The 72,089-nt window shown below is 36.5% G+C and overlaps 2 long non-coding RNA genes across 3 annotated transcripts; both read left to right on the forward strand.

Moving 5' to 3' along the window:
* Positions 1–19,913: 19,913 nt before the first annotated feature.
* LOC139073394 (uncharacterized) lies at positions 19,914–24,736 on the forward strand. 2 transcript variants are annotated; one of them, XR_011522065.1, is made up of 2 exons: positions 19,914–20,014; positions 21,946–24,736. It is a non-coding gene; the product is annotated as an uncharacterized lncRNA (long non-coding RNA). The 2 variants fall into 2 exon arrangements; XR_011522066.1 differs by having other exon boundaries at positions 19,915–20,014; positions 22,224–24,736.
* Positions 24,737–33,708: 8,972 nt separating this feature from the next.
* On the forward strand, positions 33,709–48,246 carry LOC139073395 (uncharacterized). Its single transcript, XR_011522067.1, has 2 exons — positions 33,709–33,921; positions 45,536–48,246. It is a non-coding gene; the product is annotated as an uncharacterized lncRNA (long non-coding RNA).
* Positions 48,247–72,089: the final 23,843 nt, after the last annotated feature.

Raw genomic sequence — 72,089 nt, forward strand, 5'->3', positions numbered from 1 at the left:
ACCAATGTAGCAAAGCAAGTTGGGAAACTGCTGATGTGAAGTTTTGAGAGAAGGAAATGCTCATGTGCAGCCTTAAGTAAAAAAAATGAATGAGGAAATACTAAGTTAAGGCTATTTTATTCCTCTCTTTTTAACAACAGAGGATTGCAATTATTTAATGATTGCTACAGAAGCTTGATTTGTCCTCACAAAAGCATGATAGTATATAAAATAAATCCACTTTGCCTTAAGACGTGTCCCATCAATACCAATTAATAGCTCAGAACTAAAATAAGTATAGCCATGTTATATATAACCCTTAGATTTATGGCAATATGGCTGAGCAAAATAGAGCCAACTCAGTGAAAATGCTCCAATTCTTTCATTATTAAGAATTAAACCAAGCTTGGTTTGTATTTGTGACGAAGACATAAGCTAATTTTCTATTAGGTCACATCTAAATATTATATTCAAATGGGAGCATGGTTGCATCCTTTGCAGAATGAGTGCCATATCTTATTCAAGCAAGGGGATTTAATATTTACGAAATGGAATATTAGTGGGAGGATGTTCTACTTTCTCATGTAAGGTAGTAAGTTGTCTGGTTGATTATCACAGTAGACCCAGGTATTTTGTTGTTGTTATTGTTTTTAGATGCATACAATTTTATACAAAATATATGAGAGCATTAGAAAATATATACCAAATTAAGAAACTTAGTGTTAACAATAGCAAAACTAATCATATTAGGAAACATTTCCAATCATAATGCTCAAATTTTATCCTGATATCTTTCATCTTTCAAACTTAGACAAAACTAAAAGCACTGAAAACCCAGGTTTGACTGTAATTTGAGACCCTGTGAGCATACAGGGTTTCAGAAAGTGGCTTTCTTTCTCTGCTGCTCATACCCCTAACACTTTTCCCTGAGTCAAATTAGAGTCTTCTAAGGAGCCAGACTCCACCAGAACTAACATGCCACGGGTAATAACATAACTAAAGCCCTGGAGAAAAGTGCTTTCATGATGGTCACGCTGCCCGGAAGAATGTACATGGCATTGAAAGTGATTAGGGGACTAAAAGACAGGGACCTGTGCTGAGAGCATTTTGCAAGTCTCCATAAAGATGTCCTTTTAGCACAGGATCAGGATAGAACCCAGAAATGCTGACTGCAGTAACTGGAGCAAATCCCCAAACCACACGGCCATTCAACAGAGCGCACAGATACTTGTCCTCCCTATGTGTATATTGGGGTTTGGAAAGGATTTCAAAATAGTTCACACTCAGCATCTTCTGTTTCCAGAATTTTATTTGATGAGCCCTTCTATTTCCATTATTTGATCAGAAGACTTAGAAAGTCTGACTCTTTCTATTTCATTTTCCTATTTATGTCAGAATTAAGTTTTATCCTCTAATTGCTATCTATGCTGTTGCCTTTATGTTCTGTGCTCTTTTTCACCCCATATTGGCAGAAGTTTGAGACCCAGTTAGGTGACGTTCATTTGCAGGGGACAGAAGCAATCAGAATAATACAGTATGAACCAGTAGGACCATACTCCCTCCTTTTCTTGCTTTCTCTCTATTGTGGTGAACTTCTCCAATCCTCAGGCATCCAAAACTGAAAGACATTTACTGCATGACTAACCAATAAATGTGAGTTAATTATAAACTGCTTCATATAAATTTGGCAGTTAACAAATTGACCCTAGATTTGATCAATTCTAAATTTAAGGCAGAGAGGATGTGTGTGTATGTGTGCACATAAAAGAGAGAAAAAGAAAGAGAGAGACTGAAGCAGACACACATTTATACAGACAACAGTAACAGCTAATGCTGAATATTCACTCTGAGAAGCCAAGATGCTCTACCTATTAACTGATTGTTTTATTCTTAAGCAGAAATGGGTTGTAATGGAATTTTAAAGTTTAGAATGCACCATACAATTTTCCATAAGAGCAAAGTATTTGCCATTTTCCAGGACATAGCAGCAAGGTGATAGAAGTCTATTTCCCAATTCAGACAACAGTTTCCTAATATACAGGCAGAAAGTTTTTCCACCATAAAACTCTGTTTACTTGTTTTTTTTCTAATGACAGGTGAAAGCATAGTATATGTTTGAAAAATCATGGTCCTTTAGTGAAAAATCTCCTCGAGGAGTGTGCCCATGGCATTCCAGAGAGAGTAGTAATACCGACTGTCCATTTTATGCGGGTCACAATCACTCAAGCTTTTAAAATCATATTGATTGAGAGAGAGAAGTCATTTTTTTTTGCTATTTCATTTTTACACTTTTAAAAGGTGATTTTCACTAAATTCAAAGTCAAAAATATAGAGGAATCCGTTTAATTTTACACATGTGAAAATTCTGAGAGTGAGAGATGGCATTCTTAATGTGCTTGTTTTCCCTTATGGCATAACTTCTTTGCCAGACAAATTCTCTGTAATTGTCCAGGCTCATGCCTCAAATTAGCAAATGCAATTCAGATCCAACACCCATTTATGATAAAAACCCTCAATAAAATGGATATAGAAGGAAAGTACATCAACATAATAAAGGCCATGTATGACAGACCCACAGCCAACATCATACTCAATGGACAAAAACTGAAAGCCATCCCTCTGAGGACAGGAACAAGACAAGGGTGCCCACTTTCACCACTCCTATTCAACATAGTCCTGGAGGTGTTGGCCAGAGCAATTTGGCAGGAAAAAGAAATAAAAGGAATCCAAATAGGTAATGAAGAAGTAAAACTCTCGCTCTTTGCAGACGACATGATCTTATATATAGAAAACCCCAAAGAATCCATAGAAAAACTATTAGAAATAATCAACAACTACAGCAAAGTAGCAGGGTATAAAATCAACATACATAAATCAGTAGCATTTCTATACACTAACAATGAACTAACAGAAAAAGAACTCAAGAACTCAATCCCATTCACAATCGCAACGAAAAGAATAAAATACCTTGGGATAAACTTAACCAAGGAAGTGAAGGATCTATGCAATGAAAACTACAAGACTTTCTTGAAAGAAATTGACGACGACATAAAGAGATGGAAAGACATTTCATGAACATGGATTGGAAGAATAAACATAGTTAAAATGTCCATACTACCTAAAGCAATCTACAGATTCAATGCTATCCCAATCAGAATCCCAAGAACATTCTTCACAGAAATTGAACAAAGAATCCTAAAATTCATATGGGGCAACAAAAGACTGCGAATTGCTAAAGCAATCCTGAGCAAGAAAAACAAAGCTGGCGGAATCACAATCCCCGATTTCAAAACATACTACAAAGCTACAGTGATCAAAACAGCATGGTACTGGTACAAAAACAGGTCCACAGATCAATGGAACAGAATTGAAAGCCCAGAGATAAAACCACACATCTATGGACAGCTAATCTTCGACAAAGGAGCAGAGGGCCTACAATGGAGAAAAGAAAGTTCTTCAACAAATGGTGCTGGGAAAACTGGACAGCCACATGCAAAAGATTGAAAATTGACCATTCTTTTTCACCACACACCAAAATAAACTCAAAATGGATCAAAGACCTAAAGATTAGGCCTGAAACAATAAGTCTTCTAGAAGAGAATATAGGCAGTACACTCTTTGACATCAGTTTCAAAAGAATCTTTTCGGACACTGTATCTCCTCAGTTGAGGGAAACAATAGAAAGAATAAACAAATGGGACTTCATCAGACTAAAGAGCTTCTTTAAGGCAAGGGAAAACAGGATTGAAACAAAAAAACAGCTCACTAATTGGGAAAAAATATTTACAAGCCACTTATCCAACAAAGGGTTAATCTCCATAATATACAAAGAACTCACACGGCTTAACAACAAAAAAAACAAACAACCTGATCAAAAAATGGGCAGAGGACATGAACAGACATTTCTCAAAAGAAGATATAAATATGACCAATAGACACATGAAAAGATGTTCATCATCGCTAATCATCAGGGAGATGCAAATCAAAACTACATTAAGATATCACCTTATACCCATTAGACTGGCAAAAACATCCAAAACCAAGAGCGACAAATGTTGGAGAGGTTGTGGAGAAAAAGGAACCCTCATACACTGTTGGTGGGAATGCAAACTGGTACAGCCACTATGGAAAACAGTATGGAGATTTCTCAAAAAGTTAAAAATAGAGGGGCTGGCCCCGTGGCCGAGTGGTTAAGTTCGCGCGCTCTGCTGCAGGCGGCCCAGTGTTTCGTCGGTTCAAATCCTGGGTGCGGACATGGCACTGCTCGTCAGACCACGCTGAGGCAGCGTCCCACATGCCACAACTAGAGGAACCCACAACGAAGAATACACAACTCTGTACCAGGGGGCTTTGGGGAGAAAAAGGAAAAAATAAAATCTTTAAAAAAAAAAAAAGTTAAAAATAGAAATACCCTATGACCCAGCCATCCCATTACTGGGTGTCTATCCTAAGAACCTGAAATCAGAAATCCCAAGAGTCCCTTGCACCCCTATGTTCATCGCAGAATTATTTACAATAGCCAAGACGTGGAACCAACCTACATGCCCAGAAACTGATGATTGGATAAAGAAGATAGGGTATATATACACAATGGAATACTACTCAGCCATAAAAAAGACAAAATTGGCCCATTCGCAGCAACGTGGATGGACCTCGAGGGTATTATGTTAAGCGAAATAAGCCAGTCAGAGAAAGACGAACTCTATATGAGTCCACTCATAGGTGGAAATTAACATATTGACAAGGAGATCTGATCGGTGGTTACCAGGGAAAGTGGGGGGGGGGGGGTGGGGGGAGGGCACAAAGGGTGAAGTGGTGTACCCACAACATGACTAACAAAAATGTACAACTGAAATCTCACAAGGTTGTAATCTATCATAACATTAATAAAAAAAAAAAAAAAACTACAACCAAGAATCTGCCACTAACTGTGATCAAAAATTATCCCTGTAGATCTTGGATGAGTTCTAATTCCCACTGGTTTGGAAGAAGACAAATCCGTGTCCTGCCCACCCAAACTCCCTCCTAATTAATCATCTTTCTTGACTGGTCTGAGGAGGAAAGAACAGAGTCAGCTGTGGCTTCAGCTATCAGTTCTTCAGAGCCCAATCCACTGAATGACCTGTATATCTACCCAGAGTTTTGAGCAGGTCTCGTTAGAGTTAGGTAGGTATTAACAACCTCTTCAATTCTGTCACATGGAGCTTGGAAGCAGATTTCAATCTACAGAATCCAACTGCCCGATCAGGATGGTTGTGCTGCCATGTACCACCTCTACACAGCCCCTCAGGTGGGTAGACCTGTGTTTCCCAGCACGCCTGAGATGGAGTCGGAGGCACACAAAGGAAACCATTCAGTGGAAATCTGACACCATTCAGGGCGGGGCATCAGTTTAGGTTTTTTTCTCTCTTTAGTTCTTTAATCTTCCCATCTAAAACAGAGCCTGGATTGAAGACCTACCTAATTCCTGACATTTTCCTTCCTCCGGGGCTGTATGTCCTTCATATATTTCCCACTGCAATAGAAGGTCTTTTATAATTAGGATGAAAATAGAATTTAATGTCTTTCCAGATGACTTCTGAGAGTGAGAGAGAGAGATATTGATGACACGAAGATAAAAGACATAATTCTGGACTGCACAAGCAAATCAGGATATGTGGACACCCCAATATAAGCCTTTAGGGTTTTAGGAAAAGAAATGAAAAGCCTACACTTGGGTCCAATGCTGCTTGGTGGACACCTTCCCGTGACTCAAAGCCCATTCCTTTATGACTTCCTACTCGATAATATTTTCCCTTCTAAATTTTAAAAGGCAGCTTTTGAAAACATAGTTGCGTTTTCTGTGATGCAATTTTTTTCTGTTTCTAATGGTTAGTTGCCACATATCCTTTGTAGATATTTTTAACTTCCTTTAATAAGTATTTTTGCTACTTTTAGGAAGTTACGTTAAAAGGTGAAAATCAAAACCACACCTATTAAGATGGCTATAATCACAACGACAGATAACAACAAGTATTGACAGGAATGTGGAGAACTCAGAACCCTCATAGACTCCCAGTTGGAGGGTAAAATGGTGCACCTACCTTGGAAAACAGTCTGGTAGTTCCTCAAACAGTTAAACAGTTGCCTTATGATCTAGCAATTCCACTCCTAGGCATATAACCAAGAGAAATGAAACCATATGGACACACAAAAACTTATGCCTGAGTGTAGTATTATTCCTAAGGGCCAAAAAGTGGAAACAACCCAAATGTCTATCAGCTAATGAATGGATAAATAAAATGTGGTATGTACATACAGTGGACTATTATTCGACAATAAAAGAAATGAAGTACTGAGACATGGTACAAATGGATGAACCTGGAAAACACTGTGCTAAGTAAAAGAAGCCAGTCACAAAAAATCACATATTAGATAATTCCATTTGTACAAATCTATAGAAACAGAAAGTAGATTCATGGTTGCCTTGGACTGAGGGTGTGGGGAGGTTAGGGAATGATAGTCGAGGAGTACAGATTAATTTGGGGGGAATGAAACTGTTCTAAAATTGACTGTGGTGATGGATGCATGACTCGGTGAATATATATCAAAAGCCAGTGAATTGTACCCTTTAAATAGGCAAATTGTATGGTATGTGAATTACATTTCAAGAAAGCTCTTTTTTAACAAGGTGCTAGAATATTCTGTCTTGCAAAATAATAGGTCAAGGACACAGTCACAATTGAGGGACGGATACAAAATAAGACGTAAAATTGAAATAGAAGTGCATAGGCATTTAAGCCAATTACTAGTTAAATCATGAAACATATAACTTAGTAAGGGGTAATTTCTAAAAGATCCACACATGGACACAATGGCCCAAGTCCTTGGAATTTAAAATCCAAGTTGAGTAGTGCTATAAAGATAAATTGCCAGAGCTGTGATGGGTTCTCATAACTGGGTAAACCCTACTAAGATTTATTCCTGGCAGAAGATCTGTCCATTAAGGCAAAAGGCAGAAACAGTTGAAAAATATAATGGCTGCTAATGAGTAGTCATGTGTGAACTCAGTTTTCCCTCGATTTAAGATAGTGTTCATGAGAGTGAGATATGGAATTTAAAGCAGCTTGGGTTTGAAGCCTCTGTAACTTAATAGCTGTGTGACCCAAGGCAATGTCAGAAGTCCACTTCGCCTCTCTAAGCCTCAGTCTCATCATCTGTAAAGTAATGTGTACTTTATAAGTTGTTGTAAAACAGACAGAAATGCTTTGGATATGCAATAAGCCTCAAATTTGCTGTTTGCATTACCACTACTTTTAAAAACATCAAATACAAGTGGTAATCACTTGAAGCATCTTTACTCCAGCAACAGATTTTGGGCAAACATGGGAAAGTAAGCCATTCAAATGTCTGCTAATGAGACTGAAACTTCAGTGTCCTGTTGCTGTGTGACTCCAACAGTGATGAGTGAGGATGAAAATCTGAAAAAAAACTCAAGTTGCAAATGATACAGTGTCTCATCCAATGGAAAATTATACCCATCTCTCTGAGAATTACTCATGAGAACCATGAACCAGGGCCATGAAAACATTTCACTTCTCTGTGGGGTAAGTGAACATTTGCACATGTAATATTTCACTATTTTCTGTGTACTCCGATCTACTTCTACATTTTAAAAGGGTTCATTTTCTGTTTTCTCATGCTTTGGTTTTATCTTGGAAAGCACTGGTTAATTTTTTGCTTCATTCCCAAGTTTTAGCGTTTAAATAAAATCGAGGAAAATCTTCAGGAATGTATTGTATCTTCAGGAATGACTAATTACAATGCTTTAAAGATTCTGAGATTACTAATAGGAACAATGTGTGAAAAATACACGATACGATTCAGTTATCAATTATTTTAATGAGGAATATATTACCTTCCACTTTGCAAAATAGTTGAACTGAATATTGACATAGAAAATTATTTATTGCTCCAAAATGAAAAGATCAACTCTTTTTTTACATATATGCCTTCCCAACTCCATATAGAAAAGACTATCTACCAAGACAATAAGGAGCAGGTTCAATATAATACAAAAGGTTAAGAGTACTAGCTCTGTATCAGACTATTGGAGTTTAATTTCTGCCTCTCCTACCTGCTAACTGTGATTTTGAAAAATTATCTATGCTGTGCCTTGGTTTTATTATCCATCTAATAATAATAATAATAACTACTAGCCTAATAGGGCTTCTGTGTGTGAAAATTGTTTAGAAGAAGAAGGCTTGGTACATAGTAAGTGCTCAATAAAGGTGTTATCAGTTAATTTTTAAATAATTAGTCAAATCAAGAGGGCAATAAATATCCAGATTCCCTTACATTAAAACATTACCAATATTTATGACTATGAATTAGAAAATTACCTTCTCAGAGGCAGAGGCTGTGCCATATCAATCTTTGCAACCCTGGTATCTATACTGGTGCCCGCTGTGTAGTCCACACTCCATTAATATGTGTGGAATGATCCTCCCCAAAACTTAAATGTACCTGGTTCCTCTTGCCATCCAATCTCAGCTTTAGGCCCTTGCCCCAGAGACCCCTTTGGGGACCACTCAGTTAAATGCAGCCCATCACTCCCCATCACTCTCCACCCAGTGCCTACTTTATTTTCCTCACTTCTCTGATCAATACTGCAAATTATCTTTTCCTTTATCTGCTTGCTTATTTACTATTTTTCATTCTTCCCATTAGAATACAAGGTCCATGGAACTCATGAAACTTGTTTGTGTTTCATTTGCCATATCATCACAAACAGTGTCAGGAACATACTAGTTTCTTCACAAAGATCTGCCAAAGGAAGGAATCTATTTTTGGATGAAAATATAATTTTGTGAAATAAGATGGTAACTTGTAAAGAGGAGATATTCCTCATCATCTTGTTTCACTTTGGGTTTTCCAGGAAGTAGACTGCGTTTGGGATGTTTATCAGGCAGCGTCCTTGGGATCCATATCTGTGGACAGGGACAGGAAACATAGAATTGACCAAGGCAGGAACCGAGTCGTGATGTGGGCCAGCAGCCTCGGCCAGCTCCTCAGGGAAGCTCTGGAGCTGAAATGTCTCATCAGAGTTTTCTTGTGTTGTATTGAAATGGCCCTACTTTATACCTCCTCTTCCATCAGACATTGTCTGTGAACCATCTACAAAAGGGCGTGACCTTGGCAAGGGGCTGTCTGCAGCTGAGGTGATCCCGGAAGGGCCCATTGCTCAAGGCTGTGGTCAACAAACCCTCCCGCCTTAAAGGGGGATCTGGGTGGTGTATCTTCACATCCACCACACATTCTGTATTTCTCATTCTTTCTTTTATATGTTTCACTCATTCATTCAACAAATATTCATTCAACAAATATTAATGTTTCCATAAACCAAGCAAGTATCAAGTTCTGGGAATCTAACAATTAATAAAACAAAGTCCTTGTCTTCAAGGAGCTAGCATTCTAGAAATGGAAGATAATGATAAATATGCATGTACTGTCATGCATCACTCAATGATAGGGATAAGTTCTGGGAAATGCATCGTTAGGTGATTTTGTCATTGTGAGAACATCATAGAGTGTACTGACACAAACCTGGATGTTACAGCCTACTACAGACCTAGGCTATATGGTACTAATCTTTTGGGACCACCATCACATATGTGGTTTGTTGTCGACCAAATGTTATGCTGAACATGACTATATAATAAGTCACAAAACTATAAGTGTTATGGAGAAAAATATTTCAGGTTAACCTGAGGAAGTGATATTTTAGCTGCCATCTGAAGGAAATAAGGGAGAAAGCCATGTTCACAAAGGGACAAAGAGCATACCAGGCTCAAGGAGCCACAAACGGGAAGCCCTGGTGTATCCACACAGCAGGAGAGGCTGACAAGAGGGTTGTAGGATGAGAGCAGAGAGGTAGCTAGGGGCTGATTGATGAGTTGTATTCTAAAGTTCAAATTTTGGAAACGGATGTTTTTTAGTCCTTTCTTGAATTTCTGCCCAAAAGTTACTCTTGTATCCTGACAAGGGATAGTTGGTTTGGGATTTGATGATTCCTCCTATTTATATGTTCTTCCATGAACTTATTTGGCTGTTTACAAACAAGGGGCAAAAGAAGTCTCTGCAACCAATGATTGTAATTTTACTTCACAGCTGAAGTCTCCCAGATGTTTGTTGTGTTTTCCACTTTCCCGAGAGAGGTTTTTAGATGCATCTGCTTGTCTCATTAATATTTTACGTCTCATTTTCCTTTCCTTGGAGGATTTCTGTTCTTTTGAAAGGTTTTATTTTTAATTACTTTTTCTTTATGTTCTTAGTATTGGTTACTGGAGATGGATGCAAATCTAGCCTGGTGCAGAGTACCCCATAAAATTTGTCTTAATAGCAGAACTACTGCGAAACAAAAACAAAACAAAAGAGGCCATGCTATGCACTCTAATCAGGGAGGAAAATGAATCACTCCTCTTAGTATTCTTAGAGGAACCAGGTGGTTTTATCATATATATTCTGCTTTAACATACGTAAGCCATTATGCATCACAAAGGAGACAGGCAAACAAGATCAAAGTTGTAATCTTCAACTTGCATCAATCAAGAGAAGGAAGGACAGAAGGCAGGATAGGATCAAGTATCCTCAGAGCCCAGAGGAAGCTAATCCAGTGAATTACAGACTCAAACACCTAGTCCCCAACACTTACGGCAGCACAAGAGCAAACATGAGCCAATCTCAGCTGACGCAGATTCTTCAGCATCTTCATTCACAGCAGCACGTTCAATTTTCCTCATAGCCCTCGGAAGGATGGTTCTGAGAGCAATGGCAACTCTTCTCATGCTTTGCTTGAAGACTCAGAATTTACATCAATGCCAATTGAAGTTTAGAATTACTCTCATTTAACCAGAGGTAAAGAAAGCAATAGAAAATGAGAGGGAATATTGCACAGGGTTGAACTGAATTAAAAACTGGAGAATAATTTCTTAACAGGCAATATATTCTCCATGAAAGTAGGCAAAGGGTATGCTAGAATACTGTTCCCTTCCCATCTCTCTTCCATAAAGGGAAGGACAGGAAACCCATCTCCCTTTGAGGGCAGAGTAAGCACTGTCTGATACACCCTCAAGGGCTCTAATATGAGCTGAGAATGATCAGCTTCTATGTAAAGGCAGTAAAGTCTTCAGCTGCTGCCCTGCAAGTGGCCTTCTAGCTGCTGACATTTGCCATCTTATTTTCACTGTCCTATGAGGAAGAAGGATATAGGGATTAGAATGATCCTCCATCCATCCACAGCCCTGAAATGAATGACTGGGGCCAACAGAGCTTTACAAGTCACTCAAATAAAATTAAAAGCTCAGAGCATGTAAACAAGACAACAGCGTACTGGGGTCTTAGAAATCCTAAATTTCTATTTCACTTGTTTTTCCAAATATGCCTTTCTTTTTTTAACTTTTCACTTGCCTCTGAGAATTCCAAATCTTTTTTTACCTCTGGTCTTCTATGTTTGATAAGATGCTAGCAGGTTAGTACAAAGAAATGAGACACTGATATGGCCTGGAGAGTTAGGAAGAACTTCATCGGGATGTAGGGCCCCAAAATGAAGTGATTTTGATAGATCGAGAGGGAACGAATATGCCAATCGAAAGCAAAGACAACAGCATGCAGCACACACCAAATAGTTTTAGCTGGGGAAGAGTGTGTATGTAGTAGGGGTTGGTATATGGTGAAAGGGCAGTAGATTGCAGGTGGTCTAGGGCAAGATCAAGGAGCCTTCGTGTGGATGACAACTAGCCTTCTTTGTATGTCTGTGTACTCATTCTCTGTATATTTTTCCCTTTTCAACATGGTTGCAATGTAACTTCACACCTTGGTCCCAGTTGATATGTCCAGTCACCTTCTGCTCTGAGATGAGCTGAGTTCTTATGCTAAAAGTTTTGGATGTGGATGGAGAAGAAATAAACAAGAATCTTCTTTCATTATCTGGTCTATAAAATGTAAAACTCGTGTATCAAGAGTTCTTTGTAAACAACTAGAATGGTTCTATCAAGCAAAGAACACAATTTACTAGAAGGATGCTAAGGACATAACACAATCATGAGGACAGATGAACAAACTTTGGGAAACATAGGAAATTGAATCTTTGGATCTAGTGTCAGATCTCAGGGACCATCTCTTTAGAGAGCTGCAATTGGAAGACTCAGATTTACTCACTTTCATTCTTCATTTGTCTCCCTTCAGGAGACAAATTTCCACATTGAAAATGTGATTGGCCTTGCTTGAATAATCCATCAACCACTGTAGGGTAGGATGAAGGTTGGGGAATGAAGGGGGGTCCTATGATTACCATCCCAGCAAAATCATGTAGAGTGAGACAGGGTCAGACATTCACCCAAAGAAGGAATATTGAGAAGATCAAAACCAAATGGGTCCATATATATATTGGGAGTTGACAGTGCTCATGTTTTCTATCATGATAACAAAAGAAGGACAGCAGAAAAAGGGAGGTTGGAGGGGAACGGGATAGGGAGGGAGGAAGAGAGAGAAAAAATGAATAATTAGAAATGCCAAATTCTAGAATTTTGAAAGATACCGAGTTTGCAACACAAGGCACTACTGCAAATTCCTGGTACACAACTATTGGCAACAAAGAAAATAGCTAATGATGTCTCTATTGTTCTTTGAAATAAAACATTGAGATGGCTGTGTGTCATGGAAAATTATGTTAAAATGAATTCTGGTAACACTAATTATGTAGTCTGTACTTATTTTCCCCCTTTTACATGTTTTAAAATCTCAAACAATATTTAAACTGGGTTAATAAAGACTATGTCATTTAGTAAAGATTTTTTCCCATCACTACAGAATTCATTGAAAGGAGGCCCATCTTTGTTTCTCCTCAAAGGGAGATAACACGTGGGATACATTTGCAGGCTCCTCATTGAAAGTCACTAGTAAATTCCAGTACCGTCAGTCACTCCACCCCGACCTAGAACCTTTAAAATTCTGTTTTTACTAGCTTTGTGCCAGTTAAAATAATGGGCTCACACAACTTTGTTAGAAGATTTACTTTATACTATTTTAAGAAAAATTGTTTAACCTCATTTGAGTCTTTCATTTAATTTTTTCCATTGTTTCTGCTTTCACATGAAAAATATGTTAACACTATGACTAGCCTTTTTGCTACCCTTTCCTAAGAATTACAATCCACGAGAACAACACAAATGTTCATCAATAAGGTAGTGCTTAAATAAACTATGGCTTATGCATATATGGAATACTACGCAGAAGTTAAAAAGAATGAGGCAGCTCCATCTGTACTGTCAAGACATGACACTGAGTGAAAAAAGAAAATTACAGAACATACACTATCTTATATAATTTATATAAAAATAAAGCAAAAGCAAAATCAGATACATATGTATATAAATGCGTTGAAGAGGGTCTGGAAGGGCCTGGAAGAATATGCTTCTGGTAGGGAACTAGAGTGGACATAACAAGAAAAGATACAATTGCTTTTTGGCATTATTTCATTTTTTTTTGTTATTATTGAGTTCATAATAGTTTACATCAATGTGAGATTTCAGTTGTACATTATCTCTTGACTGTCACCACATAAGTGCTCCCCTTCACCCCCTGCCCCTGGTAACCACTCAACTGTTTTCTTTGTCCATGTGTTTGTTCATATTTCACATAGAAGTGAAATCATCTGGTGTTTGTCTTTCTCAGTCTGGCTTATTTCGCTTAGCATAATTCCCTCTAGGTCCTTCCATGTTGTTGCAAATAACATGAATTTGTCTTTTTTATGGCTGAGTAGTATTCCATTGTATATATATACCACATCTTCTTTATCCAATCACCAGTCATGGGCACTTGGGTTGCTTCCATGTCTCACCTATTGTGAATAGTGCTGCAATGAACATAGGGGTGCGTATGTCACCTTGGATTGTTGATTTCAAGTTGTTTGGGTAGATACCCAGTAGTGGGATAGCTAGGTTGTATGATAGTTCTACTTTTAGTTTTTTGAGGAATCTCCATACTGTTTTCCATAGTGGCTGCACCAGTTTGCATTCCCAGCAGCAGTGTATGAGGATTTCTCCGCACCCTCTCCAACATTTGTTATTTTTAGTCTTAGTGATTATAGCCATTCTAACAGGCATAAGGTGGTATCCTAGTGTAGTTTTGATTTGCATTTCCCTGATGATTAATGATGTTGAACATCTTTTCATGTGTTTATTGGCCATCTGTATATCTTCTTTGGAAAAATGTCTGTTCATACCTTCTGCCCATTTTTTGATTAGGCTGTTTGTTTTTTTGTTGTTCAGTTGTGAGTTCCTTATATATTATGGAGATTAACTGCTTGTCACATATATGATTTACAAATATTTTCTCCCAGTTGGTGGGTTGTCTCTTTGTTTTGATCCTAATTTCTTTTGCCTTGCAGAAGCTCGTTAGGCTGCTGAATTCACACTTGTTTATTTTTTCTTTTGTTTCCCTTGTCTGAGAAGATATGGCATTTGAAAAGATCCTTGTAAGTTGGATGTCAAAGAGTATACTACCTATACTATCTTCCAGGAGTTTTGTGGTTTCAGGACTTATCTTCAAGTCTGTGATCCATTTTGAGTTTATTTTTGTGTATGGTGCGAGATAATGGTCTACTTTCATTCTTTTGCATGTGGCTGTCCAGTTTTCCCAACACCATTTATTGAAGAGACTATCTTTTCTCCATTGTCTGTCCTTGGCACTTTTGTCGAAGATTAGCTGTCCGTAGATGTATGGTTTTATTTCTGGGCTTTCAGTTCTGTTCCATTGATCTGTGTGCCTGTTTTTATACTAGTACCATGCTGTTTTGATCACTATAGTTTTGTAGTACATTTTGAAGTTAGGGATTGTGATGCCTACAACTTTGTTCTTTTTTTCTCAGAAGTGCCTAAGCAATTTGGGGTCTTTGGTTGCCCCACATGAATTTTAGGATTCTTTGTTCTATTTCCATGAAGAATGTTATTGGGATTCTGATTGGGATTGCATTGAATCTGTAGATTGCTTTGGGTAGTATGGACGTTTTAACTATGTTTATTCTTTAAATCCATATGCATGGAATCTCTTTCCATTTCTTTATGTCATTATCAATGTCTTTCAGTAATGTCTTATAGTTTTCATTGTATAACTCCTTCACCTCCTTGGTTAAATTTATTCCTAGGTACTTTATTCTTTTTGTTGCAATTGTAAATGGAATTATATTCTTGAGTTCTCTTTCTGTAAGTTTGTTATTAGAGTATGGAAAAGCAACTGATTTTTGTAAGTTGATTTTGTACCCTGCAACTTTACTGTAGTTGTTAATTATTTCTATTAGTTTTCCAATGGATTCTTTTGGGTTTTCTATATATAAGATCATGTTGTCTGCAAACAGTGAGAGTTTCACTTCTTCACTCCCTATTTGGATTCTTTTTATTCATTTCTCTTGCCTATTTGCTCTGGCCAAAACCTCCAGTACTATGTTGAATAAGAGTGGTGATAGTGGGCATCCTTGTCTTGTTCCTGTTCTCAGGGGGATGGCATTCAGTTTTTGTCCATTGAGTATGGTGTTGGCTGTGGGTTTGTCATATATGGCCTTTATTATGTTGAGGTAATTTCGTTCTATCCCATTTTGTTAAGAGTTTTTAATCATAAATGGCTGTTGGATCTTGTCAAATGTTTTCTCTGCATCTATTGAGATGATCATGTGGTTTTCATTCCTCAATTTGTTGATGTGGTATATCACATTGATTGATTTATGGATGTTTAACCATCCCCGTGCCCCTGGTATAAATCCCACTTGATCATGATGTATGATCCTTTGGATGTATTGCTGAATTCAGGTTACCCAAATTTTGTTGAGGATTTTTGCATCTATGTTCATCAGAGATATTGGTATTATTTGATTTTAATGGAAATGTATTACTAGCACAATTAAAAATAAAAATTTTTAAAGAATCATTCTCTAAAAGGGGTTTAAAAAACTGGTAAAAATAATGTTAATAGTTGTCTTCGTTACCACAAATCCTCTGTTAATATAAGCTCACTCTAATCAAAATGCACATAGTCTCTCTTCCCAACTAGATGACAAGTGTTTAGAGGTCAAAGGTCAGGTCCCTCATTCAATGTTTGACCCTTCTAGTATTGAATATATTGCCATGGTTCAGGTGAGGTCAGTACTCCAAGGATCAATGTTTGTTTGAGTTCTAGTCTCGAGTAATTTGTGTCTTATTGTATGCCAGAAGCTTGAAGTTTTAGTTCTTATTCAGAAACACAGGTATTGCCAACAAACATACCATAAAAATCAATAGAAAGCTCCTAAGGAGCAAATGCTATGTGCTAGGCACTGTAATAAGTGCTTTGATTATATAAATCTTATTCAATAGTCTTACCAAGCCAGTGAGGCATGCCAGGTGTTCCCAATCCTTTCTAAACCTTAGGACCACCTGGGGAGATTTTAACAAGCGATTCTCATTCAATTGATAAAGTATACGCCCTAAGCATCACTTTTATTAAAAGCTCTCCTTTGATTCCAAGTGTACAGAGGGTCAATGATCAGTGAAATAGGCATCATCTACACCACAAATCGTCAAAAGAAAAACACGGCACTAAGTGGTTAAGTACCTCAATAAATACACGATGAGGCCAGTCGGGCTCCAAAATTTTTCTTAAATTATGTAGTGGTAAAGAATCTTTTGGCTTAGACACATCTGTATTAAAGTGTTAATAAGTGTTGGCCTTGGGCAAATAATTTAATCCACTTAGTCCACAAGTTTACTCAGTTATAAAATGGGCATGATAGTGACTACTTTACCATACTTTTGTGAGGATTAGAGAAAATAAAATGTATGTAACACAGTGCCTGCAACATGGGAGGTGCTCAACAAATTGTAGTTGCTATTACTAATACTGAGGTGTCAGTATTATTAATAAGCTCTGATAGAGCAATAGAAGAAATCTCCATCTTGCTAGGATTTGCTTATTTCCTCCTTGCTGTGAGGTGCTGCTATTTTTCTAGCATATAAATATTTCATTAGCAGAATATAATATTATTATAATCCGGATGCTACTTATTCTATCCTGGGACCTGGGACCTCTTTGAATTCCCAATATTTAATTATTAAATTGAAAGCACTATATTCAGAGCAGAGTTTTAGACAAAAACTGAGATTCTAAATGAAACCTGAGGCTCATCCTGTAGGAAGTGTCTTCTGGAAACATATGTTACATGACACATGTACCTCATCACTCAATGATATAATTGACATTTCCTTGTTTTTATTGGATTCAGCCTGACCTTTCATGAAACTGGTCTCTTTTGTTTTCATTAATTTATTTGGAAGATAATGTGGTCTGAGGGCTAGACATGGAGCCAAGAAATGCCATAGTTCTAATCCCAGCTCCATAAACGAGTCTCATTGTGGTCCTTAAAAATTAATAATTCCAAGATTTGTACCTGCAGAGTGCATCAAATTAGGGAGCAGTCCTGGTACCATTCTGAGAAGTAAGATGTAAAAATACGAAGATCACAAATGCATGAAATGTTTACATTTACTCTGGACACCATGTTTCCAAAATGACTGACATCTTGGTGGAACAGCTAGTCCGAAAGAAGTGTCCAGTCTTCCTGTCAAGAAAAGAAAATATTTGCTCTTTAAGAAAAAATTCTACTCGTGATGTGTGTGGGACTAGAGAGGTATAATAAGTGTGGCTTACATTACGCAACAAGAGAAGTTATAAAGCAGAGCGCGGTACATGGAGTTGTCTAACAGCCGTCTTGACCGAAGCACTGATTCCTTGCTTAGCTTAGCTCTGAGTGTTTTAACTGCAGGGTCCTGTTGTTTCAGTAAAATTTAAGAAAAATTGGATGGTGAAAATGATGTTCTTGGCTTTGCAGGCAGTATAAAAACATAACCACTCACGCTGATATCCCAATATCACATCTCTGAGGATGTTAGATGCACAGACATTGCTGTTCACCTGGTAAAAAAAAGATGAGGAGTGAAAAAAATAGCCATCAATGTGTCTTAAATATACCAAAAATTAAAGTTTATTATTCCAAGTCAATATGCCTTTATCGATGATTCAAAACAGGAATCGGAGAACACATAAAAATGTATTCCTTTATATCGTTCTAAATATTTAGCATTTTATCCTCAATTTACAGAAGAGGAAGAAAACATTTTAAAAGTATTCATCCAATTAATAAATTTACACTTTGCAAAATAAAGTAGTATAAAATATAGTTAACATTATTTGCATTTATTTAATAAATGCATTACATTAAGAATAGTACCAATATTTTTTTTTAGTTTTCCTTTGTTAAACTGAGAGTAAATATTATTTTTAAAATTTAAATGTCCATGTGTCCTCCCATCCTTGCTCCTTTCCCCATACTGCAACTCAAAGTGCTTCAAGCACATGAACTAGCCTTGTAAAATAATGCTTTGCTGACACAAATGACAATAATTCAAAGAAATATTAAATTTCACTTTACAATCTTAAGGGTTTTTAAAAAAAATAGAAATTTGTTCGGAAAGTAATAGTTTGGTGTTTACTGAACCTCAAGCATTTAGAAGGAATCTTTGATCTCTTGTTCACTCTCGTAAATCTCTCAGCAACAAATCATATTTTACCAGCACAAAAAATCAGGTCACAACCCTCTACTGCTCAGAGAATTTTTTCTATGTTAAACTTTTTTAAAAAGAGCGTCTCCTCTAAAAACCCACAATATCTTCCTGCAGTTAATTATCATAATGTTTGTGTCTTCAGGCTAAGCAAGAATGGAAAATTCAAAGACAAAAATTAAAATTAAAAAAAGAAAAAGGAAAAAGATGCTCTTTAAGATTGTCTTCTGGCAATTTTATTTTGTAAATTCAATTCATACTTGAAAATAATTTCCTAGTCGTCTTCTGTGAATTTTTTTTGAGACCATATGAAAGTTCAGCTAATTTTTTTCCTCTTCTTTCTCTGCCCACAAATCTAGATTTTCCTTTGCAGAGCTTATTAAATACATTCAAAGATTATCACAATATTTCCTTATAATTTTGGAGAAAAGCAAAACAGAAACAAAAAGTTCTGTCAACTATGTTATACGAATAAGAAACAACATGATTTGCATTACTTTCTTTCACTTGCTCGTTTGTTCTTTGGGCAGCTCTGCCCGTTTATCCTCCTCTAAACTGAGAAACTCATCACAGAGCTACTCGTTCTCGGCACAGCCGTGCCCAGAAATCCTGGCAGCAGGGTCTATAGGGTAAATGAAACACACCTAAGGGAGGACCATAGTGCAAGAATTGTGTTAAATGTGTCTACTTTAATTAGTCTCACTAAGAATTTTATCCAGACTTTCATGGTTCACAGCAACTAAAAGTTATTCAGATAATACATTAGAATTGATTCAAATCAACAATTTGTTCTATGAAGAAGACCATTATTCTTCAAAATATTTCATGTCTGTGTTATAATGAAATAACACCTATGTGCATATTGTGAAAAAATGTTAGATTATATTAAGCATTATATTCTAGGATTGTCTCTTAAGTATAGGAATAAAAGAACTAAAATAACGATAAGGGTACGTCTTTTATAAATCGTACCATTCTATTTCAGCATTTGAAAAATGCCACGTTTCACGATTTGTATCTTATTAATTCCCTTTTTTGTAATGTATCAGTGTCATTATGTCCATTCTAGAAAACAACAACACATGAAAGATATATTTCCCAGGCTGGTGTATATTTGGTCCTAACTTAAAAAAAATAAAATAGCCAAGGAAGTGTGTAGGTTTTGGATAAATATACATGGGACAAATAAAACAGATCTGTGATGAAATAAATTGTTTGCATGTGTGGCCAAAAGGGCTTACTCAGTCAGACATGTGAGCTGAATCTGGCCCTTGCCCTAGAAATTATCCCAGCCCATGTCATGCTGCCCACAACACCTCCCAACTCTGCCAGAACAATTTAACTCTGCACACTTGTATGTGGCAGCTACTATGCTAGGCTCTGTTCTAGACACTGCCGGTGATGCCAAGGTAAGATTCCCCAGAGAGCTCACGGGGCAGCAGGCATAAGTAGGTTCAAATCAAAATGGAGTAAAATCAAAATGGAGTAAAGCATAATTTATGAAGCTCATGAGGGTTCAAAGGTCAGAGAGATTCTGCCCACTTTAAGGAGGTGAGAAGATAATAAGAGTTTCTTGGAGGAGTCTTTCAAGAATACAGAGGATTTCAAGTGGTAGAGATAGGGAGAAAGCAGTCTAGAGGCAGGAGACCCAAGAAGAGGATGTAGGGGGTGAGAATCTGGTGTTAAGCTCAGATAAGGAACCGGATTAGAGACTTGTTATGCCTTCATTTCTCAAGCAAGATTTGAGCCAATTAAACCATGAGCAAGACGGCTTGGCCACAGTTAAGAACCACTTACTAATAATTAAAAATGAAAATCTCTTTCATATGACTGGATACAGCTCCTTAACTCAGTTCAACGGAGCATTCAACATCAATATAATTTGATGACATTACTTAGAACTGATTTTATTGCTTTATATATTTTTGAAACTGGACGCTTTCTTTTGTATGTATGAAATAATTTAAAGTGTAACCTACCTGGGCAAGCAATAATCAAATGGGACATTTCTGTTTCATTCATGAAATGCACATGAGTGGAATCTGTACTCTACCAAATAATTTTCTTATTCAGAAAGGTAAATTTCTTTGCATTTCATAGACCAAAAATCCTAATTTCCTTATTAGCATTTTTGTTTTTCTATCAGTATTATCTAGAAGTCAAAACTAATCTATACATACTTAACAACGCTTCACAGGAATGGTATTTCATAAGTGTGACTCTCCTGCTCCGAAATGTATTGGGATTACATCTGAACCTATGTCTACTACATGTACTCAGGAGGAGGAGTGAATTTTATCAATATAAAAGGAAACTATAAATTAATATGAAGGTGTCACAATAATTCACAGATTTAAGAAAAATTTTATCTTTACTACAGTTTCACAGAGTTGTATTACCATTCTTATTATTTATGGGAAAACTGATGATCATCAAAGTAGAATAATTTGCCCACAAACTAGTTGCCCACAAGCATGGCCATTATTCAAATACACGCCTATTAAATTCCAAACCACATATTCTTTCCATTATATTACAATATCTTTCCGAAAGAAAAGAAAGACATGTCAGGTAAGACATGATTGTTGAATTATGGTGTTTTATTTATATGTCTATATACAGATGAAAATTATTACTGGGATTCATTTACTATTGGTGTTTTGTCTATTCCTTTTAGGTTGAGCATAACAGTATAATTTTAAGGTATGAAACAAGCATAGCCTATTTCATAAACAAAAGAAAGCAGATTATGGATATTCACTCATATCATTTCTATTGTAAAATCAATAAGGCACTAAATATTTCACATCCATAAGGATATAAACTCAGCAGTGTTTGGGATTGGAACATCCCAAATTTTTTCCCAAATCTGAAATTCATTTTTCCAAGGAATTTTTCCCATAATTTAAAAGCCATGTTTTGTTTAAAAGATAATAGGGAAATTTAATCCAAATATTTCTGATTCATTTATACACAGACGCATCAAAAAAAATCCTTTGGTAAACGCTATGATGAATAAAAATATTTTTGAGGACTGACTAAAACATTTTGATTTTTTTCATAAATAAAATGATCAACTGGCTATAAATTAATTCAATACTTTGAAAACCAAGGAACTATAGGGAACACACATATATAGCAAAAACTCAGAAGTAAGGATGGAAGGGGAAAAGGAAAGACAGAATGAAAGGATGGAGAAAGGAAGGTGGAGGGAGGAAAGGAGAGGGAAAAGGAAGCGAGGGAAAAAGAGAGGGAGGTGATTGTCTGATATTTTCATATTGCTTTACAGCTTCAAATAGTCTTTTCACATGTATTACCTCATATTTCTTTTACTTTTCAGGTACGTCACATTTCCTCTCAACTCTGAGTTTGATGTCATGAGTTCTATTTTATAGCTAACTAAACAGATTCAGATTATTACCTAAGGTGCCTGAGGTCACACAGGTAGTTGAAAGTGAAAATCTTAAAACCTTTCTGAAACCATGTGGGGTATAAATCGTGGAGTAGCTGTGATTCTCATCATACCTTCTATGCCAGGCATTGGGCTTTACCTCTCCACCGCTGGTCCTCAAACTTCAACATGTACCTGACTAACCTGGAGGTCTTGTCCACACACAGATTGCTGGGCCCCATCCCCAGAATTTCTGATTCAGGAGGTCTGAGGTGAAGCCCAAGAATTTGCATCTCTTGCAAGTCCCCAGGTGATGCCAATGCTGCTCTTCTGGGACCACCTTTGAGAACTGCCAATACAGCCAGTCCTCTGGAGGATTGGTTTCTGGGCACGTGGCCTCTGTGAAGGAAGTCTTTGTGTCAGCCACTACTTCTCACAGCATGTGTGAGCTAGAGCTACAAATAGGAAGCTGAATTCGGAATGGAATCTGATTTCTTTCCCCTTCCTCAGTTTTCGACTTCCCAAACCAGGAAGAATTCCCTTTAAAATTGGCCTGAGTGGCACATCAGAACATGCACAATCCAACAACCAACACACACCGCCCACCGCCAATTCCCTGGTCTAGAGGCTCTTTCTGCCTTCCGTGGTCACCCAAGCAGTGTCATTTCAAGGATTCAAATTAGTACCTTCCTTGCCTCTCAGTCAAACTGTTTGCAATTCTTCTAGGAAGATTTCTCCTAACAGTTCCCTTGTCCAATTGTAAAAAATTGTCCAATAATTTTTTCAATAATTCCTGAAAAGCAATCATTGGCTTCTCAGTTCATTGAGTAGAGGAGCCCACAGAAGTGGAAGGCAGTCTAGGTAACAGTTGATGGGAGGAGAATGCAAGTCCAGAGGCCTGGTTTGGGGGGATGGTAGAGGGGAGGTGATGATGGGAGGGGCAAGAGGGAGTGACAGCCAGAATAATATGGCCCTGGGTCTGGGAGGTGTGGGAGAAGGCTTCTGAGAGGACTGAGAGATGATACAAACACAAGCGAGACTAGCTTGCCCCAGTGGATGAGTCCATACTGACATAAAAGACCTTCCACGTTCATAAAGCTCCCCCAACCCTCCCCACCATACAGAGTGTGCCTGGTGCAGCCTTCGATGGGTCAGACTGAGTTTTCCAGGGCAAGAGAACACTCTCAAGAAAAGAGCTTAGCTGATATTCTCAGGACATCATCAGAAAAGTATAATGTGTAAGAAACGAGAGTATTGATAACATTTTTAAAACATTTAACTCAAAAAATATAAGTCTTTGGGACTTCATGAATATCTCTGCGTCTTGGGCCTGTTCAAGAAGTCCTGAAAGAAAGGAGAATTGGTTCTATCTTTTAACAATCTCCTATGCTGTTTTCTTAATCTGTAAACTTTAAATAACAGGCAAAGACTCAAGTTCCTCCTGATCCAGGGTCAAGTGAGGAAGCCGGGACTGTAACTCTCACTGTCATTTATTATTCCTCAGTATCTCTCCGTGAGAAATATTTGGATGAATGACAGGAAGCATCGTGAACCGTGCACCTGCAAAAGATATTTCACAGATTTCTCTTTGGACATTTTGTTATTTTTCTCTGAGCTGATATCCTTTCCATTTTATGCAGGAAAGGTCACTAAGCATTTCAAAAGCATAAACATTTCACTTTCAAAACTTTTGGTACTTCAGTTGTAATATTGTTATTATGGGACTATGAATCTAAAATAGGATTAACTTCTCTGCCCAGGCCCTATCAGCTGCAATTTAAGAGATGTACCTTTCAGTTCCCACCCTAGGGGCCCAATCAGCTAGGAAGAATTATTCTTTATCTTGTGCAATACCCCCAAGTCTCTTAGGTCACAAATCACAGAAAGGAAACGTGGTTGCATTTTTCTGGGGAGTCAAGAGATATCCTCAAAGTACTTTTACCAAATGCATTAAAGTCATCAACGCAAATCCTTCCTAAAAGTAATTATAGTTACATGCAGTCAATGCTTTTTTGGGTTATGAATCATTTTTATAAGTAATATGGCATTTGATCATCTCAACAATTCTGTAAAATTATCCCATTTTGTGGGTCGAAAAACTGAGGTTCAGGAACATGAAGGGACTTACTTTAATGAGCTAGTCAGAAGATGACGGTGGGGAATTTGGAGGCGCTCCAGGCTCTAAGACTGGGCCTTTGCACTGTACCTGCTTGCTGTCTAACAGAAGCATAACTCTAAGATCACCTCCACAATCACCAGGAGGCAGAGGAGGGGAAGTCACTCTGGGAAGCGCAGAGCTGACCCTGCTGCATAACACTGATTTCCATAATCCTCCTCCCTTCCTTCCCTTCCTCCACGTCGTTGTTATCATCATGGTCCTCTTCGTCTAGACAAAGTCTAAATTGAACAGCTTAGCTGCTAGCGAAGGACAAATTCCTCAGGTGCCAGTGCTAAAAGGACATTATTGAGGTGAAGGATCCCTCTCACTCATCACGAGTCACGTCAATTCCTCCTTCAGGCTGGATTAGGTATTGGAACTCTGTCTGAGTTCTGCATTGAACCTGGGACATAGTGTTCAAAGTTTCCGCTGAGAACACACAGAGAGGACGTTTTATCAGTGACAAGTCAAAGAAGCCTATTCCGGTTCCTCTAGGAAGAGATGCAGTGCCTAGATGTTGTTGTTAATCATTTCCATTCATAAAACTTTCTGTACTCTAAATAAAAATGTTCAAATATTTAAGAACAAGTCCAATGCCATAAATAGATGTGTTAGGGCTGTCACGACAACATTTAATTTCATTAACCATATGACGGACCAGAGAGATGAGCTCTCTCTTCCACCTGCATCCTTGACCTCTAACATCCCAGGGGTGCACCAGGCAATGGAGGGTGCTGGCAGCAAGGTGGGGGAACAGAGGGGCGAGGGGTCACTACATCAAACAGCCTCAATGAACCAGAAGGGGGATTTTTCCATATTTTAGGCTGGATATTTGGATTAACTCTCAGCCAAAGCCATTTGTCTTAAAACAGAACATTCCCCTCTTTCACATTTGATAAATAAAAGCCTTAGGTTTAGATTCTTTCTGATTTCACTGTTCCCTTTTAAGTTTTACTCATATGAAATCCAGGGTAGGCTGAAAAAAACCAAAGCATAGTGCCCCCTCCAGCTCTCCCCCATGAGCCCTAAGACTGCCTAATGATTTTACTATTTAGGGAAGATGATATTAACCTAATGCAGGGCTTTTTTGGGAAAAATCTGCCTGCATTATCACTGCATGACTCTGAGCTAGAAACCCCTGTACCTTTTCCAGTGACAAGGGGAGGAAAAAGCACGTTGCAAAACACATTACTCAAAAAGAACAGCTTAGGCTTACAGTAGAGAAGCAGTCTGCAGCAAAATAATAATAATGACAACAACAACACAGGAATGAATTTCTATGTAAGAGTGTTGGGTTGTGTCTAGAAAGTAAACTGAAATCCATTAGAAGGCAGGACCAAGTCTTACCTTCTTTTAATCTCCCTCTGTGCTTGCACAGTGCCTTGTCTAGGAACAATATGCAATAATATTTGTGTGTGGTTCTCTATTGGCTTTTTTTATTTTCTCCAGCTGACCATCTGACTCTCCTCACCAATCCCAGGGCAACTGAAAACCTGAGACAGAGACTGACCTGGGGCTGAAAGAACAAGTAGATGTTCTTGCCCTGGGAGTAATTCCAAGATCACCTTGGCTCCTCAGGATGCCTTGGGCGTCAATCAGTATTTGCCAAGGTGAAACAAGGATGCTCATGTGATTTACATGCCAGGTGTTCTACTGGGGCCAATTTTAAACATGAGCAGATTGTTATTCATATAGGGTATCTTTGCTGAGAAAGCCCCAAAATTCTAAGGCTTGGAGACAGGTCTTCTTACTTCCTGTTTCTCAGAAAACTTCTTTTTTTGGTTTGGAAAAGACAAATTCCCTTCTACCTTTAGGTACCTGGCTCAAAATATACAATTTTAAAAAGAGAAGAAAAAGAAATGAAGATTTAGGGATTCTATGTTAGGACCCAAATGCCACTGAGTAGCCAGTTGGATTTCTCTCTATAATGTTCTGCTTCCTCGAAACCCTATAGAGTATTATAACCGTGATATATTTTGACTTTTGTATGAATCTATGTCAAGCTGTGCTACTTCACCACCTGATGATCTTTTTCTAAGAGGAGAAATTTTGCTTTATTCATGTTATACCTCTTAAAGCACTTAGCACACTGCCAACTTCCTAATAAGAGTTGAATAAATATTCATCATCATCCTAGCCTGTATTCCCTAGAAAAAAATTGCTTGGTGCAAAATATTATGTGTTGGGGCTGGCCCCGTGGCCGAGTGGTTAAGTTCGCGCGCTCCGCTGCAGGCGGCCCAGTGTTTCTTTAGTTCGAATCCTGGGCGCGGACATGGCACTGCTCATCAGACCACGCTGAGGCAGCATCCCACATGCCACAACTAGAAGGATCCACAACGAAGAATATACAACTATGTACCGGGGGGCTTTGGGGAGAAAAAGGAAAAAATAAAATCTTTAAAAAAAAAAATATTATGTGTTAATACTTTCTTGGGGAGGGAGTGCATTTCCTTTGGGAAGGAAATGCAGGAAAAGAGGAGTGAGTCAGGGAAGGAGGGAGAATAAATATGACATGGGTGTGATCCACCCAGCTCCTGATTGATGTCAAATAGCCCTAATCATTTGATCTTGCAGAATTATCTTCAGAGAGATCACGTGAACGGCCACATCCCTGGACAGTTCGTCCAGGGGGAAGAAAGAATTTTTTCAAGATCTCCTAACTGTTCTTGGCCAAAAGTTGGTGGCCCCATAAGCCATTAACTCCCCTAACTGCCAAGTTGCATGTGTCCAGGCTCTGAGTATGTCTGCAGCACCCCATACCTGACAGCCACAGGTAAACCAGAAGTTGATTTGAGCCCACGTAGAGTTAGTCACAAAACATTAACTGGGGAGGATCAAGTGGCCAAGAGCTCCAGTGACAGTGAGACCAAGAGAACCTCAGGTGGGCTGAAGAGGTATATGATACTTTGGTCAAAGTTGTTAGAGCTCTTAGACGAAGGACTGGCTGAAAAGCAAGATTCCATTAAACTGTTTCTGAGGTTTATTGGGACAAGCGCCACTCAACCATACTTGTGCTATGCTGCTAAGGTACTGCCTTGGAACCTTTTTATTGCAAATGTTCTTAACATTTAGAACAATCTCATGTACACTCTATATGAACCATATGCGCTGTGAAATGTGTGTGCTAAAAAAAATGACACAACATAGTGCTAAGGTCAAGTTTGTCAATTGAACACTACATAGCGGAACCATACCTCTAATGGGACAAATGCTCCTTCTTCTTCAAGATTTTCCAACTGTGAAAAATAGTGGAAAATCCATGAGAATTTGTACACAAACACACATGAGCATGGTGGAGTAGCACATTTATTTATTTATTTAATTTATCATTATTTATTCCATACGGGTAAATACAATCTAACAAATTATCAAGTGAGAGTCTACGCTGACCCAGACAGGTACTGAAGACGCATAAATAAGAAGCAACCCTGCTTTCAAGTTTCTCCCGCTTGAGGAGAATGAGTAGACGGCTATACAACCGTCAGAGTATTAGAGTTTCCACAGTGAAGACAAACCCAATGGAGGAAGTGATTCACTAGGCCTTGGAAAATAAGGGAAGTTTTCAGAAATGAGGCTACATTTAGGTGAGGTTTTAAAGAACCAACAGAAATTTACTAGGAGAAAGAAAAAAGGAATAACATTCTAGACAGAACCAACAGCTGGAGAGAATGGCTCCTGTCCCGTAACCATGATGTCAACTGAATAAGAAACACTCTTCTGGGAACATAATTTACATACAACGTTAGGGACTCAGAGTTTCTTTCATCCTATGGAATTTGAATTTGAGTTGGGGTAAAGAGAAAGATTCAGCCTGAAGTAGTATTAGAATGAAAGCCAGAGAAGACGCTGGTGCTTAGGTCCTCAGGGCACACCCAGTGTGGGAAACTCTCCTTCGACTCTGCTTCCTATGAAGCCTCTTGCACTTTGTCTAGTTTCCCAGGAGAGCTCAATTGTTTCCACCTGTTCAGGGGGTGGGGGATGGGTGGTGAGCAAAGTAAAGGCATGAAGAGTTTCAGAAAATTCTGATGGAGGTTAAAAATTCTGATGGGTCCCACCCCCTCCCCCTCAACTAATCGAGAACCAACCTTGTGCTAAGGTCCTTCATCTTCTTTAATGGTTATGTGGTTTTTTGTTTGTTTTCAGGGAAAGATTCTCTCTGAGCTAACATCTGTTGCCAATCTTCCTTGTTTGTTTGTTTGTTTTTCTCCCCAAAGCCCCAGTGCATGGTTGTATATCCTAGTTGTAAGTTCTTCTAGTTCTACGTGAGACGCCGCCACAGCGTGACAACTGACAGATGGGTGATGTGGTTCCATGACAAGGAAACGAACCCTGGGCCACCAAAGCAGTGAGAGTGCTGAACTTTAACCACTAGGCCATCAGGGCTGGCTCTAATGGTTGTTTTAAAATATAGCAACTTAGAAAAACCATAAAATTTTTAAAAGATATTTTCTTTGCTGCTTTTTTTTCAAACTATTAAAAACAATGTTGCCTTTTTCTTTTTTTTTGTTTTTGAGCATTGATTTGTATACCTACTTATTTACCAGCTCATAGAACAGTATTAAACTCTTCTCCACCAAACAGGTTCAGTAATCCTCTTTGTAGCACAGTAAAGAGAAAAAGAAAGAAGTTACGGAAATTTTATTTGAGGAATTCTACAAAAAAAGAGCGAATTTTTTTTTAAGTATTTATTACATATTGCCTTTCCCATCTAAAAAATCCTGCTTTAACTTAGAAAAACTTGACGAAGTTTTTTGATGAAATAATATGTTATGTAATCCCAAATAAACTCTTTTTTGGGGAGAGGAACTAGAAGCCTACAACAGGTTGTATTTTACTTTGAATTGATTTCTGAACGCTCATGTAATGTGCTGGCACAATCTACTAAAAAAGTAATAATTATTTTTTATTAGCTCAGAAATGCCATAATATTTAAACTTCACAGCTAAATTTCTGTGGTGAAAATCAAGTACCTTTGGAATATATTGTTTAATTATACTACCAAAGGTCAGAAATTTAGCTCAAGAAAGAAATGCAGTTTCCTTCTTAGACTGTGAACCATTTTTTGGTGCAAAGACCCGCATCGAACATACATCACAACTATTCAATGTTAAATCCTGTAAAACTGCAATCAACCTAATAATGAAAACCTGGAATATCTCTTTTCACCGATTTACATAGATATTACAACTTCCCTTTTATTCAGAATTGCCGCACCCATAATTTTTGTGTTTTCCAGCACATTACAACACTGTGATACACCAGAGGTTATCACGAAAACCGCTAGATCATTTCAGCTGCTACAAAATGCAGTGGCAGCTTGCTTGCAGAAGGGTCCCAGCCAGATGGATCATATTAACGTCTGGGCACTAAGGCTTGCACTGGCTACCAGGGTGTTTCTGGATGCAGTTCAAAGGGTTTCCTTTGATCTATGAAGCTGTATACATTTTAAGCCAAAAACTATTTATCCTAAAGTCACCCACAGTGGGCAAGATGAAACAGGGGACCATTGTTGAAGCTGCTAGCATCATAATTCAAAGTTAGTACCTTTCTCGGGCAAGTCCACCACGTTGCCGTTACCCGGGAAATTCAGGCACACTTTTAAGTCCACTCTTAACCGGATGGTCTAAGGTAGAAGATAAAGGTGTAACTTCCACAGCAGAACGTTTTCTGTATTCTAAGATAAAGTGCAATACTTCGATATATTTAATTTGTATTTTAATATGTTATATATCTTGATTAAAGTATGTAATTTTTCTAAAAAAGGAAACAGACATCTTTATTAATTCTGAATGATATTTTATATGAACAAAGATTTATTATTATTTTAGATCACTAAAATTAAAAAAATCAATCTAAATAACCCATGGTTTGTTTGTTTGTTTTTTTTTAAGAAAAATTGAGATCGCATGCAAATAAGCCAAAAAAATCGGAAAGAATTAAAATCACCCATCATTCTACCACCTAGATATTCTGGAAGGTTTTTAATGGCCTTGAATTCAGCCAGAGATTATATAATTACCATTAGCTAAATTAAGAGACATTCATTTAGCTCTTTATTTATTCATCAAGTACAACACAGTGCTATACACTGAGTTAAAAAGACAGATAAGATTTGGAATTTGATCTGAATTAAGAAGAATCATGCAAATAATTAGTTACAATATATGTACTAAAGTGTAATGATTGTAATATTTGAAGAATATTTAAAGAACAGTAGTGGCCCAGAGGACAATAACCAATTCAGTCTGGGTGGGGAGCTGCTTTCAAAATAGTATTTAAGGAAACGATGACACTGAAGCTAGATCTTGAAGAAGGAATTGAACTGTGTCAGGCAGACATGGGTGGAAGGAAGAGGAAAAGCACTCACTCTGGGCCTAGAGTGCCAGATTCGGATCCTAACCGTCTATTGACACACACATCTGAGTGACCTTCTCTGAGTTACCCAGTTACTCTGTGCCTCAATTCTCTCATTTCTACAAAATCAGGATAATAGTATTTTACTTCAAAGAGTTGCTTGGGGGTTAAATGGGTTAATCTGTATGAAGTACTTAGAACAGCTTTAGCTATTACTATAGAGATATGTGAAATATCATGATGCATTTGAGGAACTGAAATTTCTTGGGCCTTTGAGTGCAGAGAAACAGCTGGAGAGTTGCACCAAATGAGAATGTGTAGCGAATGGGGGTCAGATAATGAACAAGCTTAATTACCTGCCATGCTGAGGAGTTCTGACGTTATTCTGTAGGCAAAGGAGAGCCAATGAGATCTTTAAGGCAGCAGAGCGATATAATAAGAACTGCCATTCAGCACAAGAATTTTGGCAGCAATGGAGAGAATGAATCATTAGAAAGAAAGAAATTGGCGTTGGGGTAATAGTTCACAAACAAATTGCTACCACAATCATATATTAATAGCACGAAGGAAGCCCTGACTGCATTTTCCAATTTTTAATGAAAAGCTTAAAGAGTTTAAAATTGATGTTATGAAAAAAACAGAGGTAAACAAGATAAGAAACAGGCCCCTCAATGCCGTTTTTCTTCTTCCCTTTCTGTAAAACATGCCACATATTTCTTAAATCCTATTTGTATCTCACTTCCTTGAGGTTTCCTTTCATTCGAGGCCTACAGCCAGGGCTGGACCTCATTTAAATCTCTAGAAAACTGAGAAAAGCTGTAGGTCTAAGCATATGGGTTGCCTTCTGGAAAGGAAGAATCAGAAGTAAGAAGGCACAGGGAGAGAAAGAAACCCAGAAGTTTAATGAAATAAGAAGACCAACTTCACTAGAATCAGAGACTGTGATAGGAGCCTCCTGGGAATAAATTTAAACAAAACAGCACTGTGTTTTGGCTTTTGGTTCTCCGTGTATTTCCGCGTTTGTCAATCTTCCTTATCTAAATTATTTTTTGTATAAAATTAAAAACATTTCGCTACATACTTTTTTGGTACTTTTTAAACTCAGATGATGTTTCTAGGAAAAATAATCGAAATTTTTCTGATTGATCTCTACTGCAACTATTGGCAGAGGTTAGAGCCATTTCATGTATAAAGTATATGTACTTTTTTCTTTTAAAATATGAAATGTCCTTCTCATACCTAATAAATACAAACATTGACTCAAGTGCTCCAGTCTTTTCAAACCTAAATAACGCTTCTAGTCTATATTAAAAATTAACTGCAAACTTTCTCTAAAAGGAAATTCTACACCAGAGAAATGTAGAAAGGAAAAGCTCTGGTGAACAGCAGCGAGCGGGAAGACTGAATGGTGATCCGTCTCTGGGTTAAAAGTTATAACAAACCAGCTGCCTGATCTGGGATAGGGTTTTTCATGCTAAGGCTGGGTAGTGGAAAATCTTAGGGAGAAATTTTCCATTCATTCACATACTTCACTGCTTAGAAATATGAACCACCTGTAACGGGAGCCCCAGGGGATTAACAAAAGTCGTGCAGATTACCCATTAATGGCTCAGACCCCCTCCTGTTTGAAATTGAGCCCTTTTTTTCCCTCTGAACATTTCATGATCTCCTCCACTAATTATTTGGAATTCGTTTGTAATAAATGCCTTATGTTCCCCTTCTGAGGCATGCTCGTTCACTAGCATTTCACTTTTTCTGTCTGATGTGAGCACCACAACAGAATTCCAAATGAAGAAAAGATAAACTTTTGGTTGAATTGTGTTTGTTTTACAAAAGGAAAAGAAGGAAAAGTGTTTATTTGGGCTGGGCCGGATGGTCCGGTCCTTGCATTTTCTCCAGTGATTCTTTCATTTTTTACTTCACTGCAGACAGGAAATCCTTTTTAATTCTTGAGGAGAATCTAACTTATCCTTGGACTGAGAGTACAAAGCTTTAAACAATTTGTTTAAAGATGCCGTTTGATTCTTTAGTCAAAACACATAGAGATTTGGATCCAGGACTTCAGCAAAGTTATTGAGCATCTGCCTTTGGGCTATGGCACCATGTCGGTATTTTCAAAGACCTATATCCCTGGAGTGTTTCTAAGAAACCCCTAGTGTCTGTATCTGTATGTTTAGGTGCATCACATTTATTTCATGTTCAGGAAATAATTTTATAAGATACATCTCAGTTCCTACCAATAAATAACTAGAAGATCTTTCTGGTCACTGCTTTATCAGCTTCTAGACCAGTGGTTCTCAACTGGGCGTGATTTAGCCCTGATAGGAGTACAACTTCTGAGATCTTAGAAACACAGAAAGCTATGTCGCGGATACTGCAATGATGCTTTCAGAATGGGCTATGGCAGAGCAGCTTACCTCCTGTCTGGATGCAGGAGAGTTTTTAAAGTGACATCGAAGAAACATGTTCAATGGATGTTGCACTTGGTGCCCATCAAATCTGGGCTCAGAAATCCAAGAGGCGAAGTATTGAAGGGATCACTTGTTTTGTTTATTGAAATGGCCAAGAATTAAAATAGTAATGGTACTGGGGAAAGTAGTAGTGAATCAAGAACTAAGAATCACTGAGAAATGCAACGACCAAACCAGGTATTAGTAGATCAAAGAAATGACAGGTGGCAGTGGGATTATAATCTTTATTCTATTTATGTGCATTATAATCATTACAATTATGTTTTTGTAACCATTTATCTATTTCAGGGACCATATAAGTAAGTTTTTTTTAATTTTCTTTTTTTGTCCCCAATTATTCACTATGATGAATAAAGCAAAGGCTTTTATTTTATTATTGGTACACACTCGTCTACCCCAATAAGGGGCAAGGGAAGTAAGCTTCCTTTTCCAGTTCCATTCATTAGAGAAACAAGATACTTTGTTGTCCGACTTCCAGGGAAACCACTCAATTTCCAACTGGTATTGCACAAACTTCATCTTTGTAGAGTCTCCTCAATTTTCCCACAGAAGTTCCTTAATTATAGATCTCCTTGGAGCAAATGTTGGTTTCGCCAGCCAAAGACATCTTTCCCCTTTTCTTTGATGACACAAGTCTCTTTTTTGGCGAATTCCCTCCCCTGCTTCTTGTGGCTGTGAGAGGCTGCCAATCACAGTATCCAGCCTGCTGGCCAAAGGGGCAGAATATGTGACCCAGGAGTGGCCGCTGAAATTGACAAAGGTTAGGTACCTGACCCCAGAAATTTTCTCTTGGATTTTTTTTTTTTTTTTGCTATGGATATACAAAAAGCTGTGTTTCAGGAAAGAAGGAAAAGAGAACAAATCCTCGGCACCACCACCCTGTGATGGAAGCCCCTCTGAATAGGAGGACATAAGGCCAAAATCAAAGAACAGCACATCTGAGTGAGCTTGGTGGCTTTTATCTTTTAGGGAAATTTCCCATTTCATAGAATTTGTCAAATCTATGGTCGTAAACTTAGCAATAATATCCCCTTATTAAGCTTTTAATGTCTGTAAGATCTGAGATGATGTTCATTCTCTCATTCCTGATACTGGTACTTTGTTTATTCTTTTTTTTTTTCCTGATTAGTTTGGTTTGAGATTAATCAATTTTATTAATCTTCTCAAAGAGCTACATTTTGATCTCATTGATTTTTCTTGATTGCTTCATTGTTGTTTAAATTTTATTTTATCGATGTCTGCTGTTATCTTTATTTTCTCCTTTCTGCTTAGTTTGGATTGCACTTTCTCTTGTTTTTCCAATTTCTTCCAAAGGAGGCTAAGGTCACTAATTTTAATCATTCTTCATGTCTAATATAAGGTTTAATGCTATAAAATTCCCTCCCAAACACTAATTTAGCTGCATCTCACAATTTTTTAAAAATTTTCATTTAATTCACAATGTTTTCCAATTTCCTTTGTAATGTCTTCTTTGACTCATGGCCTATTTAGAAATGTGTTCTTTAATTTACAAATATTTGAAGATTTTCCAGATATCTTTGTTATTCGTTTCTAATTTAATTCAGTGGTGGTCAAAGTTTATATGACTTAAATCCTTTAAAGTCTATTAAGACTTGTTTTATGGCCTGGAATATGGTTTACCTTCTTAAATGTTCCACTTACATTTGAAAAAAAATGTGTATTCTACTCTTGTTGGGTGGATTATTCTGTGAGTGTCAATTAGGTCAAATTACTAATATTTTTCAGGTCTTCTCTAACCGTGCTGATTTTGTGTCTACTTGTTTATCTATTATTGAGAAAGAGGCATTGGAATTTCCCACTATAATTATAGATGTATCTGTTTCTCCTTTCAGTTGTATTATTATTTTACTTCATGTATTTTGAAGATCTCCTATTAGGTGTCTATACATTTAGGATTGTTGTGGTCTCTTGATGAATGACCTCTTTGTTATTGTAAAATGACTTTCTTTATCCTTAGGAATATTCCTTGCTCATAAATCTACATTGACTGATATCAACAGAATCCCCCCAGCTTTGCTTTTCTCCCTAAAACAAGTCAGGTTTATTCTTCTATTAGCATTTTTTTACTCATTGGTCCTCTAACTGAAAGATGCTTCCCCCAGGAGGTTGACATGATTGGTTTCTTCTTGGCATTGAGGTTTAAGCTCAAATGGCATCCTCCCAGAGAGCCTTCCCCTTATCCTAAAATGGGAGCCTCCCCTCTTAGTTATTCTTTGTTTTCCTCTTTTAGCCTATAGTATTTATTTACTTTTATACTCAGCACTTATCATCAGCTGACATTATTTATTTTTAACATTTCTATTCTCTCCTTCATTAGAATGTTGAGAATATGTCTTAATCACAGCTATGTTTTCACCACTAAAAATAGTGCCTAGTAAATAGCAGGCACTTGATAATTGTGTGTTGAGCAAATGTATGAAGGGAAGTAGGACGGAAGGAAGGAAGGAAGGAAGGAAGGAAGGACGGGAGGAAGGAAGGAAGGAGAGAGGGAGGGAAGGAATAAATCAATTTTGAAAATCTGGTATGTTCCAGAGACTGTTAGAGGTCCTGGAGAGTAGAACAGGAGTAATATAAGTTGCGTATTTGTCATTTCACACTAGATTACAAATCCTTTGAGAATGAAGCATAAGTGCTATATTAGAGACATAGGAAAGGACTGGGAAAATCAGAGAGGGAACAATTAATTATGACATATATATATATTGGGAAGGAGATCAGAGAAATCTTCATAGAGAAGGTGACAATTGAGTTGGCTCTTGGGATATTTACGTGGTTTTGTCAGAAGGGTAAGAACATTCCAGAAAAGAAGACAATAGCCTGAGCAAACATTGGGAGGCAAACATATTTAAGCTAGATTTTTGAATAATGAAATATATATTTGAAAAAACATGTTCAAATTTTCCCTGAAAATTTTTCTAATGAAAGTAAAATTACTTTATCACCCTAAATTCTTAGATACAAAAAGTATATTGAGTAGTAGGTACAAGTTTAAGAAATAATTTGCTGTAAAGTTATACCTAAAATTTATGCATATTTACATATATTTAAGCCTCTTAGATCTATAGTAAAAATAATTGCTCCTTAATTCCTGGAGTTATAGAACATGATTTTGTTAAGTGTAGAGTTTTTTTTAAATTAGTTTAAGTAGAAATACCACTTGAAGGCTATTGCCACTGATATTAATGCCTGTTAAGTTAGTACACAACCTTAGCTTTATAGATAAATGTGCATAGTTTCTTGAAGAAAGATTTTAAATATTGGCTTATAAGAAATAAAGCAATATTTGCCCCCTCCTTTTGCTTACTTTTCTACTCCTACCATCTCTGCTACTTGCATTTGTTTTCTCTAATTTGTATGCCAGCAGTGACACATCCTGATATTGAAAACTACTGTCAGGATGTGCGAAAGTACATTCCTTCTCAATATGGTTTTATTTTCAACTGTACTCCTGAGTCATTGGTATAAAATATGCTCTCTCTCTTTTTTTTAATTCCACCCTACTCATTTTTTTCCCTTTTTTCTAATCTGTGTTACATACATGGCTAGGGAAATGCTTGATATTTTAGAAAAAAGATTTTTTATTGCAGTTTATTTATTATTAAATCAGACAGTTATTTCAGTGATTTAACTAGTATTTCCTAAGAGTCTACTATGAGCTTGTTTTGGGGAATATAGCAGTAAAAAACACAATAGAATTCTCTGCTCTTATGGAGCTTATATTTATGAGGGGGAAATTTTTTTATAAAAGAGATATCAATAAACATAATAATTATAACTAAATACATGAGAAATAAATAAAATAACAAAGAGCAACTGAGAGGAGACAAATAGGGAGATGAGAGAAATCTCTGAAGAGGGGATATTTGAGCTGAGCTCTTGATATAAGATAGAACCAGCTACAAAAGGATATGATAGAAGAAGTTTCTAGGAAGAAGTAAGCTTGATGATATGTGATGATATGTCAGGAATGTCAAGAAGACCCAGCATGGCCACAATATGAGAAATGGAAAACAATGTAGCAATGCATTAAGGGATAATTAGAAGTCTAATATATATCTAATATAATAGGGATATATAGCCCATAAAACTATGTTTACAACTTTTGCTCGTGTGATGGAAGGTGGTTAAGTGGAAGAATGACATAATCTAATTTAAGATTAAAAGATTATTTTGGTTGTTCTCTAGAGAATCGCCTAAAGAAGGCAATAATGCAAACAGAGAGACTAGATGGGAAATTATTGCAGGATCAGGGAACAAATGATGGTCCCCAAGGACCAGAAGATTGTCATGGGGATGGAAGGAGAGATTAAATTTGGGATATAGATGTTAGAAGTGGGGCTGGCAGGAGTTGCTGCTGTTGGACTGAATATGAGGAGTAAGGCAAAGAGAAGAGTTAAGGATGGACTTGGCATTGCATTAGCTGGACCTTACTTTGGAAGCCCAGTCCTGACACTTGAGAGCTATGAAATCTCTGATAAGTAGTTTACCCTCTGAGACTTTGTTTTCTCATCTTTAAAGTCAGGATAATAATGTCTGCAACTGATAGCATTCAAAATGGTAAACCTGGTACCATGTCTAATAGAGTGCTTGAACCCAATAGGTATTTCATAAAAATGGTACTTTTAAGTACTTTTTATAAATAGATATTCAAAAAACTACAACTTATTATATAGGGCATTGTGATTTCTGCAAGACATTTAATAAAATCTCTCCCAATATTTGGTGAAAAAGTGAAAAATCCCTGAACCTGGTGATAGTAATTATATGTAGTCATGTCTGATTGACTGACTGCACAAAACAAGCATTGATGACTGGACTGCTGCCATCTGGAGGGATCTCTCACTCTGCTGTCTTGCCCATGCCTCCACCCTTGGCCAGGCAAGTGTTCAGCATTTGGTTAACACTTGAGTGAAGAAAGAAAAGACATGACTATAGACGTTTTAGATGACCCAAGACTAGAAGAGGGAGTTAATAGGAGAGATGTTGGAATCAGCTCTCAAAATATTCTCAACAGGCTGACAGCATGGGCCAGAAAAAACAAGGAGAAATTTAAGAGCTAGAAACATGAAGTTCTACATTTCTGTTAAAAAAAAAATTAACCTCGCACATACAGGATTAGCAGCAATTCATGTGAAAGGATTTGGCAGTTAGAGTTGACTGCAAGGTCAGAATGATGTTGCAGCATGACTTAGCTGCTAAAAGTGTAAAGACAACTTTAGGCTGCATTAATAGAAGTTGAGCGTCAAGGACAAGGGAAGCGATGCTTCATTTCTGTTTTGTTCTGCTCAAAGCCATCTGGAGCATGTCCACTTTTTGAGGCCGTGATTTAGTCTTTATTGAGTAGCCAAAATGTACCATGTAATACCAAATTATATCAAGCACAGATTCTACTCTCAAGGGTGACACAGTAGAGTAAGATGAAACTGATATCTATGTAAATGACTAACATACAAGGGAGAAAGAGATAAATACCTCAGGGAAGATAGCAGTAAAAAATAATGCAGATGTTTGGGATAGATATTGGTCACTATCAATTGTAGCAATCAAAGAAGTCAGACTTCATTCTGTAGGCAATGGAGTAACCATTGGAACTGTGTGTACTGGGGAATGATATAATCAAAGCTGTGCTTCAAGAAAGAAAAGACAAACAAACACCCAGCAATTTACACATTAGTCTATATGTTCTTCACTGCACTGTGGCTGTGAGCTTTAGCGGCTTGAGGCAGAATCAGGAAAAACTGCTGGAAATTGCAAGGAGACAGATTTTGACTTAGTATAATGAATTTCTATTCATTATGTCATTCAAGATGAAAGAGCTGCTGGTAACCAAGTGACCAATCTTTTCACTGAGAGAGTTCAAGCAAAGACTGGATGGCCATGTCTCAAGCCCTGCGTGAGCTGATGCAGTAGTTGACCTTGGGGCTTGCTTCTGGTCCTGAGATCTTAGAAGTCTGTGTTTCATGGCATCTCAACATGCTGATTTGTTAACATGGTAGAGCAAAATCATTTCTGTATTTTGTTAGCTTCATATGTGCTCTTTCTACTGTCCAAAAAATACTACTATGTACATTTAAACTTTATTATGATTTCTAATTAAAAAATCATATTAAGGATTTTTTCTAACTGCTTTTGTCACACTGTTTTATCTCAATTTATTATTCATTATATGTTTTGATCAAATAGCATTGATTTTATTTTTAGTCCCAATAGGAGGTCTTACTAAATTTAAAATGAGCTCCAGAGTCTCTGTTTTAAAATACAAACCCCATAAAATAAAAATCATTAACCACAGGTATATGTAGTTCTGGATTATCAATTAATACAACCAATGGGATAATCTGTATCCTATCTTTCTTTTGTGTTAAACACACGCATAGCAATAGAAGTATAGAAATGATGATTTGGCTTTCTAATTGATGACTTTAATTTAAAGGACAATGATCACATATTAATAGTTTGCATCACAGATTATTCTGATTTCTTAACATTTTTAGCAAAATAATATTTTTTCAAGTTTTTGTTAGCTTTATGTTCATTCTCAAAATTGTCCATAAAATACCAAAACATAGGCAATAAAAATATGTCTACCACTATTACACTGCAGAAAGTAAAACTCAGTCACCATGCTGTCACAGGCAAGGAAACATCCAGGAAACAACAGGAAAGGGGACCATGCACAGGCTTGTAGTGATAAATTACACCGCAGCCAGTGCTTGCAACTAAATCAACTGTGGCCTGATTAACGACTGCTCCACATAACGCTGCAGAATGAAAAAGAAAACTTTGCAAGTTTTCATCAGGGATTGTTTTTAGCACACCCAGAGGCCCCGTGAGGGGAAGAACATGTATGAGAATTTTAGAAGTTTCTCTCTTTAAAAAATTTGTTGACTACACTTGGTTTAATATTTATTGATAGAAAATTTACCCAGAGAATATTCGACTTCTACTTGTGCTTTATTTATAAAGAAAAAAAAAAAATTGCCAGTATAAGTAAAATTTGTGTTGCCTTCCAGAATTGTATAGTACCAGAAAATATGATTTTGCTAGAAAAATCAAAAGTGTAACTGACAACCTTTGTGATATTTAAAGGCATCTTTTACTGACAACCATTAGGATCGGATAATGTTAGAGAACTAAAAAGGTAAATACAACTCTGAAATTGCTGGCAATTCCTTATTTATAAGAGAAACTCCAAGTTTGACTTTTTATTTTAATATTTTATTTCTTTCACATTTTTCAAAATTTGATTTTTAAAATTGTATCCCAATTAGCCCTCATTTTCAGCAGCATGACTGCCAATTCCTAATGGTGGGAGATCCTAGAATCTGTTTCCTTGTTTTCCATGACTTTGATCATTTTGAGGAGTACAGATCAGGTATCTTCTAGAAAGTCCCAAAATTGAGATGTCTGCTGTTTTCTCCATGGTTAGACTGGGTTTGGGAGGAAGAATACAGAGGTAAAGCTCAATTTTCCTCACAGTGTATCAAGGGTACGTACTACCCACATGACTTACCACCTTTGATGTTAACCTTGATTGTGTAGCTAAGATAGAGTTTGTCAAGTTTCCCCACTACAAAGTTACTTTTTCTCCCTTTTCATACTGTTTTGAAAGGAAGTCATGATGAGAAGCCCATATTTAAAGGAATGAGGAGTTATGCTTTGTCTTCCAAATCATCCTAAAATCTAATCACAGACTTCCTAAGAAAGCTGCTGCAACATAAGGATAGCATCAGCACCAGCCACCACCTTCGACACAGAGGTGGCAACATGTCAGCAGATGCTTTCATATTTGGGTACTCTCCCAGCTCCCACCCACCTGGCTTCCAAGAACAGTTGATGACTCCAAGAGCTGAGCCCAAGCAGACTGCTGAATGAGTTATAAAGCAGAGTAGATGCCAAACTTGTGTGATTCATTAGTTACACTTCCTCATCTTTAGTTCTTTCCTTTTGCTTAATTTGTTAAATTTCCCCCCATTTTTAAATTAATTTCTGGTCATTCTCTCTCTTTCCACTATTCTTTTCTTACTCTGACTAATTTCATAATTGTCTTATTCCCAAGTCTCCTTGTACAGGGCACTTATAATGACTTAGCAAAAATTCTAATCAGATAAACGTTAAGCAACATTTTGTTGATTGGTGGCCTATTTCCAGATATTTCTGATCACATCCCCATGCCTCGTGTGCTGAAGATGATGTGCTAAATTCCCATGAGCAAAGAGCAAAACAGCAACTATTTTCATGGTAACATCATTACAAATTAATTTTAGAAAATGCTCACTTTAGTTTATATAATACTAATGAAAAGAGAGATTCCAAAAGCCTCAATGACATCAGTTTTCTGCACTTTCTTTCAAAAATATGAACTGGGCATGTATTGACTCCACATTCTTAACCAGACGCTGAAGACAAAAAGACGTCAACGAACTTGCAGACTAGTAGGCAGTAGTTGGCTATCCACGTGGTATAATCGAAAGTTGTCACCAACAAATTATTTCTCTGCATTTATTCTGAAATTACAACATTACTGCAACTCTTTTTATAAAGGTTATATTAAAATGTGCCCTAACACTAATAATTAGACAATTACAAATGAAATAATAATGTATCTTTTTTAAGTCTGATGATTGACAATGATTTAAAAGACTGGAAATACGCAACGTTGTCAGGGTGTGGTTCCATTATAAATCGATTGCTCACGGTCTTTGTTTTTAATTAGGTTGTTCACCTCATTTGTTTGTGGGAGCTCTTTCTCTATTTGGTTTATAGTTCTTCTACCTATCATAGACTTCAGATGTTTTCTGATGTTTACTTGTCTTTTTTTACACATTCATAACATTTTTGCTATTTAAAAACATTTTAATTTTACATGGGCAAATTTGTTAATATTTTCCTATAGGATTCTCCCTTTCATATTCTTTTCACATCTTCTTACTAAAATGTTAAGTAGAAAATACTAAGGTTCAACACCATATAAACAATATGATCCTAATTTTTTTAAAGATAGTAATAGAAAGATAAGAAGGAAATTGTAATTTCCTAATTTTCCAAACTTTCTTTAGTTAATGTATGTTATTCTCAGAATTAGAATAAGCGACAAACGCAATAAGTATTTTTCAACGTGCATATGTATGTCAAAGACAAAGTGCATGAACTCTCAAGCACTCACCATCATTTTGGCATGGAAAGGCCAATATCCTTGGAAATAGACCTTAGGGTAGGTGAATTTTAAGCAAAGGACAATGGAGAGAGTTCAATTTTCCTTTTGGGACAGATTTTCCTCTTCTGCCAAGACTGGTAAGCCTGGTATAGTCTGGATGTAAGAGAAAGGACACTGAACAGCTGGGGAGTAAAAAGAGCCAAGAAGAAAAAAATGAAATGTTGAGTAAATGCCACATCACTCCCTTTGTTCATATTTGAATGAAGGCCCTCTTTTCAGTTAGTAACTGGAATCTGTAAATAATTTGGGAAAGGCAATAGGGATTTGGAGGTTATTCTCTTTTTTCCTTAACAGTCACTAAATGCCTCTGAGTCTACAAAATGCAGCCATTTAGACCACAGGGATCAAAGAAAATGTGAGTTTTAAAGCAGTGTCATTCAACAAAAGACTGGAACTAGAAAAATGGGGAAAAAAGCACTGCCTGGACAGGGAAAGGAAGGATTCAAAAGAACTCTGACCAAGAACAGATTGTACTGGGGAGGCTTAGGAATTCTCTTCAGACCAAGGGACAGCGATGTGTACCAAGCATCTGACTTGATTCAGCCGGTGGGGTCACCGTGGCTGTGAAGGGTCTGGCAGGGGGACAGCAGCATTAGGAGGACTTGGGCTCTGAAGCCAATCTCAGCTTCCCACTTATTTACTTGCTGTGTGACCTTAAGCAAGCCAGTTAGCCTCTCCAAACTGCAATGTCCTCATTTGTAAGCTGAGGGTAACACCAATGTCAGCACACAAGATGACCATCAGAAGTCTTTGAGATGATGCCTGTAAGGGTCTCGGCACGGCTCTTGCCTCACTGCGTCGAACAATGCCATCACCTGGTGGGTGCTCAACAAGTTGTTGAAGGAATGAAGAGAAAGCACCCAACAGCTAGCTAAGATGGGTTACTATTTTAGCAAGGAAAGTAGCAGGTAAATCGTACAGACGTATGTGTTACATTGGCTAACCACAGGGACTACTGCTCTGTGCAAGTGTGGTAGGGGCTGTTGTAATGGAAGAGCTAAGATTTGACATGGTCCTTGATGAATGGGGTAAATTTGAAGAGATAAAGAACAAGAAAGAGAAAAGCTAAAAAGAATAAGATGAGTAAAAGCATTTGGTTGAGGCTACACAAATCATTGGTGACTTAAGCAAATGGAGAGTGGCAGGAGATAAGGTGGAAAATGTAGGAAAAGTTGGGCGGGGCAGGAAGCAACAGAATAAATAATATTCTATCATTGAAAGTTAGGTGGTGGATCACAAGTGTTTTATTATCTTTATTATTATTATGCTTCAGATCTTACATATATGGTATGTATATTCATTAGTGTGTATCAAATATTAAATAATATATTTTAAGTGGACAAGGGCTGGACAGGAAGGATTGGCGTGTCAAATTGCCAAGGGGAAAAAGATGCCTACATTTGTGTTTAATGGAAAAAACTCTTATCCCATGTTTCTGATATACTATTTTCTCTATTTCTCTGTTAACATTCTGCAGCTGTCCTTGTGGACTTAATAAAATGGTATAAATTTATTTTCAAATAGATTAATAAAGCTGTAAAAGAAGTGTGCTGTTATATTTTCTAGAATTTCCTTCATCTCAGAAATTCAAGACTCCTTCTTAACCAATACCTTAGGATATTTCTGGACATTATTGCTTTAGTACGTGACTGAGCATAAGATCTAGCTCGCAATTAAAGTTACCAAAAGTTAATTCGTTGCACTCTAGCCTCTTCTGGTTTCCTGCTGTTTTACTGACAATGCAGTTTTGCTGAGATACTAACTTATAACTCAGCCTGTTTATCAACATTTCCTTTTGATAATTGTTACATTTTAACAAATTAGAATAATATGATACATAACACGTAATTGCAAAATAATTTTGTGGAGAGTTTCTCCAAAAGAATTAGGAGTTTGCTCAAGACAGAGTAGGGACTCTACTGGCCTCAGGCGGAATGTTGGAAAAAGGCTAAATTGTGTTGGGAGGAGAGGAGGCCTGGGCATGGGGAGAGGTGAAGAAGTCAGCAAGGTCGAGGAGTTCATGCCGAGACCAGCAGTTCCGGATAAAAGAGAAGAGAGAAACCTTTGGGTGGGCCTAGGGCCAATGTTTGGGGAGGGGAAGGAAGAGCACTGAAGAGGCAGTTACAGGAAAGGCCAGAAGAATTTTAAACAAGAAACAGATTTACGTTCAAGCAAAATGTGAACATTTGTGCCCCTGCTAAGTGACGGAAATTTGCATGTGGAGAGCTGACACAGACCTGCCCTTCCTAAGGGCTGGCAAATTCTCTGCAAATTGATATTAAGGCCATTAGGCCTGGTTATTAAAACATGGCAATAACAATAATATCAGTGAAAATACTAGCAGTGGTTATTTATTGAGAGGTTTCCGTGAGCCAAGACTGTGCTAATTGCATTAGACAGGTGCACGCCCTTCTTCTTCCAACAACCTGTGGGTGTGGGTGTCCCCACGACGTGGATGAGGATAGCGAGACCCAGAAAAGCTACGTAACTTGCCTGAATTCACAGGATGAGTGAGTCCTCCGGGAAAGCAGAAGCTGCGGGAGACTTCAGGGTTTTCTGTGTATATTCAGGGCACTCCCACCACATTCTACCACTTCTACAAAGTTGTCTTCAAAAGTTTGGCTCGTGTTGCTCCTAAAAGAATTCTGAAAACACTTCTACTCCCTAGCACATTTATAAGTTACCATTCGTATTTTTCCAAAGTTTAAATAGTTACAAATGTGGTAATTTCTGATGCAGTCTAAATATAGATATTTTAAAATAAAACTCTTTCAACGCTTTAATTTCTCCAATGTAACTTATACATTGTCATGTTTTAACAGTCATTATTCATTTTTAAAATACATCAGCAAGTTTTTTTAAGTTACTATTTTGACCACTTCCCTTTCTTTCAACTCATATTTCCATCCCACTTTCCCCACAGAACTTATCCTATTGTAATATATCTTTATGCTCAAAATCACCCTAACATACTTTTCTATAACAAAAACATATAAATGTTTTTTAACTTTCTATCACTTGAGAGTTAAACAATTTCTTCAGATTTATTTTTTCAAATATTATTTGTATATAATTGGCCAAAACGATATAAGTGTAATCCAAATACTGACAGTTTTTACAATAAAAGTATAGTATTATGAGGATATGTTTTTTAATAATGTGGATGGAGTTTTTTCCAACTAGTTGATACATTCGTGAATAAATGTTAGTTGTTCCTGGATGAGTCAGGACTTATGCTAAAGAAAATATAGAATATTATTTTATATTATAAATTTTAACTTTTATAAATTACTAACAAAATTTTTCTTACACTTGCAGGCTTAACACTGATTCTCCAGAATTAAATTGGAAACTTTTTAGCTCCTCTTCCATGATAAATACACTACTGAGGCGCAGATGGCACCTTGATAAGGAACCCTTCCCAGACACTGATATTTTGAACTGCCTTTTGTTTGTTATCATGAAGTTGCCTGTTTTTTTTTTTTTTTTCACCCTCTGGGACAATATTCAATGGCAAGATTAGAGGTCAGGATATCTTCTCGTTTTAGTGGAAGCATGGTAGTTGTAAAAGGAGAGGTGGAAAATAAAACCCACTTGATACTCCTGACCAGAAATTGAGTCCCTGAAACTCTGCATGCCAATGAAGCCCTTGGGAAGTCTTCAGATACCCCAGGAGCACTCATGCCCACCTTGGAAGTCTGCCAACATGTGATACTAAACATGTTTGAAAGGAGAGTGGAAAGAACACCAACTTTAGAATCAGTCACATGTGGCCTTGAATCCTACTGCTGTTCACAGCTTGTGTGATATTGAGCACATCACTTAAACTCTGAGTCTCAGGTTTCTAATATGTAAAAATGAAAACCATAATTCTGAATACTCAGGGTTGTTGAGAGGATAAAGGAGACAATGTATGTAAGTCCCTTGGTATAGTGCCTGGAAAAACGCACTCAAGAAGTATCAATTTACTCTTTATAAACTTCTTCACTTCCTAACAGAGGTAATAGCACTTATTCCACAGGATCTGTTGAGGATTAAAACAGGCAACTTCGGTATTGTTTTCCTTCTCCACTAGAGTGTCATAAAATTTTATTTATCAATAGTTTTGAATATTTAATTCAATAAATATTTATTGAGTATTTATCATGTGCCAAACACTGTTCTAGGTTCTGGGTGTAGAAATAAATAAGACACAGTTCCTGATCTCAAGTAGCTCACAATTTGGCCTCAGAGATTCATGTATCTACTAATTATGTTATAATAAGTTAACTAGTTATTGTATTTAGGATATTTTACTGACTTCTGAGAGAACAATTTCAGTAAAAAAAAAATGAGAAGAGATACTAAATTCTGAGAGTGTGAGGAAAAAATGGGAAGAAAGAAAGTGGAGACAGAGTATATAGACTACTTCATCAAGAAGTTTAAACCATAATGAAAGAGAACGATGAAGGTGGTTGAGCAGAAGGCAGAGTGAAGGGATGTGAGAGATGCTAGTACATTTATAGACCTAGCAAGAAGGACTGGTACCTAAGACGGAGAATCAGCAATGCAGAGGCAAAAGTGAAGGCAAACGATGTGTGCATTCCAGAGGTGGCTGGAAATCATGGCTTTAAAGCAGAGTTGGAAGACGGGAAAGGAAAATAGCTAAGAAAGGTGAAACACGAAAAGTAAATTTTGGTTATTGGGTCTGGATTCCTGATGCTAAGTCACAGCAGATGTCCATCTTTCAGTGAAGAGGCATCCTGCTTCTGCCGTCCTTATGCCAGTTCCATCGGCAACATCACCACTCTCAGTGCACTGAGTTTGAAAACGAAACTTTAATGATTCACATAAACAAATGATAAAACGAAAAGTTAATCAAAACAAAAAAATTCTCAAAGAACTCTTTAATGATTTTATATATATTTTCCCTACTCAGTGCAACCTACAAACCAAGGTCTTACAGTTTACAGTACTGGGGATCCCTCTACCTCTAGCAGAAGTACTTCTTTACAGATTAAATATTCCTCACCCACAACTCCTCCTTATGCTTTCTCATCCAACCAGAGCCAAGGATACATTATTTTCAAATTTTAACCCACATCTTCATGATTTTCTAGAAGCATAAAAGAGTAAACCTGTTTGGAGTGGGGGATTTCTAAAAAAAAGAAAAGCCTAGATTTTTCTTAAAGTACATTATGTCCTGTTATTCACCTATTCTGCCCTTAGTGTAATAAATTTTAGGAAACTTACTAAGACGTTATGCATGAGAAACGGGAAGATTGAGGGTGTGTGGCAATTTTATAGTTCCCTGTAGGAGAAAAAAATGTTTAAATTATCTGTTTGTAGGCTTAGAATTTTACCAGATGTCCAGACATTATTTTGTTCTTTCTTCATGAGAAATTCTTTTAAAAATCTACCAAAATAATCCTTGTCTAGCTGTTCTCCCTAAATGAAACATATGCTTGTATCTGGAATTAAAGATAAATTAGAATTAAATGTATATCTAAGTCAAGCTAAATAGCTTTCAAGTTTGAAAGTACTAATAAGATACTGTTTAACCATAATTATCCAAAATCGACTCCATTTAGATGGTGATAGCTGGCTCTCAAGAAAAATGGAGATCAGTTTGTCATTGAATTGTCACTTTTAATGTTTTACATTAGCTAAGTATTTAAGGTAAATTAAGTGGGGAAAATTAATTTTTCTATTTAATAATAAAATAATGGTTTGTAGTTAGTTGTTGATTACTCTGTAACATGAACTGGGCCAAATACTTAACATAAGCCCTATTATTTAACTTTACCAACTACCCTATTATACATATTTTATACATGGGGAAGTAGATTCTTAGAAAATGAAAATGATTTGCATAAAGTCAAAAAGATAATCAGTGGCAGAGCTGAATTTTGAACCTATGTGGTCTGAATCTAGAGTCCATGCTCCATCACTCTAAGCGTTATTCTTTTTAATGTGAAGAGCAAAGAATTATAGTTCATGTATGGAACTCACCCACAATGTACAACACAAAGCAAAAAATAAAAATAAAATGACACAAAGGTAGCAGCAACCTCTCGACGAACTCATAGGACCTATTATATGGCTCATGTTGTGCAAGGATTCAGTAAAAACATTCTCAATGTGAGCTATAAAAACACTTTAGCTCATACTCTGAAGCCAAATGGATTAAAATCATCCAGTTTGCAAAGAGCAGCATCAGATGTGTTGTGGCTCTATTAGGTTTCAGTAAATAAAGAGGTCAGGGGTAGATAGTTTCCATATGAGCAAAGAGGGTTTGTTTCCTAGAGCATGATGTTATTGCCTTTCTGGGGAGCCTACAGGCTTTTTCACAAACTTTGAAGGAAAAAGTAAATTAAATGCCAAGAGATTACTCAGAAATCTCCAAATTTATACAGAAACCCCTTGATTTATATATTCATTACTACAGTACCTAATATTTGCCAAGCACAGTTCTTTACCTAGGGTTCTGGTAACCTAAGCTGGACCATTAGGTGAAAATTTGATAGACTAGGAAACTAAGATTCTATACTAATAGTAGAGATGGTACTCAATCCCCAAACTGACTGTGCTCATCCTCTACACCAAATTCAGCCTGTGAGGACCTCAGAGGATGCTTCTAGGAGAAGGGACTTTCTGAATAGGATTAAAACACAAGTAAAGCAAGGAAAACCAGAACAGTGACCAGGGAGAGCGGAGAAGACTTTTAAAAAATATGACTCACTCAAAGACTTGCAAGAAAAGTGTGAAAGTGTTAACATTCACTAACGTGGTGGAATGGAAGAAGAGGAGACTGGGGAGAGGTGGGAGCCTCTTCCTGAAGGGTTCTCCGAGCTGTCGTATGTGGTTAAGATTTTTTCCTAAGGATAATGGGAAACCATTGAAATACTTTAAAACAGATGAGGGGCATGATTTACATTTTAGAAAGATCACTCTAAAAGCAAGTAGGTTTCCCACGGCATGTAAAGAGGAAGGGAATCATAGTGAATATTCCAGGTCACAATATCCTTTATCCCTCAAATTATCTGAAATGTGTTCCAATAGTATTTATAGGACTGATTTTTAGACACTGTTTTTCTTTTGCACCAAAAAATTGTAACCATCACAAATTGTTCTTCAAGACTGAAGTAACAACTATGGATGATTTTGTCCACCATTTCATGCAGAGCCTAGTACTATCTTGCCAGATTGTGCCCTTCTATCCTCAATGTTTTGCCTTAGGACATGGTAGGAAGCTGTTATAATTGGGAAATTCTATTGGAGGATGGGGAAGGGAGGGTATTAAGCTGATTTATCCTGATGCTACTCTGTAATATGGGTATTAGAGAAAGGAGAAACTAAAGGCAGGAGACCAATAAGGAGACTATTGAAGAAATCCAGATAAGAAATAAAGAAGGCCTGAACAAAGGCAGTGGAAGTGGAAATGGAGGTGAAGACTTGACAAATACGGAGGAAGACAATGGGAAAAGAAGGAATCCAATGTGGTTCTTAGGTTTCTTGTTTTGGTGTCAAACACGATATAGAGTACAGAAGGAAGAATAGGTTTGAGGGAGTGAGAGCATTGAAGGAGCAATGAGAGATGATCTTGGAATAGTTTATCTTCAAGTATCTTTGGCACATCCAAATAGCGTTATTTGTAGGAAATGAAAGTATATGGTTTTGGAATATAGAAAATTGATAGAATATGGCTGAAAATAAATGTGTATGGGTTTAATTGATCATCACATAATTAAACAGGAAGGTCATTTGGAAAAAATATATATCGGGAAATAGAAGAAGCCTGATGTTAGAAGCTTAAGCACCACTTATGGGATAAGCAATTGAAGAGAAGACTGAGGAAGAATGTCAGAGAGGTGAAATCCTGATATCATAGAAGACTCGATGACATCTTTCAAGAAACAGAGAGTGGTCAGAAAGATACAACATGATAAAGAGCAAAAAATCTTCTTTGGTGGGCAATAAAGAAGTCAATTATCAATGTGAAATCTATGTAGTGTTTATATTCATTAAGCTTCACAAACTAGTGATGTAATTCCAAATTTCCAATCCAAAATGTGCTCACTCTAAAAGCAGAAATAAGAAGTGCATCAGTAGAGAATATACGACTATCACGTTAAGTATAAGAATGAATAATACTGAAAAAGAGAGAGAGAGAGTGTGTGTGTTTGTATGTGCGTGTATGTCAAAGACAATACTATAAGTCAGGGAAGGATTATTCAACAAACATGCTGGGACAATTTGCTAGTTACTTGGAAAAAAACAGTTTAGCTCTTAACTTTACACTCTATGTCAACATTAATTCTAGACTTGGAAGTTAATTCTTTTAAGTATAGAAATTTGAAAAAAGTATATAGTAGAATCCTTCACTAATTTCAGAATGGGGAAAGACTTTCTAAGATTAAAATCAGTGAAAGAAACCAAAATGAAAAAATAATTTGCATGCAAATAATTTGGTAACATCTGCATATCGAAAATCCTATAACTAATTTAAAAAAACAAGAGATTAGACAACTGTTTCTAACAAGTATTACAGACAAAGTTAAAAAATCATCTACTGAGGAGGATTATGGCAAAACGGCAGAGTAGGAAACACTGAGAATCTATCTCCCCACCTAGATAATAGTTGTACTGGCAGAATCTGTCTAATGTGAATATTTTGGAACTCTGGAGTCTATGGAAGCCTTGTGACTTTCAGGGGAAGGCTTGGATTTTAAATTGTGGTTAATGTTGGTCCATTTTAGCTCTTAGCTCAGCAGTGACTAACTGTCTCCCATTCTTCATGGCCAGCAGCTGTGCATGTGTTCCTGGAATAGCTTGCATACAGCTTGCAGGAGCCAGGGTGGGCAATAACAGTGGTGTCCTCAAAATATAAGGATTTGTGTTCTGATCACTGATTACTGCTTCTGATCATGGAGGTGCAGACACAGAGCTAGGCAGCCATTGTTGGAATTCTCCCCATCAGGCTGGCTAAAGCAACTTCCAGTTGATTTAAAAGGCCAATACCTTTTTGATTCCATCGGTTTTGTCTTTTTTTCTTCTTTTTGGACCCAGACGTTAAAAACAAGGAAATTCAAAAGCAACTGCGTATACAGGGGAAATTAAAAAGCCATGGCTCAGAAAAGACCTGAGAAAACCTTAAGTTTTAACTCAGGCTGATCCTTAGCATGGAGACAGCCTGCAACAACAAAAACAAAAAACAAAAAACAGCTAACCCTGGGGAGGGGGAGAATTTGGCAACCAGGGTTACCATTCTATTGCTTTAAAATGTCCAGTTTTCAAAAAAATCACAAAATGTACAAAAAGTAGGATGATATGGACTGATCAAAGGAAAAAATAAATAAGCCAACAGAAATTGTCCCTGAGAAGGACCAAATGACACACTTATAGGCAAAGACTTTAAGAAAAACTGCCTTAAAGATGCTCAAAGAACTAAAGGAAGATGTAGAAAAAGTCAAGAAAATGATGCATGAGCAAAATGGAAATGTCAATAAAGAGATAATGAACCTAAAAAAGAAACTAAAAAGAAATTCTAGAACTAGAGAGTACACTAACTGAAATGGTCTTGAATTAGTAAAAGACATGAATTAGTAAAATCATAAATGAAAGTGGAGATGCTACTACCATTCTACAAAAATGAAAAGGTTTATAAGAGAGTACCTTGAACAACTGTAATCAACAAATTGGATAACCTAGATGAAATGGATAGGTTCCTAGAAATACGAAACCTACCAAGATTGAAACAAGAATAGAAAACCTGAATAGATCTATAACTAGTAAGGAGTCTGAATCAGTAATCAAAAATCTCCTGACAAAAAAGCCCTGTACCTAGCTTCACTGGGGAAGTCTATCAAACCCTTAAAGAAGAACTAACACCAAACTTTCTTAAACTTTTCCAAAAAAGTGGAAGAGGAAACACATCCTAACTCATTCTATGAGGCCAGCATTGCTCTGATACCAAAGCCAGACAAGGACATTACAAGAAAAGAAATCTGCAGATCAATATTCCCTATGAACATGGATGTAAAAATCCTCAAAAAAAATATTAGCAAACCCAAATCAGCAATATCTTGAAACGATTATACACCATGACCAAGTGGGATTTGTTCTGGAATGCAAAGATGGTTCAACATATGAAAATCAGTCAACGTAATGCATCATATTAACAGAATGAAGAACAAAACAACAAGATCATCTCAATTGAAACAGAAAAAGCCTTTGACAAAATTCAACAACGTTTTATGATAAAAACACTTAACACACTAGAAATAAAAGTTGCTATGACCTGAATTGATTCTCCTCAAAATTTATATGTTGAACCCCAATGTAATGGCATTTTAAGATGAGGTCTTTAGGAGGTAATTAGGTTTAGATGAGGTCATAAAGGTGAGTCTCTCATGATGGGATTAGTACCCTTATAAGAAGAGACACCAGACAGCTTGCTTTCTTTATATCCACCATGTGAGGACACAGCAAAAAAGTGCCATCTTCAACCAGAAAGAGAATTCTCACCAGAACCTCACCATGCTGGCACCCTGATCTAGGATTTCCAGCCTCCAGAACTGTGAGAAAATAAGTGTCTGAATTTTAAGCCACACAGTCTATGATATTTTATCATGGTAGCCCAAACAAATTAATACAGAGGGAAACTACCTCAACATAACAAAAGTCACATTTGAAAACTCCCCAATGAACATTATATCCAATGGTGAAAAACTTCCTCTAAGATCAGGAAAAAGTCAAGGATTCCCAGTTTCACCACTTCTATTCAACATAGTACTGACAATGCTGGCCAGAGTAATTAGGCAAGAAAAAGAAATAAAAATCATCCAAATTGGAAAAGAGAAGTAAAATTATTTCTATTCATGGATGATGTCATCTTATCAGTAGAAAACTCTAAAGACTTGACAAAAATCTGTTCGAACTAATAAACTCAGCAAAGTAGCAGAATATAAGGTCAACACAAAAAAGTCAGTTGCATTTCTACACAATAACAATGAACTATTGCAAAGAGAAAAAAGAAAACACAATTCCATTTATAATAGCATCAAATATAGAATGCTTAGTAATTAACTAAGGAGGTGAAAGTCTTTTATAATGAAAACTACAAAACACTACTGAAAGAATTAAAGAAGACATAAATAAATGGAAAGACATCTCATATTCATGGATTGGAAGACAATATCTAAGATGTCAGTACTACCCAAAGTGATCTACAGTTATAAGGCAATCCTTGTCAAAAATCCCAGCAACATTTTTGCGGAAATAGAAAAATCCATCCTAGTGGTACACACGTACAATAGAATGCTATTCAGCCTTAAAAAAGAAGGAAATCCTGCCTTTTGTGACAACACATAGATGTCCCTAGAGAACCTTATGCTACATCAAATATGCCAGTAATAGAAGGACAAATACTGCATGATTCCACTTACATGAAATATCTAAAATAGTTAGACTCATAGAAGCAGATCATAGAACGGTGATTTCCAGGGTCTGGGGATAGAGAGAAATGAGGAACTGTTTTTCAATGGGTATAAAGTTTCTGTTCTTTAAGGTGAATGAGTTCTAGAGATCTGCCATACAACATAATACATATAATTAACAATACAATATTGTGCATTTTAAAATATGTAATGAGAATGGATCTCATGTTAAGTATTCTTACAAAAAAACAAAACAAAACCCACAAAAGAACACAGGAAATTTTTACAGTTGATGGATATGTTTTGTATCTTGATTGTGGTGATGATATCATAGGTATATGTATATTTCCAACTCATCAAGATGTAGATGTTAAATATATGCAATTTTTGTATATCAATTATGCCTCAATAAAGCTAAAAAAAAACAGTGGCTATCTCCAGAAGGCAGATTGGCGGGAAGGTACTTTCTTGATCAGCCTGGCAGTCACAAGGGTGTATATACGTAAAAACTCATCAAGCTGTACACTTAACATCTATTTTACCACATGTAAATTAAACATCGAAAAAGAACTTTTAAAATTCAAAAGAAAAAAAATTCATCTTAAAATTCCTATGGAATCTCAAGGGATACCAAACAACCAAAAGAATCTTAAAAATGAAATTGGAGGACTCACATTTCCTGATTTTAAAATATACTCCAAAGCTACAGTAATCAAAACAGTGTGGTACTGAAATAAAGGCAGACATATAAACCAATGGAATAGAATAGAGAACCCATATATAAATACTCACATATTATAGTCAAATGATTTTTAACAAGGGCACGAAGACCATTCAATGGGAAAAGGACAGTCTTTTCAACAAGTGGTTCTGGGGAAACTGGATATCCACATGCAAAAGAATGAATCCTATCTAACACCATATACAAAATTGAACTCAAAATGGATCAAAAACCTAAATGTAAGAGCTAAAACTATAAAACTTTTAAAAGACAATATAGAGCAAAATCTTTATGACGTTGTATTTGGCAATAGTTTCTTGGATATAACACCAAAGGAACAGGCAAAAAGGAAAAAAATAGACAAATTGGACTTTATAAAATTAAAAATTTTGTGCGTGAAAGGACCGTATCAATAGAGTGAAAAGGCAACCTATGGTAGGGGAGAAAATACTTGCAAATCATATATCTGATATAGAGTTAATATCTAGAATGTATGGGAACTCCTGAAACTCAATGAGAAAACAACAAACAACCTGATTCAAAAATGGACAAAGGACTTGTATAGACATTTCTCCAAAAAAATATATGAGTGGACAATAAGCACGTGAAAAGATACTCAACATCACTAATCAACAGGGAAATTCAAATCAAACCACAATGAGTTATCACCTCAAACTTGTTAGGATGACAATTATTTTAAAAACCAGAAAATAACAAGTACTGGCAAGAATGTGGAGAAGTTGGAGCTCCTTTGCACTCTTTCTTGGAATGTAAAATGGTACAGCCACTGTGGAACACAATGTGGTGGTTTCTCAAAAAAAAATGTTTTTGTTCTGCTTTATCTCCCCAAACCACCCCCCCATACACAGTTGTATATCTTAGTTGCATGTCCTTCTAGTTGTGGGATGTGGGACGCCGCCTCAACGTGGCCTGATGAGTGGTGCCATGTCTGCGCCCAGGATCCGAACCCTGGGCCGCCGCAGTGGAGCATGCGAACTTAACCATTCGGCCACGGAGCCGGCCCCTCAAAAAATTAAAAATAGAATTACCATATGATACAGCAATTCTACTTCCGAATATATATCCAAAAGAATTACAAGCAGGATCTTGAAGAGATATTTGTATATCCATGTTCATAGCAGCATTATTCACAATAGCTAAAACACAGAAGCAACCCAAATGTCTATTGACAGATACATGGATAAGCAAAATGTGGTATATACATACAGTGGAATATTCTTCAGCCTTAGAATGGAAGGAAATTCTGATACATTCTACAACATGGGTGAAACTGAAGGCATGCTAAGTGAAATAAACCAGTTACAAAAAGACAAGTGCTGGAGAATTCCACCTATATGAGGTACCCAGACTAGTCAAAATCATAGAGGCAAAGAGTAGAATGCTGGTTGTTAGGGGCTAGAGGGAGGGGAGAATGGGGAGTTGTTGTTTAACAGATATAAAATTTCAGTTTTGCAAGATGAAAAGTGTACTGGAAATAGATGGTAGTAATGGTTGCACAACAATATGAATATACTTAATACCACTGAACAGTACACTAATAATGGTTAAGATGGTAAATATTATGTTGTGTATTTTACCACAAAACAGATAAAAAACACAAAACAATCATCTAAAAATATTTATGTGGAAGGTTATTGAGCATCACTTATAATTGGAATAAAAAGTGCAAATGACCGTAATGGCCAATAATAAGGGTTTATTAAAGCCAAGTTTACACATTATGCTTTAGAGTAAGCCTTAATGTTATGGAAAATGGCTAAATGCATGTTAATGGCAAAGCAGGTCACAGCACAGTAAGTAAGAGTGTGAACTCAATTTTGTGACACCTAGTGAAGTGGTTCGGAACAGAAAACATTTTAAAGGACCTACACCAAAATACTAATATTCCTTCCCCATATTTTTCCAGGTTCTAAAATTTTTCACAATGATCTACAATAATTATAAATTGTTTTTCTAATTAGGAATTATATACAAAAATGTGAAAATGCCTATACACATTAAAGAAAAACATGAATTAGTAATAAAAATATGAACCAGCATACACAAAAGAGAAATATAAATGTCTAAAAGCATATGAGAAAAATCTAACCTTTCTGGTAATTAAATAAAGGTAAATTAAAACAACCATGAATTATTATTTGAGAGAAATAAAACACTTATTGACACCATGGCATCTTCATCTCTTGCTCTAGTGGGAATTAATTGTTACAGGCTTCTGGAAAGTATTTTCATATGACTTCAATTCAAACTACCTTAAAAAGTAAAGAGAGAGATGGGGGGAGACTATTGGAATCCAAGGGAGAGTTAAAGATTCAGACCATGAAAAGGGCAAGGATGCAGCTCATGCACCACTGAAACTGGAACTGTTACTGCAATTAGGGCTCTGTCTGTGTTTCCATAAGTGAATTTCGTTTCCCACTTCATTGCACATTGACTTGCTCTGCATTGTGAAAGTGAGAGCCTTTTTAGTAGCTTTGATGTTTTACATTTCGTAGTTTCAGTTCCCGGAAAAATGCTAACTTGCCTCCATCTTAGCCCCTTGTCCATAAATGCTGGGAGGATTCTCACTGACCTATATTGAGAGAATTTTTGGCCCTAGCCAATGAACTGTGGCTGCAGAAGCAGAATTAAATAGCACATGCAAGGTTCTTTGGGAATTACATGGTCAGAAAAGTGGCAAAGGATCATTGCCAGAAGGAGAAGAAGGAGGGAAGTACCGCACAGTCCAAGCGATAGTGGTCTGCCACATGCAACATGACTCTTTGCATTTGTAATCTTTGACACAAGTCTTGTGATCCATTTTAAGGAGATAATTGAGAATATTTATAAGTTGATGCATAGATATTTCTCATAGGAAAAATTGGTTTGTGTACACACACACACACATATAAATTATTGCACAGCCACCTTACAAGAGTGGGCTCAACGTTGACAGTTTTCACAACACTGCTCACCATCAATGGAGAAGAATGTGACTAAAAGCGACGGAAGCCTGACCATGACTATTCTCTGGCTCCCTGATCTTCACCTGTGGGCTCACAACTGGATAAGCAAGCCTGCAAAGTTGTGTAGCTTCAGCAATTTAACCATCTTTAGGAATAATTGATCATATTTTTTCCAAATGAAATCTCATAGAAAATGATAGACTGATAGAGTATCACTATGTCTGAAAGTTATGGCAACCAAAAATTTATTGTTTTTACACATGCCTTAAAGAACATGCTAAGAAAATCATAGTTACAAAACATCTTTATGTCAAAAATTCTATAAACTAGCAAAAAAAGAAAAAAACTAGGAAAATATTTCCCCAAAAAATTGCAGACCAATTAAAAGGTCATCTACAAACATTTAGGTAGAAGATTATGAAGCCTACATAGCCATAATAAATTAAAAGATAAAAATAGCACATTTCCCTGTTGAGAGAGAGAGAGACAGAAAAATAGAGAGAGACACAGACACAGAGACAGAGAGAGGGCCAGCTTTTACTATAGCTAGAGAAAGGCATTAAAAATTAAAAAAGAAGAAATCTTATGTACAAAACTCAACTTCTTTTTGGAGAGGTATAGAAATGAGATTTCTATGTGCCAAAAGAATGGTACTTATATTTTGTTTTAATATATTGCAATAAGCTAAGTAAAAACTCTATTCTTAACGTGTCAGGTACTGTTCGAAGGGCTTTACATATATTAACTCATTTAATCTTCACGACCACCCTAGACGGTAGGTTGTGTGGTTATCCCGTTTACAGAGAGGTTTAATAGCTTGCCCAAGACCCTCAGCTGGTACCCGGCAACATCAGAAATGGAATACAAGAAGTCTGGCCCCAGTACCTGGGCCTTAGCCACTAGACTATATTGACTCTCTTTATGACTAAATTCATAAGACAAGCTACTACTCTGTTTTAGAGAAAATGCGAATCTGCTTTGTCATTCTACAACATGGGAATACATTTTAAAACCATTTATTGAACACTTTTTATTTGGTGTTTTCTGCAAAAAACAAAGCAGTGGTATTTCACCACAGGGAAAGTACATGTTTACAGCCCACATTCTCTGAGGGGTTATTTCCATCCTATATTTATAAAGAGTCTAAAAAACACAAATTGTTATTTTGAAAGATTTTTCAATTCTCTAACTTGACAAGAATGTCAAGTTCTTGGCTTCATATGAAGATAAACCATTCTATTCTAGGATCGCTTAGAAGAAAGCTTTGAAAACAGTGAAAATAAAGCATTTTTCGTTAGGTTTGGGTTCTCCATTTCTTGACCATTTTAATATGGTATGTGTTAAAATAAAAGTATTTCACTAATCTATACAGAATGATCAGCATAAAACTAAAACTTTATAATCTGAGTTTTTTGTGATGATGTTCTCTTTTTTTATGGTATATCACAAAGAATTACTTTTAATAACCCTTAATGACTATATCACTCCTTTGCTTGTTTTTAGCTATAATGAAATAAATACTTCAAAAGAGACTTTATTTGTATGAAAATATAAAATAAATTAGGTATTTACCATCCTATGGCCAAGTATATTTGTGTGGAAAGAAATGAATAATCTTTTCATAAACTTATGAAGCTGATTTTAGGAGAAATCTTTGCCTGTCCCTCTAAGACATTTTTTGTAAGAAAACTGTGATGCCATGAATTGTTGAAATAACAGCAAAGAAAGAATTGAAAGAGATTAAAAAGCCAATTCAGAAAAAGACAAAATCCCAAAAATAGATTCAGCTGAAAGAATGGGTTATTTTGATGCAATCTGCTCAAACATGGTTCCTTGTGGATAAGAATCATTGGTTATCCAAGTGTGTAATCCTAGCACCTAGGAGAGCACCTGTTAATGTGCTAGAGAAGTCCATTCATCTCTTCCATCACACACATTTATTTGTTTGTGTGTGATTATTGGGGGGCTAATTTAGCACTAAGAAAAGAGAGGGTATAAGCTGGGAAAAGGAGAAGGTGCTGAAGTGATTCAAGATAGAGCCTTGTTTTAGAGGGGGAGGAAAATTATCCTATTCCCTAACTGATTGAAAACTGCTGTGAGTCTCTGGCCCTGAGCTGTGTGGTTTGAATGACCATTGAATAATTGAATTCAAGTATATTCATTGACTTATTATTCCTATTCGTAATATTGAAATCAGATAACTATTTACATAATAAACTGCTCAAATACATTGAAAATGCCATGTGCTATGTTCTTTCTTTATGACATTGCCCCCTAAGTACTCTACACTTTGCATTCTCCACAAAAATACAATCGATTATTTCTTTCCATATTTTGGTCACTAGGGCATTCTTTCCCATTTTTTTCCGTGTGGCCTGGGCTTCCTTACGGCATGATGGCTTGTAAGCATTCCAACAGGAACTATGCAGAAGCTTTATCAGACTTTATGACATGGCCATGGAAGTCACATACTGTCACTTCAACTATAGTCACAGGCTTACTCAAATTCAGGGGGAAGTAACATAAGACCCCTCCTTCTCAATCTTAATGGGAAGAATATCAATGTCACTGCAAGAAGGTCATGCATGATGGAACATAATATAATAAAATATAATATCCCAATACAATATAACATCTAATACAATATAACATAACATATCACAACATAACATAATGCGGGGCCATTTGGAGAAAATATTATCTGCCACAGGTCACTCTCTGGCCACACTTACATCCTTCCCACATGGAGAAAATGCTCATCCCTTCTCTCAAGACCCCCAAATATCTTCTCATTACAATCAGCTCAAAATCCAGGACCTTTTTAACGAAATCAGGTTGAAGTATGGTTGTTGTTTATTATATATATTTATATACATACATAATATATACTACATCAAGCTTCTTAAATTTACTATATGTATATTTCTAGTTTTGATTTTCTTTTTAGTCTGCTTTATCTGCCTTTATTGGATTTTTTTTTTAAAGGATTGGCACCTGAGCTAACATGGTTTGCCAATCTTCTTCTTTTTTTTCCCCTTCTTCTTCTCCCCAAAGCCTCCCAGTACATAGCTGTATATCCCAGTTGTGGGTCTTTCTAGTTGAGTTATATAGGATGCCACCTCAGCATGGACTGATGAGAGGTGCCATGTCCGCACCCAGGATTTGAACCAGTGAAACCCTAGGCCCCCGAAGCAGAGCACGTGAACTTAACCACTCAGCCACGGGGCCAGCCCCTGGATATTGTTTTTTAACTCAATCTAAGATTTTGTCTTTTTGCAAAAAGAAAACTTGTTTCTACAAACTCCCATCCCTCCATGACTCAAATATTGAAAACTTAGAAAGATATATGCCTCCATTTTCATTTCAGCATTATTTACAATGGTCAAGTCACGGAAGCAACCTAAGTGTCCATGAATGGATAAAGAAAATGTGGTATATGTATGCACATACACAATGGAATATTATTCAGTCATAAAAAAATGAGCAAATCTCGCTATTTGCGACATGGGTGGGCCATGAGGGCATTACCCTAAGTGAAATGTCAGACAGAAAAAGACAAATACTGTGTGATCTCACTTATATATGTGAAATCTTAAAAAGACACAATCGAACTCACGGATACAAAGAATAGATTGATAGATGCCAGAGGCAGAGGAGGGTAGGCAAAATGAATGGAGGTGGTCAAAAGGTACACAGTTCCAGTTACAAAATAAATGTTATGGGGGTTAAATGTACATCATGGTGACTATAGTTAATAATACTATATCGTACATTTGAAAACTGCGAAGGGAGTAAATCTTAAAAGTTCTCATCACAAGAAAAACAATTTGTAACTCTATATGGTGATGGATATTAACTAGACTTATGCTGGTGAGCAATTTTGTAATGTATACAAATGTCAAATCATTATGTTGTACACCTGAAACCAATATAATGTTATACGCCAATTATATATCAATAAAAAAAATTAAACCAAAGAAGATACTATATGGTTCTATTTCTTTGAATAATTTAAAAAACACAGAAAAAATGCCAGACAGACAGAAGACATTTAAATAAACTGAATGATCTGTTGATGAACTGTGTTGAAGTAAATGCTAGATAATATCTTTTTTAAAAAACATGCCAATTTGAGTGTTCAGCCAGTAGTATTTAACTTTCATTTGAACTGTTTTGTAAATGAAAGCCTACATGGAAGACGAATATGCAAGAGATAAAGGTAGAATCATGCTGATTGAAGCAGGGGCTCCACATCGCAACTGCCCATTTGGTCTCCACCCCTTAACCCATCACACCTCCTCCACAGAGGTCTTTGGAGGAGCTCCATGAATCCCCAGAGGTTTATCAGAACACTTAAACACTGGGCTAGTCCTACAATACACCTGAACAATTCCTTGCAATTGAAAATCTTTGTGGCTTCTTAATTAAACAATGCTTTAATGGTTTTTCTCTTTGGACATTAATGAAGGAAAAATACAAATAACCAGATCTTGAGATTCGAGAATCAAAATCCATATGATGGCCCAAAAGATCTCCTCAAGATCTGATAAGAAAGGAACTAAAAATGATGACTCGAAATGCGAGAAACAAATAAAAGCAAAAAAATTCTCTTCTCATCCAGTACATGGGAATTCTCAGGAGTCAAACAAATAGCCAGCTACATCTGCAAAGAGAAAAACCACCTTTGCTTATAACTTGGCATAATTACAGCATGCCACCTAAACACTTCTGCTCACTGACTCCTTAGCCAGGAATGTCTGTGTCCTAACCCATGTGGATATTCACTGAGGTTCTCCAGAGGCTAAGTTATGCATCTCTATATCAAACACACACCCACACTTCACGCTACATTTTCTTGCAGCAACTCTGTCTGCATTTACTCAAAATGCAATCTGAATAAAAAACTATTCAGGCCTTGATTATAGGTAGATTCTTTCTTTAGCTAAAAATCTTATTTCTTCCTGACAGCTAAAAATGCCTTTGTGAGATTCCAAATATTTATTTTAAAAACTCACCTAACCCCTAACATAGCAGACTTGCCTTTTATAAATCATGAATGAAAGAATGATCTAAAAGCTGAATTTAATTATTTTGTAAAGCAAAATCCTGCTAAGCTTATTTAAACTCAAACTTTAAAATAATTGATTTTTACTTTTAATAATATATGATCACTATAAATATTAATAATTTTCTCTACTGATATGTCCATATTGCAATTTAAGTCAGAGTAGGAAGCATTTTGTATCTGTTAAATCTCTCAAACTAGAGCTACACTTTCCCAATTATTTGAGTGGCCTTTATTATAAAGTACATAAAATTTGTAAGTAAAGCTAAAATACATTGTGAAAAATCTCAGATTATTTCTTATTAGACAACGTAAGATTTCCAGAAAACTAAGAGGCTGTTTGATGTTCCTCTTCCAAAATTCATTTTATACTTCGTTCATCATTTTTATTGATTTTCATTTGGTTTAAATCTTTATGTGTTTCTGGAAGAAAAAAACTAGCATGTCCAAAGAGACTATGTGGCAGTGTGTGATGTAGCATTTTGAACATTATTTTGACATTCTAATAAAAGTCAGGACATACTTCAAAGTATACATCAAGAACTATTACGTATAAACCCAGAGCAAACCAAATGGAAAATAATATTCTCAGCAATTTAATTTGGATTACATTTGTCCATGTTTACTTACTTCTGTACACTTAGACACACTAATGCTAAAAAAATTAATGTTGGCTAGAGGAGCTGTGCTAAAAACTTTTCCTAGACATTAATTCCCTCTTATCTTTTGGAATGCATAATCTGTAAATTTTTCTGACATTGTAAATCAATCAAACGTGCTTAGAACGCCAAATGAGTGTATGCTTCATAGTTAAGTGTACAATAATGGAAAAGATGAAAAACATTACTGCACCCCTGGAATTGGTGGGAACACTTATCTAATTACACAGCTCCTCAGCCCCTGCCAACTAAAAGGGCAGCAGCAAGCTGGAACATCTTGATTTGCCCTGCAGCTCTTTATCAGGAATGTTCAAAAATATTTTATTAAATTAAAAGAGGTAAGCGTCAAAGATCAGCTACTAAACTACCCAGAAAAAAAGTCCTCTTTCAACCTTGTTTTTGGAGCAATAATTTCTGTCAGAAAATATGAATTCTTTTTTACAACAGATTGATACTGCTCAGGGGTAAACTTCAGCTATAATCGTCTTTGACATTTGCGATAATTTTTAGTTTTTCCGGTGTGGCATAGTTTTTAATAAATCCAACTCAAACAATTGTATAACCAGTGACACACCCAAAAGATTACAGGGCCTCTTCACAGAGAGAGAACAACTCATAAAAGCTTTTAAAATTAAAATAAAAAATAAAATAAAACAAAACATCTCTCCTTTGATCAGTATCTGCCATTTATCAAGATCTAGGAACAATAAGGCTACACTCTCACAATGAATAGTCAGCTAGAGATTTTATTTAAGCATAATTTTAGTGCAGTTCTGGAATAAACTACCCCTTTTTCCTCGTTAGAGTAATTCTTAGACAGAAGTCACTAGGAAATGTCCGCAGTTGTGGTTCCACTTGTCTGTCTCCTGTTTTTGCTCGTTTAGTTACCAGTTGTTCTTTCTCTTGTCCCATGGTTCCTCACCCTCCATGTTCGATTGTTTCCACTCTGTGTAAGACGTACTAGGCTTTGCAAATTTTCAGCATACATATTTCAAAGAAGAATACAATGTCTGAAACAAATATGTCTATATCAATGGCTATTTGTGTTTGTACTTTCTGCTGAACAAATGGTTGCGATTATAGAAGCACCACAGAGCGTTACTGTCTTCATTTCACATGATGCCACGTACCTTCTACGAAATGTAGTCCGCTCTGTCCCTTAATACTAGCATAGGCTTTGTGAAACACTTTGGGTCTGCAGAACAGCAGGAGAAAAAGGAAAACAAAAATGTTACTGAATACTTACTATGTGCCAGACTAGTTATATCATATAAATATTATGCTTTATCTCATCTAATTCATACACTAACTCTCTATGGAAGAGATATTTTTGTCCTTAAATTAAATTTAAAGGCATCAAGTAAGACTTCAGAGACTTCAGGAGGTATATGCACAGGTTTATACTAGTTATTGACGGAGCCAAAATGTGGACAACCTCTAGGTCTCAACCTCCTTATATCACAATTTCTAGGCTCCATGGAACCTAAAAGAGTTTTCTTTCATTGCTAGTGATAGCTTTGCTCTCCAGTTACTCTCTTCTTTGTATTATCAAATTTCTTCCTATTCCTTTCTCCTGCCTCATCACATAGAAGCAGTTGAGGTGAAAACAATCACTTGTGACTCCATCGGAATTTTCTTGTTTGACTATTTTATTACTGCTATCTCAGTGATCTTATCCAGAAAGGATTTAGTATTGTCTATGCCAAGGCAAGGGGATTTACAATCGGAGATCCTCAAGCCATATTTTTGTAGTAATATTTAAGATAGCTTTTAGGAATTCAAAGATAGGAATAGAAGACACGTTTGTTCATTTTACAAGTCAGCAGCCTTGTGTACAAGTTAACACACCAGTGTAATAGAGATCACTGGTCGGAACCCTTACAGATTAAATGAAATTTGTAGATTGAAGTAAACTCAGTAAACTAGAGAGAGAAACAGAATTAAATTCAATAAAGGATGCCTGCTGTCCCCACTCTTATTCAGTGCAGTGCTGGGAGTTCTAGCCAGTCAAGAAGGCAAGAAAAGAAAATCAGCCAGACAGCTTGGAAACAAAGAAGGAAAGCTTTCCCTGTAGAGCAATGATATCATTGTCTATGTAGAAAATCCCAGGGAACACACAAACACCTCCTAGAACTAATAAATGAGTTCAGCAAGATTCCTGGATACAAGATAAGCACGCGAAAATCAACTGCATAAATATAGCAGCAATGGCACTAAAATTTAAAATACAATGCAATTTACAATCATTAAAAAAATTGAAAACTCTGGTGTAAATCTAACAAAAATACAGGACTTGTATGCTGAAAACTGAAAAGCAATGATGAAAGAAATCAAAGAAGATATAAACAAATGGAAAGGCAACATGCTCATGCTTTGGGTCGCTCAAAATAGTGGAATATTAATTCTCCCCAAATTGATATACAGGCTTGATGCACTTTCTATCAAAATCTTAGCAAGATTTTTTTTCTTAGATGTTGAGAAGATTATTCTAAACTTTATATAGAAAGACAAAGGAACTAGAATAGGTAAAAAATAATTTTGCAAAGGAAGAATAAAGTGGTAAGAATCGGTCTAGTCAATTTCAAGACTTATTATGTAGGTGCAGTAATTAAGAATGTATAGTGTTGGCAGAGGGGTAGACACACAGATCGATGGAACAGAATAGAGAACTCAGGCCCATACATATACACTGAACTGCTTTTTGTCAAAGATGCAAAAGCAATCCAATGAGGGGAGATAACCTTTTCAATAAATGCTGCTGGAAGGAGTGGACTTCTAGAGGCAAAAAAAAAAAAAAGTGAAATTCTACCTAAATGTCACTTCTCATGTAAAAATTAGCTCAAAATGAATCATGGACATAAATGCAAAATGTTAAAAGCCTTTTAGAAAAAAGAAAATAGGAGAAAATATTTGGAATTGAAGCCTAGGCAAAGAAGTCTTACTTATACTTGACATCAAAGACGTAATCCATAAAAGCAAAATTGATAAATTGGCCTTCATCAAATTTAAAAACATTTGTTCTGTGAAGGACCCTGTTAAGATTATAAAAAGCAAAGCTACAGAGTGGGAGTTGATTCAGATTTAGGCAAACCATATATCTAACAGGACTAGTATCTAGAATATATAAAGAACATTCAAAACCCAATAGCTGAAAAAATAAACAATCCAAATAGAAAATGGACAAAAAACAAGAACAGATTTTTCACCAAAGAAGATATATTTATGGCAAATAAGTATATAACAAGATGTCCAATTTCATTACCCATTAGGGAAATGCACATTCAAGCCACAATGAGATACTACTATGCACCTAGCAAAATGGCTAAAATTTTAAAATAGTGACAACACCAAATGCTGACAAGTATGTGGAGAAACTGACTCCCTCGTACATCGCTGTTGGACATGTCAAAATGGTACAGCCACTCTAGAAAATAGCTTGGCAATTTCTTTAAAAAGTTTTTAAAACTAAACATGCAACTACCAACCCACATAGCAATTCCACTCCTGGCTATTTATCCTATAAAAATGAAAAGTTATATTCACGCAAAAACCTGCACATGAATGTTCCTAGTAGTTTTGTTTGTAATAGAGAACAACTGGAAACAATCTAAATATCCTTTAACACGTGAATGGTTAAACAAGTTATGGTACATGAAACATGGAATACCACCCAGCTATAAAAATAACCTGGGGTCTAGCAGTGAAGATTGGGCACTTTCCCCGCTGTGACCCAGGTTCATTTCCCAGTCAGAGAACCACATCATCCATCTGTCATTTGTCACACTGTGGTGGCTGCTTGTTGCTGTGATGCGAAAAGCTATACCATCCGTTTTCAAGTACCAGCAGGTCATCCATGGTGGGCAGGTTTCAGCGGAGCTTCCAGACTAAAACAGACTAGGCAGAAGGACCTGGCCACCCACTTCCAAAAAAACTGGCCATGAGAACCCTATGAATAGCAGGAGAACATTGTCTGATACAGCCCTGGAAGATGAGAGGATGGTGCAAAAAGACCAGGCAGCGTTCTGCTCTACTGTATACACGGTTGCTAGGAATCAGAATCAACTCAGCAGCACTAACAAATAAAAAGCAATTTAAAGGAGTGCCATTCATTCCTGTATTGGTTCAATATTTCATTTATTCATTTAACTGAGTCTTACTGAATATTAACTAAGAACTTTGAAGATATCATCCTTCCCAAGACACTTAAAATTGTATTAAAGCATTGATAATGTGATTCCTTACAGACCTTCAACATTGACTTAAAATGTTCCTTTAACGTAATTTCACTGTGGATAAACATTCTAGGGACTAGGTCCTTATGCTTATAGTTCTCATGCAGCAATAAAATAAACACTGCAATCTGTGTCAGTGCCTGGCTACAGTCAGCTCATCCTAATGATCCCGAATGTGCCTATGTGTACGTGAAAATACAAAACATTCAAAAATTAAATCACAAGCATAATTTGAGAGGTAATATGTAGACTGTTCACGGTCCATTGACCTTGTGAAGGAAATGCTGTAAGAGTTTATATGCAAATAAATAAACTAAAATCTAGTCAGGTAATAACCAAAAAACAAAATGGCCTCATAGTTTATAAAGGAATCACCTAATGGTGCATGTACACGTATGCTATAGACTGTGTTTTGCTAGTCTGGACCAGAAAGAAGTATTTGTGACAGCAAACGATGTGGGAAATATCTGACCCAAAAGTGAACTAAAAATACAACATTAAAACTGAGAAAAAAATAAATGAAAAAGAGAAAGTCTGAACTGAACTAAGCTACTTGGGTTGAAAACAAAAGATTCTGAGTAGTGAAGTAAGTTCCTGAGGGCAGATTCTATGCTTAAACAGAAGCATAGTGAGTTTAGATTTAATTAAGTAGGAATTAATGCAGGAATTTTTATTATAACCTGTCACTAAATGTGGCTGAAAAATTCCCTTCCCTGGATGTTGTTAAATATAGAAAATAAATATTCCAATCTGCTTGAGGTTTATTTGTATCAGTCAAGGTCAGAATAAACTCAGATGATTTACATGAAGAGAATTTAATTTAATTAATCTTTATTTACAAAGAGAAGGGCAGAGTTAGGGGAATGTACAAGTGATTTCAAGGCATCTAGAGACTGGTAACAATAGGCAATCAATTACCCACTCCGAGACTGAAGGGGCAAGAAGAGCAATGCAGAGCCCGATGAGAGTTTGAATCTTGGAAGGGGCTTATCCAGAAGGAGCCAGAGTCCTCAAATGATGCAGTTAAAGCCAAGGAAGTGGTGTTAAAGTGGATGGGAGAGGAAAGAAAGATACCAGTGTGGGTCTATGTCTCCCTTTCTCTCTTTCCCTCTCTCTTTTTCCCCTTCTCTCTCTCTCTCAGTTCTCTCCCACCCTCCTCCATTATCCAGCCAGTGATAGGGCATGAGGGGGAAGAAAGCGAAGACAACAACCAAGACACTATTTAACCTCAGTAATACCTGAATGACAAACACTTACTGTAGACTCTTCCAGCTCTCATAATTCTGGAACATCTTCACATCAACTTCCTGAAGAAATAATAGAAAATTCATGATAACTAGGAATTCGTGATTTACAACATTCGATGTTGAAGTTTCAGGTGTTAGTTTCTATGAGAATAAAAAGATCCTACAAGGCCTCTTCCTGCTCCTTTGGTTCAGAGGAAGCAAGTTTCCCAATCATTGGAGGCCTTAGTTAATTTGTAAAAGGAGCACAAAAGGGAGTTTTATAGATAACATTTCAAGGATTTGAATATGAGTAGTGAATTCTTTTTTTGTCTAGAAGGATGTTCTAGAAAGAGAGGCTTCTGATAAATACATGAGGATTGACCTAAAATTACTACTATGTAACTGGAGTAACAGGTTGATATACGTGAGGGATAGATCATTTCTGATACCACAAATAAAACTAATTTTTTATGATTAAAAAGTAAGAAGACTTTGTTAAGATTTCAGGATTCAAATTTCATTGACTGCATCAAAACACACAACTAGGTAAATCATTATTTCATCATCGTGGATTGAAGGTCACTCCTGCATGTACTAAATCTATTGTAAAAAGTCCCAGAACCTGAGTGACATCAGGCCTTTAGAGTTTGTTATAAGATTTCCTAGGTACATTTTTAAATCCTTACAAATTGCTTGCTTTACCAAGGGGTGAAAAGAGTGATTATTTAAGTTAAATTCGAAGTCCTTCAACTTCACTTTGTATTTCCATATATTTTAATTTATAAGACCGTACTAAATATGAACTTTTAGTATTCCACAAAGGAGCATAAAAAGAATTTTGGCACTGTGATTTTGAAGAAATCTAAGGTTAGTCAGATCTCTTCACTGATTCATGTTTAGAAACATCACACGTAAATAATCCACCAAGATAGATTTAAAATGGATTATATCCAATTAATTTGAAGATATTCAGCAAGACATGAAACAAAAGGCTCAGGGACTGAGGCACTTGCTTTCTATTAAGTAATTGCTTATAAACCAAAGTCATATCAAAATTGTCCATTTGTTGCTTCATTTTTAATATTAGAACAAGAATTTGACATGGTTGGGAAGAAAGGCATGTCATGTCATCTCTTGAAAAAGCCATCATAAATGTTTGATTGGGTAGGGGGCTTAAATAAAAATTTCAGGTGCTAATAAACCACCTACTATAATCTTTAAAGGACAATATTTCTCTTGGACTGATCATTCTCATGAAATATTTGTGTATTTCTTACCAAGTTTACTTTTTAAATTTCTTTAAAATCTTTGTGGAAGTTCACTATCCCAAGAAATATTTACCTAAAAGGGTGCCTGGTGTTTGAAAATAATGAAATTGTAGCGTGAGTTCTAAATGCAAGTCTAGATACTTTTTTCGAATCAATTCAAAGGACAAGTAATGTGGCTGTAGATACATTTGAGCAAGATATCATGAATGCTCCTACTGTTGGTGCTCTAACTAGTCCACCCTTCTAATGAACTTGGCTTTCTCCTTTACTCCTAGATGTTGGTGTAACCAATATTGCTCCTTGCTTTAAGATACCAAATGGATCTGGCCTAGTTACTTAAAATAAGATGGAACATACTGGGAATTATTAGGGCTGTTGAAGGCCTGCCCAATATGGCTGGGCCAACTAAGAGCAAAGGAAGAAGGTAGACACAGCCACAGATGCCAAGTAAGGAACCATAGTCCAGTCTGGTAGCATTGGTGACCAGGAGTCAAGCAACAGCTTTCAGTCTTGGCAAGTGGGCAAGATAGAGCTTGTAGCTGTTCCAAAAGGTAAGATGAACATAGCAATGGAAAATTTAATTGAGGCTGGGAGATCCACCTTCTAAGTCCAAATAGGCTGTAAAATATGGGCATCAGGAAGTCCATTAAAGGAAATAAGAATTTAGCTACTTAGCTGAGGTTCTGGAGCCGAGCAGTAACATCATCCCACATACATTTTAATGGGGAACTCTGGATGCTAGTTAGGAGGCTATTGCAATCACCCAGGTAAGAGACGGTGCTGCTTTGAATCAACATGGGGTGACAATGGATATATGAGAAATGGTTGAATTCTGTATATATTTTTACAATAAGACCCATAGGACTTGCTGATAAACTAGATGTGTGTTATGGGAGGAAGATGGGAAGAATACAGATTTCTTTGGGATCTAAGCAACATGGGGAATGGAATTATCATTAACTAATGTGACCATATAATAAATCACAACTTTTGAAACTTAAAGAGGGTGCTTTTGAAAGAGAAAGAGGATGCTATTAATAATTATTCTGAGAAAGGCAAAATTGAGGTATCTGGATACCCTATCATTTAATGAGTTGGAAAGACTGTAGGAGGAGCTGAATTGACGTTGGGGAGTCTCAAATATCAGGAACTAAGTTTTGGATATTTCAAATTTAATAGGCCTATGAGATATCTTAAGGAACAATTGCATGTAGGTCATTGGACGTACATTTCTGAGTTCAGAAGAGAGTTCTGTACTGGAGATAAAAATTTTAGTGTCATCAGTACATTGATGGTATTTAACGCTTTGAGACTGGATAAGAGAAAAGGAGAACGAGTATAGCTAGACAAGAGACGAAGCCAAAGGACTGGGCCTTGAGCCACTCTGATATTTAGAAGACAAGAACATGAGGGCAAACCAGCATACAAATAAGAAAAAAAAAAAGTAGGAAGAACTTTGACCCATTTACGGATAAATTTCTGCATCATGTAGTATAACCCATAAGAATATACCTCTAATTCGTTTTCAAAAGTTAACGCCTAATGCTAATACTAGTATATTGGTTGCCTTTTCAAATATATAAGAAAATGGTGAACTTTAAACCACTTCTTAAAATCTAATCGAATTCTATTTATCCGCACAGCTAAGACACTGCTACCTTCCATTAAGCAGTGCTACAATACTCTCATATGCCTTCTGTTAATGGTTCACAAATGGATTTTTAAATAGAATATTTCACAGCCTGTGTCCTGATTCAGCTCAAGCTGAATATTATAATCACCAATAGAAGGCTGCCAAAGTCAAGTTCCCGTGGGAGGTGGTAAGAAAGAAAATAAACCTTTGTAAAATTATTTGTATAAAATTCAGCAGGACAATGTCAAGGAGGACCACTAGCCAGAGTATGGACAATATCATCATCCATCAGGCAACTTCTTAGTACCGCAAAAATAGAAGTCTTTTGGCACAAAATCAAAGACCATATTTTGAAATGAAAAAGATTAACAAAAGAACAATAAAGTCTTTAAATTTTAAATACCCATCCTTAAAAACCTCCCTCAAAAGAAATTTCTTTGTTTCTTTAACTTTTTTTTACGATTGAGAATAATTGCTACTTGCACTAGAAATCTGTCAGATTTTTATTTCTTTGTCCTGTGATAAAAAGCATTTCATGACAAACAAGGGGAAAGCTAAACTGAAAGTGTTTAAAATTTAGTTTTGAAGGAATTGGGAGAGACTCATTTTTCCTAAGTTCTCTGGTGTCCAAATGTTTTTAATAAAATGTAGAAAACTTTTTTTAAACCCTACCTTTGAACTTGAG

This window comes from Equus przewalskii, chromosome 9 (assembly GCF_037783145.1).
Source record: "Equus przewalskii isolate Varuska chromosome 9, EquPr2, whole genome shotgun sequence".
NCBI lineage: Eukaryota > Metazoa > Chordata > Mammalia > Perissodactyla > Equidae > Equus > Equus przewalskii.